This window comes from Zingiber officinale, chromosome 4B (genome assembly GCF_018446385.1).
Source record: "Zingiber officinale cultivar Zhangliang chromosome 4B, Zo_v1.1, whole genome shotgun sequence".
Classification (NCBI taxonomy): domain Eukaryota; kingdom Viridiplantae; phylum Streptophyta; class Magnoliopsida; order Zingiberales; family Zingiberaceae; genus Zingiber; species Zingiber officinale.
The window spans coordinates 81,759,015-81,831,103 of NC_055993.1; the positions used below are offsets into that span (position 1 = coordinate 81,759,015).

Sequence of the window (72,089 nt, forward strand, 5' to 3'; positions counted from 1 at the left end):
CTTTCAGGTCCAAACAAAACTCACATTTACAGATGTCATAGGAATATATCTATTTCTGCGATAATACAGATTGAGATGGCAAGTGATATGAGAATCCCCCCAAAAGCATCTCATGATCTTATGGTGAAACAAGTAGGTGAGAGAGAGAATTTAGGTTTTATTCCTCAAGATTACAACAACTACTTGTGATCCAAAAGAACAAGAAATATCAGAGTTGATGATACAGGAGGTATATTGGAATATTTGCATAAAATGTAGTTTGATGATCCTAATTTTTTTTATGCTATTCAAGTTGATGAAAATGATTTGATAACTAATATTTTTTTGGTGTGATGCTAAGAAGAGAGCTAATTATGGCAATTTTGGAGATGTTGTTTGCTTTAACACAACCTACAGGAAGAACAATGAAGGTCGTCCAATTGCGTTGTTTGTAAGTGTTAATCATCATAAGCAATCCATAATTTTTAGTGCAGCTTTATTATATGATGAAATATCTTCGACGTTTGAGTGGTTGTTTGATACATTTACCAAAGCTATGTGTGAGAAAAAAATCAATAACTATTCTTACATATCAAGATGCAGCAATGGCAAAGGCTTTGACTTTCAGATGGCCTGAAACACATCATTGTTTATGTATTTGGCACATTTATGAAAATACGGCAATACATTTGAGTGGAGTTTTTTCTGAGTTCAAAGAATTTACTAAAGATTTTGACTCATATATATATAAATTTGATGAAGAGGAAGATTTTATTTCGGCTTGGAACTGTTAGAGTCGATTTGTAGCTAGAGGGAGGGGGTGAATAGCTCATCGCGCTTCGTTTGCTTGCTTCGTGATGATGATGCACAGTGGAAACAACACGAAACAACAATACAACGCTAACAAGTAGATTTACTTGGTATCCACCTCAAGATGAAGTGACTAATCCAAGGATACACACACACGACGTTCTTCACTAAGAAAAATACTCCTTCTCGGTAACTACCGAAGGTGAAGAAACCTCGTACAACACTCACACAATAAGATACAACACACGCAAGAAGAAAAATACAAGAGTACAAATAAAAATCTTCTTCTTGCTCACTTGTTTCTTGTTGATGCCTCTTGAATCTTGGAAGTGCACCTACACTTGTCTCCAAGAGCTTCCAAGAACTGGCGATGAGTGTCGAGGAAGAACGTATATGAATCGAGAGAAGAGTTGCGAAGACGAAGGCTCGCCACAACTTTATACCTTGCGCTCTTAGGGCTCCCAATCGATTGGGCTTACTCCTAATCGATTACCACATTAAATCAGTGCGATCCCAGTCATCCAAAACCTGCATCCTGCATAACGGTCATATCCCAATCGATCGGCTGATCGATTCAGAGCGCCTCTGTGCTCATGTTGGAAAAGACCTAAATCGATTGACCAATCGATTCAAACTTCCTCGCGTCTTCACGATAATCCAGCCCTAATCAATCAGCTGATCGATTGGGCAACTCTCTGTGCACGTGACAATTTGCTCTCAATCGATCGGTCGATCAATTGAGCCACTGCTTGTCGTAGCACTCTCCCAATCGATGGGCTGATCGATTAGGATTAGGTCAATCGATCGGCTGATCGATTGGGATTAGGTCAATCGATCAGCTGATCGATTGTCCTAACCTTGACTTGCCTAAACTCAAGTCCAAGGATCCTAAACCCAACATCTGGTCAACCGTGACCTGTTGGAACTTCTCATGCCTGGCATCCGGTCAACCTTGACCTGTCAGAACTTCTTCACCAAGTGTTCGGTCAATTCTTTGACCCACTTGGACTTTTCTCCTCATGCCAAGTGTCCGGTCAACCTTGACCCACTTGGGTTTACCGTCTCGTGCCAAGTGTCCAGTCCTCCATGACCCACTTGGACTTCCACCAGATGTCCGGTCACCCTTGACCCATCTGGATTTCCTTGTGCCAAATATCTGGTCACTCCTTTGGCCTACTTGGACTTCGACTAGATGTCCGGTCACCCTTGACCTATCTGGATTTCTTCGTGCCTGACTTCACTACCAAGTCTTTCCATCTGCCTAGCTTCACTCACTAGGACTTTTTATCTGCCTAGCTTCACTCAGTAGGACTTTTTATTTTCCTAGCTTCACTCACTAGGGTTTTCCATCTGCCTGGCTTCACTCACCAGGACTTTCCATCTGTCTGGCTTCACTCACCAGGACTTTCACCTAGCTTCACTAACTAGGATTTTCACTTACTTCACTCACTAGGTCTTTCACCTGATTTCACTCACCAAGATTTTCCAACTACCTAGCTTCACTCACTAGGTCTTTCACCTGGCTTCACTTACTAAGATTTTCCAACTGTCTGGCTTCACTCACCAGGACTTTCACCTGTCTAACCTTCAGTTAAGACTTTCTAATCAAGTATCTGGTCAACCTTTTGACCTACTTGACTCTTCTTCACATCTAACTGGTTAGTCCTTGACCAGAGGGGAGTTGTATTAACAATCTCCCCAATCGGACGATTGCATCTATAATCTCCATGTATTGTCAAACATCGAAACTCAAACATCAAGACTCAAACTTGAGTCAACTTAACACTATTAATCCAAATCCACCTATGTTATTAATTCCATTAAATATTAATTTCCAAAATTGACTTCCAGGACTGTATGGTGAGGCACATGGCCTTCTTGGATATGGGAGTAACCACCACCGCCTAGACAAAGCCTTTTAAGGAAAGTTAATATTTAATTTCCTTAAATAACTCTAAGTTAACCAAAAAAAACAATCGAATCACAAATTCGACAAAGTAAAAAAAACCCAAACTCGAAAACAAATTCGAAAAACTAGATCTAATGCCTCTTGTGTTTGGAATTCATACAAAGAAAAATAACTAGTATGATGCGGAAATTAATTACTAATTATACCTTCCTTTGTATGCAACGACCTCTGATCTTCTACCGTATTCCTCTTCTTATCCCGGACGTTGTGTGGGCAACGATCTACTGAGATGAGAACCACCAAAACTTCTTCTTCTTCCTTCTAGGTTTCGGCCACCAAGAGCTCCTCTAAAGATGAAGAGGTTCGGCCACCACCAATGCTCCAAGGGATGTTAGAAACAAGACTTCCTTTCTCTCCTTCTTCTCCTTGCTTGATCCGGCCACCAAAGCAACTCCACCAATGAAGAGATTTCGGCCACAAGAAGGGGAAGAGAGAAAGAGGAGGGGTTGGCCACACCCAAGGAGAAAAAGAGAGGAGAAAATAGAATAGAGTTATGTTCTATGAAAGCACCTCTACCCCCTCTTTTATAATCCTTGATCTTGGAAAATAAGGAAATTTAAATAAAAACTTCCTTAATTCCTTTACAATGAAAAAGAAAATTTTCATTGATAAAAATCAATTTTCTTTTCTCTAATTAAAGTGGTTGGCCATTGAATTCTCCATCAAGGAAAGTTTTTATTCACAAGAATTAAAACTTCCTAATTTATTTCCGGAAATTTATAAAAAATTTCTCCAATAATATTTCCCTTCATGGTGGATTATAAAAAGGAATTTTTTATAAATTAAAATCTTTCTTTTAAGCATGTAGATAATTTCCAAAAAGAAAGTTATCTCTAAAAATTAAAATCTCCTTTCAATCTACAAATAAGGAAAGATATTAAATCTTTTCTTAATCTCTTGTAGAAACTTATAAAAGAAATATTTAATTTTTTAAACTCTCTTTTAAATCATGAACATGGTTAAAAAAGGAAAGTTTTCTTAAAATTAAAATTCACCTTTCAATCTATAAATAAGGAAAGATTTCAAATCTTTTCTTAATCTTTTGTAGAAAGCTATAAAAAAGAAAGATTTAAATTTTAAACTCTCTTTTAAAACCATGATATCCACATTAAGAAAAGATTAAAATTAAAATCCCTTTTTAATATAATGTGGTCGGCCACACTGAGCTTGGATTCAAGCTAGGGCCAGCCACACCAACTCAACTCATCCTATTTACTTGGCCGGCCCAAGCTTTGGTTCCAAGCTTGCTTGGCCGGACCCAATAGGATGGGTATAAAGGTGGGTAAGAAGTGGGTATGTGGTGAGTATAAATCTCTATATATAAGAGGCTACGATAGGGACCGAGAGGAGGAATTGGTTTTGGTCTCCCGATGAAATTAAGCTTCCCGTGTTTGCCCTGAACACTCAACTTAATTTCATCAATAATAATTCATACCACTAAAGAATTATTATTAAACTACTGCATCAATCCCAAATTATGTTTTGGGCTTCTTCTTATTATGAGTGTGTTAGTCTCCCTGTGTTTAAGATGTCAAATGTCCACTAATTAATTGAGTTACTGACAACTCACTTTAATTAATATCTTAGTCCAAGAGTAGTATCACTCAACTTCATCATCATGTCGAGTCCACCTGTAGGGTTTAACATGACAATCCTTATGAGCTCCTCTTGGGGACATTCTCAACCTAGATTACTAGGACACAGTTTCCTTCTATAATCAACAACATACACTATAAATAATATCATTTCCCAACTTATCGGGCTTATTGATTTATCGAGCTAAATCTCACCCACTGATAAGTCAAAAAATAAATACTAAATATATGTGTTTGTTATTATATTAGGATTAAGAGCACACACTTCCATAATAACTAAGATCTAATTCTTTTATTAAGTCAGTATAAAAAGAACTTACCTTAAATGATCCTACTCAATACACTTAGAGTGTACTAGTGTAATTTATTAGTCAATATAAACTAATACCCAATTACACTACGACTATTACCAATGGTTTGTTCCTTTCCATCTTAGTCGTGAGCAACTGTTTATAATTTATAAAGAACCGATAACATGATCTTCTGTGTGTGACAACACACACCATGTTATCTACGATATAAATTAATTGAACAACTACACTTTACATAAATGTAGATATTTGACCAATATGATTCTTATTTCTAAGTAAATATTTATACAAAAAAATAGACTTTTAGTATACACTCCAACACCTTTCTCAATTCTAATGCTTATAAAACTGTGTTCTAGTAACTAAATCGACATTTGTAGAATATACGTATTTTAATGCTATCCTGATTAGTATTATAATTTCTTTAGAAAATAATGTGGTCTCAATGTCGCATGTTTTTCTTATTATTTTGTGAACTATGAGTCCGCAATTTGGTTGTGATTGAATCGTGCTTCTCTATATTTGTTGATCAAATTTGCATAAACGTCTTCAAATTTGTATAAACAATTCTGTGAAAGTCAGTGATAGCAATAGTATGTGCTTCTTGTTCAATCACCTACCTCAGAATTGCTCACGCTGAGCATGCCTAATTACAATGTTCTGTTGAATGGATTATGGACTTCAACCAAACTGTACTTCAACAAAGCAATTATTGGCTTTCCTTTTCATCTTTATCATGATTAAATTTGGTCTAACTCCATGGCATTGCTTCGCTTAGCAGGCACTATTGTTTAAGTTTAGTTAACCTTAATCTTCCATCCTTGTTGCTTCTCTAATAGTTGACCAAGACGGTCAATTACACTTTTCCTATTTCAGTGTGTTTTTTTATTCGTTCTTTGGTATCCTAGAAGCTAGCCAAGAGCAGCACCTTATCTAAGCCTTTACCACCTGGCCATCATAGCCTACCCTCGTTAGACTGAGTTGCAACATATTGCCCTTTGTAGAAGTTTGTTTACCAATGACTACAATAATAACAAAATTACTATAGGTGAAGGAAAACCCACTCAAATAAAACAAGTTTAGAAAATGCAATACCATAATGAGAGAACAAGTACCGATTTAGACACAAATCAAACAGAACCAAGCCTGTAAAGCTTGCATTGAATTATATTGTCAATTGTTCCAGCAAGTAATGAAAGTAGTTGTAGTAGCATAGGCAGTAACATTAACAAGCCTCACAAAGCAAACGATTCAAAGTGGGAAGCAATCTCGACAATGCATGCTAAAGATGGCTTAAACATGGATAAGCAAAGATAATATCATAACATCATTTGCTGACATACGAAGCTAACTGAAGAATACATAACTAATATCCATCCATAAGTAAAAAAACAAATGTCAACATCATCCATAATTACATTTCTGTATCACATTACAACACTAGTGCTATTAAACCAGACCAACTAACAAACAAAACAAATATACAACCAAAAGTAATAAGTTCACTATCACTAATATCCAGACGATAAGCAATGTATTCACTTCCTACCCTCGACTCCACTCTTGGGAACATCCTTAAATGTATATCACTAGTGTCTTCATTTAGTCCAGTATCATATCTCATCCACTTTAATCATTCATGCTGCTTACATCCATAATATAATCTTCTTGGGTTCTTGATTGATCTAGAGACTAGCACTAATACTCTTAGTCCGCAGTACCTGCATTGTACATTTCAAATTTGCTATGGTCGATGCTACTGTTACTTGATGATGTCATTCAATAGCAACCTAAAAAGTAAAATTTGACAAAATTAAAACTAATTAAGAGAACCCCATCAGAGTCCCAAATTAGACAAATTGAATCTTCAAAGGTAAAGGAAAAAGTATCATCTAATTTATGTGCAACATATAATGATGTATCTCATTATGATAAGAAGCATGCTAAACAAATTAGGGCCCCCGGGGCAAGGTTGAGTTGACTAGTGCGGGGTAGAGTTGCTATAATAGGACAAGGGTTCGAATCTCGGTAAAGCTGAGGAAAAAAAACCCTCCCCGCACTAGCCAACTATAACTTCCTGATTTACCTCCTCACAGATGGTCGTGGAGCCGATCGTGTGGAGCCGCTGGGGTGGTGGATTCCACCTTTTGCTATAATGCTAGACAAATTAGGTCCCTTCGACTGCTAGTCTTCTCTTAGTTAAATGTTTACAAAATGCATCTAAAAGGAAGATTCTTTCTTTAGGTTGTAGTTTCATCAAATTTGTACTTATGCATCAACATGTTCTCCATTTGAAGCTAAAATATAATTACATAATTAGTTGTAATGGAATAAATCTCACTTCATATTGACACAAAGTCAAAGTGCAAATTGACAATTATTGATTTTTCATCAAATATCATGACAGTATCATCTAAAATACATGATTAGTTATGTTATAGGAGTCAAGACAAAGAAACACTTCAAACTACTAGCCTACTAGAGGTCATGATAATTTCAAAAAGCAACAGCACAATACTCATCAATCTTAGTTTCATCAACCACACAAATTCAACAACACAAATTATTCTAGTATAATGTGATTCAAGAAACAAAAACAAAAATAAAAACAAAAACAAAATTTAAAAAAAAATGATCTCAACCATTAACGTGCCAAAAATCGGGTAAACAACTTGAAAAAAGTTCGAATTTGCTAGAACCATCGTACCTGAATGACCAAAGATCCAGAGATTCCACCAGAAGCGATATGAAAAATTCGATGTGAAGAAATCACCCAGAGATTGCACAAGGCGGGGATGCGATTTGTAGAATCTTCGTCGAGGAAAGACGGAGATGAAGCTGGAGCTCCTGGATGTTTTCGTGAGGGGACGTCATGAACTTCGAAAGGGGACGTTGATGGTACTGCCTGCTCCCGTTAAAGGTGGAAAGGAGAAGGGAGTCGCCTCAATGGTATTGCCCGCTCCCGTCGACAGTAGGAAAGAGAAAGGTTTAGAGCACTGGAGGACCTTCGGAGCGAAATTTCGAGAGTAGAAGGGTTCGACGAGAGGTTTCTTTTGCCACCGCAACGTCACAGAACTGCCTTTTACGACCACTACCACTTGTGAAAGAGTTGGTCAATGAAATTCGGGAGCAGATAATCTAATTCAAAAAAAAATAAATCAAGATGGACCACTTATAATTGTGGCCGAATTGTGGTCGGATCGCGGTCATAATTCGGCCACAATTATAAGTGGTCCATCTTGATTTATAATTCGGCCGAATTGTGGCCGAATTCCATCTTGACTTATAATTGTGGCCGAATTATGACCGCGATCCGACCACAATTGATTACGATCCCTCTCTGAATTCACCAACCACCAGATTATAATTTAAATCAAGACGGATGACCGAAGGCCACCGACAATGGACAAGCAACTTGGCGCCGAGTGGAGGAACAACCTCTAGCCATCCACCCTGACCCAAACTATAACCTAAAAGGACAATAAACCCAGAGAGGAATCACAACCAATTATTATCAAATCACGACCAAAATCTAACCGTAATTACAAATAATCCATCCCTGATCCACTTTTTTTGGACCAGGAGATCTAGCCTCAAGAAATTCATGCAAATTGCAAAATGTTCAGACAGCAAGAAATGAGAATCAAAAAGGTCAGTTCTCTAGGCGATAATGCAAATGTATGACACGCGGGCCGTGGGATCCAACAAGGCGGACACAACAGAGGGAAAAGAAGAACATTCCGATTCAAAGGTACATTAGAATCAAGTGAACACACATGTAGGATCATATGACTAAAGGTACACATGACTGCATCCGCATAAGATGTGTGCCCAACATCTTCCAATGCCCGAACAACTTCTAAGCAATTGAGCCACTTCTAAGCTGCGAGTGGCTATTGAATTGCCAATCCACGAGTTTATTCATTCACTGTTGAAACGTGGAGCTCACTTCCGACTCGATCAAAACCAACATAATTGCCTAACGCATACATTTGTTTGCAACAATGAAGATGTCCTGCAAAATTGTTTGATTGTGGTATTACAGTAGGGATCAAAATAAACAAGACTTGGCTGGGCACAATGCCATTGTGCCTTGATGGCCCCTGAATTATTTGGTGGCATTTGCCTTGAGCTGGTGGCTTAGTAGCAGGCAAGGGGCACACTGCATCCAATGACAGAACAGTTGAAAACTGTTTTTTGTTTCATTATCATTATTTATCTAAACTAGTGCTAACAGCAGCAGTAGTTGCAGCAGAGGCTTTCATGACGAGAAATAAGAGAAACTTGATGATTAATCAAATGAAGTTGAAAAAAAAAAACTCAACTGATTAATCTACATTGCTATGTTCTGAAGACTAATTCCTCTACTCATTAGAACAAAAATGAGAATAGCATCGTAAGTACGGGCCCTGACCAAATCCATCAAGTAATGGCAAACGTAAGGAACTCATCTACTCAGTTCAACATCACTCAGCAAAACAATACAATGAAGAGTAACAAAATTCCTAGAAGAGAGAAAAGAACACAGAAAAGACTTGTCAGCTTACATTGTCCCCACTGCAGCAAGAGTCAACAGTAGCCTTTAAATTATCTTTCTCATCCAAACACACAACCTCCTCTTAGCTACAATAGTCCCTGCCAAACCATAAAGCAAAGTATACAAACTTCATGATTTGAAAGAGCATTAGGGTAATCTAGTAGTTAAATAGGCTAGAAGCAGTTACTTACCAGGGATTCATCTAACACCATTTCCGGATGAAATCTCAGGTAATTTTAATTGGCTTCATCTTAAAGTCCAACCTTCATGAGATCTTTATCTTTTGTCTTTGGTGGAACATTTGATGAAATGGGGTTGAAATTCTCAATAATGAAAATTCATAATGATGTTAATATTAATTTTACAACTTTTTTATGATGACAGATTCCTATCACAAATGTTGCTCTCTGGTAGCTTCAGAGAGAGCCTTTTGCAAATTAAATATTTCCTCTTCCCTTTGTTGCAAATCTGCTTTCAATTTCTCAATCTCCTTAATATAGTCACAGGAATATGAACAAGTTTTTAACTTTTTTGTGACAGTGTCATCTCCTGATTGTTGCTGCATGGAATCAGCATTCTCATCGGGTGTCCTCTTTGACACATCTAGGCCATTAGCCATCTTGCGGACACACAACTGGATTTTTTTTCCACTACTAAGATTCAAAAAGACGCATTTCTGGGGTCGACCATAAGAATCCTGTTATAAAAAGAGAGTAAAGATCATTCCAAAATGCTATCTTCTCACTCACATGGCCTAACATGTTTTTTACACATAAGAGAAAAAAAAAACACCATTCAGTAATTTCCATCATAGTGCAACACAAGCCAACATATAAGGAATGAAAAGGCAATTCAAGATGACCAACTATTGAAACAGCTGTGATCAATGAACATACAATAGCAAAAATAAACAACATCACCACATGCATCAGCAATTTAAACATTTAACTTGAGCGTTGACATAATTTCTACCTATGCATATATTTGGAGAAAAATGTAAGTAATTTTGGAATAAAGTTCAAGCAGATACTGAACAACATAGTTTTTGCCAACCAAGTTGTGGCAACGAAATACAATTTGTTAATTTCAAAGCAGTACATCTAATTAATTATGCAATGGAAGTGAATGTAAGAGATACCTACCATCATTCTTCTACTTAGATGGGTATGCACACCCAAATCAATCTTTTAATTAATTAAGATAGCTATCACACTATGCATGATGGATTGAGCTAAGGATAGTGTGAACAAGCACAATTTGATCGTAACTATCCAACAAACAAGGATATTCATGCCAAGTAAACTACAATAAGAAAATAACTTATCTTACTCCTAACAAGCTGAGGTGTCTTTCAATGTCCCCCTCTCCAGCTCCTATGAGACAAGGATTGCCACCTCCCCAAGCTGCTCCAGGCTTTCTTTGGTTCACAAGGAACATAGAGTATAGTGGTAATTGATGTCAGGTGGTTTTTAAGTTCTCTCCTATTAACTTTAAGGCATTGAGGCTAGTTCCCAAACTTAAAACTTGTTCCCCCAGAATAGTCTTGGGGAAATGCTGCTCAAGGGAAGGCTACAGCAATAAAGCTCAAACTAAGTTCAACTAGCCTGTGATGCGAGGGTTCATTAGATGTCTAGTTATTCTTGACTTTTATTTTTACTATGCAACATTGGGCACCTTGGTCTTTTTTTGGATACTGCAACTGAGCCCTCACACTGATGCCAATGGCAGAGTAGTCATGCCACCTGAGCTTGTTGATGAAGTGAGATTTTTCCTTGAGTCAAGAAGTCATCCTGCTTTGGGAAGTTAGGCGCCACAAATAACCCACAGCTAAGGGACCTGAGTCAGTGTCAACCCCATCCCACAAATCTATTAGAGGTGAAAAGTCCTTAGCCAAAAAGGGTTGTTCTTGTTCACCATTTCCATTTTCGTACCACTACTCTAATTTCAAGGTTCTTGCTTAACAGCTTGCCACATCTGCATGCACACATCTAATTCAGTAATGTTGATGTCACAGCTATCACTTATCAATGAAGATCTACTATTGAAACAACAACGACGACAACAACAACCAAACCTTATCCCACTATAATTGAAACAATAAAGCAATATATTTTGTTAATATACATTATATTGCTTCCTTCTCTTTGACCAATTTTAAATGAACTATTATTTTTTCTGTACATGAAGAAAAGGAATGATGTGTTGGGTGAAGAGGAATAACTGAATAGCTGATACCTTTCAGCAGTGACATGACAGTATGGTCCTTTTTGATACACCAAGCCATGAACTCAAAATTGAGACATAGGATAGCACAAAAGCAATAAGCATACCTTGATTATGAATCAAATTATCGGGTCATTAGTAACAAGTCCCACAAGCATAGATACACTGCTACATTTAATCTAGCATATGTTAAACTAGAGAGTGGATCCATGAGTGGAGGAGCAATTCCACTAATCAATAAAAACTAAAGAGGAAAGGATGTATAGATAGAGTGACAATCCAACCCAATGGGTTAATCATTTTGAATTGATGATCCTAGTATAAGAACAATTCCTTGCTCATCGCTAATGCCCAAGGGATTGCTGGAAAATGGGGCATCTGATTGCTGCCAATAAGCATAAGAAGAGGGCAATGCTGTAGGAAATAGCACTGTCAGGCTACGGTTGATGAGTCTGCATACCTGAGGGGCCAGTACTTGACCTAATGAGAACATTGGAGGCTTTGTGATATGTACAACTACCGGCTCCAAGCACCCAAAAAGATGGCGAGGTGTACCACATTGCTAAGAAAAGAGTAAATGGTATTTGTTTTCTCTACAATGATTCTTTGTTAATGCCCTTCTTAAATGGCTACTAATTTTGGTTAAATAGACCATAATACAACTAGATAATGCCATTATTACAATAGTTTAGAATCTTTTGCAGTACCAAGTAGAAAAATAACCTTTAGAAGCAAACCTTAGTTAAATAGCCATTAATTTTGTTGAATGCCTCATCTGCCTCTATAGAGTTATTGAAGACAGCATATGTCGAATAACTTTCACCTCGATGCCTCGTAGCAGACTGTGCAAGGGCAATAACTTCCATAAGTTAAATTAGTAGTGTTTTAACATTTTATGTGATTATTAAATATTAGCAGATGCAAACCTCAACTGTGACATCATATTCTTGAGAAAACAGCCTCTGTAACTCTTGAGAAGATACTTCAAGTGGTATCCTGTGTAGCAGTAGTTTTGCCAAGTCATACTGAGGTATCTGGAGAATAACATAAAAAATAGCTCAATTTTGGAATATAGTTATGGAAAAGATAACGAAAAAAAGCTACATGGTCATTTCAGTTAAAAGCTAGCAATGAGTTAGTCCCAACTTAGATTATGGTTGTTTTGTTCAGTTTAAAATCAGTTAAGAATTAGCCCCCAACTTACTTCCACATCTGTGCTATCAATTGGATCCTCATATCCACGTTCGAGCTTAGCAAGAACTAGTTTCATAGCAGCTTGTGCATCATTAAGACAATTATGTGATTCCCCATCATTACGAACTGGAAAACCCAACACTATCTGCACACCATGAACAACAGAATTGAATCCTGAGTTGCTGACATTCATATAGCACACAAAGAATTCCATTTATAAAAATTAAAGAAAGCATTTAAAATGCACACAGCAATCCCCAACTAGTGGCATAACAACTTCAGTCGTGCTAAACATAAAGTAGGATTTTGTTAATGCAACTTGAAAAGGGAAAAAATGTCAATGCATAACAAAAAAAATTTGCTCAACTGAAGCCAGTTTAATTCAATCATATCAGATTTATAATCTGGGTACAAATAATAATAATAATAATAATAGATAATAATCACACAAATATATCTCTCTAAATATATAATACAGGTCCCATTAGTTCATGATAAATGATTTTTTACATAATTTTAGCTTTAGGCAAGTTCCACAAATGAGAGAATCAACTGATTCTCATATTGAAACTGAAGTTTGCAACTTATACAACTGAGGGAAAAACCCCTATAAATCTCTATCTATATTAGATGAAATCTGTATCGACAAATTATTAAAACAAAACCAATACCTTTCTGTAATGGCTATTAGCTCAGGTCCTTGCAGTTGATGTTGTAAAATAGTAGAAATGACGAGCAGTTGATACTCAATCACATGTATTTAATTTTTTTAATCGGATTGGTGAGATATGTTGCCCACCAATATGAACTCAAGTAATTTCTATAAAATCAATGTCAAAATAAATTGAGGCCAACCTATGAATATGAGGGATAAAAATTCTGGTTTCATGTGGTTACTGTGGGGTAAAAAAGGAAAACATGTAGTGTTTACACGCCCAATAGCAATGTGAATCAGGACAAATAGAACCTCACGGCAAATATCAGTCCTCTCTTGCCACAAGCAGCCTACACACCAAACTTGTGGGAGTGAAGAATGGAAGAATTGCAAGGAGCAGTAGCATGATCATGCAACCACACAGTGCTTCTGGTAAGGGTGTCAATTCGGGTGGGTCGGGTCGGGTTGGGTCGGGTTAATTTTTTTTTTTTTTTTTATAACCCAACCCGAACCCGACCCGAACCTGAATTCAACCCGAAACTCCTAAACCCGAACCCGAACCCGCCCAACCCGCCCAACCCGAACCCAACCCGTGTAACCCGAAAATTCGATTCAAAATGACTTTTTGGAGCTATTTTCCCTATAATTCTTCACTTTTATCTCAATATTTCATTATTATCATACTAACTTGATATTAATATACATAAAACATCTTAATTTTCAAAATAAAATTTGATTTAACCCTAAAAAAACCCCACTAAACCCTATATTTGGGTCAACCCGAACCCGACCCGACCCAACCCGAAAATCTTCAACCCGAATACCCTCCAACCCGAACCCGACCCGAACCCGAAAATGTCCAACCCGAACCTGATTTTTTTCGGGTCGATTCGGGTTGGGTCGTCGGGTCGGGTTCATTTTTGACACCCCTAGCTTCTGGCACGGTATGAAATGCCGTTTCGTGCCGCCCGGCACGGGCGGTTTTTACCGTTCCGCCGGGCGGCCGAAACCGGCACGGGAGGCGTCCCCGTCTCGGCGGCGCCGAAGGCATTGCCGAAAGCTTCCGGCGACCCTGCCGGCGTTGCCGGACTCTTCCGGCGACCCTTCCGGCGCCGCCGGACACCGCCCGCGGGATCGCCCGCGATGATCGCGGGCGATCTCGCGTACGTGCGATTTTTTTTTAATATTTATTTATTTTATTTAATTAATTAAATTAAATAATTCCTAAGGAGGACGTGGGTTATTTCGAAGAGGTTTTTATAAACCCTAATTAAATTATCCTAATAAAATATATAAAAAATATATTTAAAATTAAAATAAATTTAATAAATTTTATTAATTAATATTCTGAAAAAAATTAATATTGTAAATTTAATTTAAAAATTTTAAAAAATATAATAATTCTTATTTATATTCTAATATTTTCTTTATTATTTTAAATTTCATTTAAATTTTAAAAAAAAAATTTAAAATTCTAAAAAAAATGTAAAAATTCTAATTTTTTTTAAAAGAATTCTAATAAATTATATTTATATTCTGATATTTTTTAAAAAAATTTTTACTTGATATTTTTTTGCTATTTAAAATATATATTATTTAATTAATAATTAATTAAATGAATAAATAATTAATTTATATAATTATTATTAATATAAAGTAATATCTTGTATTAATTTATATACTTATTATTATTATTATTATTATTATTATTATTATTATAGATACTTCCATTTTAATTTAAATGATTGATATATCAATTCTATTTAAATAAAATTATTTTTAATTATTTTTTCTAATAATATTAAATTATTCAATAATTGAGAACTTATAATAAATCAATATACAATTTATTTTTATATACATCATAAACATATTTATCTTATAATTACTATAGATAAATAAAAAAATACCGAAACTGTATCGGCACGGTACGATACGATACCGAAACCGTATCGTTCCGGTCTGAGACCGAAACCTCGGCACGGGTCGAAATTTTAAACCTTGGCTTCTGGTGCAATGGCAATTTACTAATGCTAGAAAACACTCCAATATCAGCCAGCAAATGGATTACTTTTACAAATTTATCATTGTGGAAGCTAGCACTTCGCCCTTCCACAGACTAGTGTTGCATCAATTGGCTTTAGAATCGAAGCTGATGTTTCAATCTCGGGAAATTACCCCCTTGGTGAAACACAAGCCAGCCTTCGATCATTATCCCTATCTGTGCCCAAGTGCTCAGTTCTCCTCCTGTTCTTGTGTATTGGTTGGGACTACTGAATGGATAGGGATACTATAGTGTCTTCTTCCCTAACTTACTGTGCATGCACCTACACCTCAACTCCCATCACAATCCACACATTCAATTGGATTATAAATTTTCTTTATGCAAATAAAAAAGTCATATGCAAATCCTTTTTTTCTCTACATTTCATAATTGACTCATTAATTAAATAACACAGATTATGATCTTTCAGGCATAAAAGCAGAAAAGGATGATGATAACAGTTACCAAACAAAAACAAAGACAGCTATTAGAAATTGAGAACATGACATGGATAAATTAAATTCCAAAATAACAATCAACAAACAGCAAAGCCTTCATAGGACAAAAGAACCTAAGTGTTTAGGTGGAAGTTCAAAACAGAGGAGGAATGAAGGAAATCATGGTATCTAAATAATCTATAACAAAAACAATGTGATGGATCATTTCATAAGAAGAATCATTTGGAACAAGCAATCAAAAACACTAGAATTAGGGTGCTAAATATTTGAGAGAAAAGTACGAGTACAATTACATGAAACTATTCTATTTACACACCTTGCACAATGTGTTCAAGGAAGGTGTATAGGTAGGTAAACCTGCAAACTTGAAGATGCACAAGGTGTCAATGACTCTAAGGTGATCCACTTTCAGGGCTGTAAAACATAAACCACGCAGGAGGTCATACATCTCATGTACTTTATTTTGGGTAAATTTTATTTAGGTTTAAGGCTATGAGCATACAAAAATTAGAAGATAGGCCGCAAGCTAGTAAGAAAGCAAGGCATACCTCGTAAATCATTATACAAGCTATGGCCCACTAGGATAGTTCCGTGTGATAAAAGTTTCTTCAAAGGTTTCTGTATACGGGATCATTAACTACAGAAAAATAATGTGATACTGCATATGTAAGCGGAGAATGAATTACCTGTATATCGGCTAAGGAGCAAGTTACTCCTTCCAAGTCCTCTGAAGATATCCCAGTAATGTTGGTTCTGTAATCAGCAATAGCCTTCATGGGATTTATAAGCTGATCAAGTTTGACCTGAAGGTAAACAATTAAATGCAAGCATCACTTAATGGTATCAAAACACAACCTAATGATCCAGGCATCTACTTGCATTTGTTTCTCTGTGTGCTGGCATATATGCTCATTATAATCAGCTAATGTGCATGTATTAGAGAATAAATTCAGCTCAAATAATTTGACATCCAAGTCTAGAAGAAGAAAAAAGAGGTACAACATGAGGATCAAAATTGTCTTACAAATTCAGTGAGCTAGAAAACTGAAAGTTCTCAATTTTGAGCATTCCCTATCTCTACTGCAGCGAGTTCAATAAAATTTCCAACGCCAAACACAGAAAACTATATTATTATGTATTCCATATCAATGTTAGAACATGGCAAGTTATTTCGTACTGCATTCTTAGTACTAGAATTTTTTTCAGTCACAAATCTCGTAATGTGTAGTTTACAGTAATTAAAAATTATCATCATTTATATTCCTAAAGACTATGTGAAGAAAAAACATTAAAAAACTACAACCAAGTTACAGTCAAATCGATACATATACAGAAGACAAAAATTCATGGTTGATTCCAAATCAACACTTTGACAAAGCTGCAAGATTTTCATTATAACAATCAGACAGATTGGTTACAAATTCATTCCACTATGAAAACTAACAAATCCAAGTATAGACTTCATTCTACAAATATCTCTCCTCAATATCTCTGTTAAGCATGGGTGTGAAAGGTTGTCTAATGCATTGGGTGTGCATAAAATTGTAAAGAGAAATGTCATAACCCTCAAGGTAGCACTTAGCATTCAACTGTCATTTTAGTTCAATAGAAAATAGCATTGTGAATCATTTAATCCTCTAGATTATAGCATTATGTATTATTCTACCTGCAAATCTTGATCTACCACACATACTTTCACCACTGCTTCAGTACCATCCTGGCAAAGGACCATCTCACAATCAACTGCAAGCATAGTTTCTGATTTCGTTGCTTCATAAATTTCACCTAGGTGAGTAATTACCCACTCCTGCAAAATAAATTTCCTAATTAGCTGAAATTATTGCACAAACATTCATAAAAAACAAAACAAAATGTTCAGGCACATACATCCATAACTCAGAATACTTGAGAAAAACACATTGCATTTCTCAAACAGGAATACATATGAGAAACAGAATAGAGGTTAAAAATTGTTTTCTCAAAAAAATATCAATGAGCAATTTAGGATTTTTTTTATTCTGATTGTGAAGGTCAATGGAACCACTTCTCTCACTCAACCAGATGAACAACACCAGCAATTGTTAACAATACATCCAGACAACATGAAAACCAGGGCTGTGCAAAAAAACCAGGAAACCGAAAACCAGACTGGAACCAGTAGTTTACCGGTTCCGGTTTAACGATTAACCAGTTCCAGTTAACCGGTTTTTACCAGTTTACCGGTCGATTCCCAGTTTAGGATTTTTTTACCGGTTTAACCGGTTAACCAGTACTATTATTATTTATAAAATTAATTATATATAATATATTATATATATTGGGAAAAATTTTAAAAATAGTAGTGAAAATCTTATAATTAATAAAGAGGGTGTAACTTTTGTAAAGTTCTAATATGGGCACAAGCATACATCCTAGTGCTACAAAATTTAAGCACTTCCACTTGTACATTTTTCATATAAAAGATTTTAATATTTCATTATAACACTAAAAGCTAAAATTCTTGAATTATTTTTGTTATTATACATTTAAATCATCAAACCGAATTATACAATTTTGAGTGAAAGTTAATATCAAATGGCTAATAAGTATTTTATTAAACTTTAGAGTTAACTACTAGTATTAGTTAATTTGAGTGAAAAAAAAAAACATTTTGTTAATTAGTTTGTCAAAAAAAAAGGCCCAATAACCCACTCCACTAAGTCCACTTACCCAAGCCCTATTTTGTTACCGGTTCTCGGTTGGAACCGATTAACCGACCGTAACCGGTTTAACTAGAACTAGTAGAACCGGTAAGAATACCGGTCGGTTAACCGGTTCTATATAAAATGTGATAAATCAGAATTAACCGGAACCGATAAACTGGTTAACCGGCCGGTTGAATAGGCTTCGTGAAACTTAAACATGACCATTGCAAAATGATACCAATGAAACATAAATAAATTAAATTGTGCTAGAGGGGATAAAAATAAAACATCTAAAAGTACTTGAACGCATATTATCAACAAATAATAACCTAGATATCATAATATTCAAGGACAATAGCACCAAGATAAATAATAAATTTAAAACATTATGTAAAAAATGTAAATATAGCAAAATAAGATAAGAAATATAGAAACTAAATTTCAATCTTGATTTTGATTCAATGTTTTGATCACATCAATTTCAAGATGACAGTAGAAGAATTGATCTGTTATTAGAATCAAAATCATTGAAACAATAAACATCCAATCAATTACCACACAGAAGTTTCTAAGAAAACTAGTATGGTAAATCCCAATTACACTTACAGTTCATACATTATGTTTCAGTCTCCACGGCAGATAAATGGAATGTATAACACTAGCAGAGACTAATGTGATATACTAGCATGTGCCCTTAAATAACTCAAAATCAAGATAAACATTCATATCTTCAAACCTTCTAGTGTAATTGTGCATAATTACACTTCTATTAACAAATAGTCCATGTATGTAAAAAAAGAATTGTCCATCTCATATAAAGTATTCTGAATAACTATGGGCAATAAGATATGGAGAAGTTCTTCTGCCAAGGCTAGTGTCAAGTTGAGCTAAACACAACCAAGTGCAAAAAAAAAAATACTATGAAGAGAATCCTGAATCCATAAAATGAAGAGTAGGTAATTCCAATAGTATGCCCAAACTAAAGATGATGTTTGTGCTTTGGGCTATATCTGCTGTTACCAGGTGCAAATTATCGACTAATCAATATCTTGGTTGTGTCCTAGGAAAATAAAATTTTACAGATACTTTTTTGTATCTGAAACAAGAAAAAATATCATTAAAAATTTCATGCTGAAGTAAATACTTCTAGATCAAGAACATTCTAACCTTCATCATTCAATACAGGCAAAAGAATTTCAGTTGATTTTAAAAATTGCATTCAACGATTTACAGTAAAAGACGAACACACCTCATCATAGAATGGGAAACAGAAGTGTTTTGTGTATTTTGGATGTTCCATTGTCAAACGGACCAACCTCTGCAGTTCAATATGCTTAGAACATTACCATATGATAAGGCAACTAACTTTTTCAATAAACAAAGACAAAAAAAAACTAGCAAAGAAAAATGAAGATGCTTATCACAAAATAGGTGATATAAACAGGTTCTGGAGTAGATATTTTAATTAACAGTATTTTTAAGTTTTCAGAGTTACGGAAGCCTCAAACAATGATAGCATTAAATAAATTGTATTCTGGACATCCTAACCAATTCCTATATCCACTGAAGCTAATCCTCAATATGTCCAATCTGGGTAGATACAGAAGAATCATAAGGTATGAATCATTAATCTAAAATGTAAAGAAATGCATGCAAACAAAACTACATAACCAACTGAAAAACCTTTACTTGTGGATGGCCAATGGAAGCCTTTCAAATGGCCAATTAAGGTCCAACTATTTCATAGTAAGAGAATATCAAAGGCATCAATTAATAACCAAGGGGTAAACTTACATGAGAAATAAATATGTCCAATATAACAATTTTGATGGTAGATATCAACACTGGCGTAACAAACCGGTAGCATTACAATAATGTAGAAACATATGCAAAAGGTTTTCTTCTTCTTTTGTTTAATATTATTTATGGATAATACTCCTAATTCAATAGATTAGACTACTTCTACAGAAATCTAAACACAAACAAAATCAGAAAAAAAAAACTTGGGGAAAGTGTGAATTTTATACCTGTTTAGGTGACTCAAGATGTAAACAATCCTTGATGAACTGCTTCATTGCATTATGATCATTGTTCCTTCTTATCATTTTATTGAACACCTAATTCCACAAACACAATTTTCAGTACCACATACAACATATCATGCAAGAACCTTTTTCAGTAATTACTTTTTGTTCTTCTTTTGTAAATGTCTGCAAAAAATCAACCAAGAGCTCTCTTGTCCTCCTAGTTGGGTCACTTAAACAAGATCCAAATTTCCCATCATGACAATATAGAAAATCCTTCCATCCTCCTTTAGCACCTTTCAGTCCTTGTTTTTGAGTTAGTCTCACAATCTCAGCAATAACCTGCAACAGTGAGTTTGATTAAGCAGATGTTAGAGGGAAAAAAAATTGCTTGAGCTTGGCATGAGAATGGCATATCCAAATGCAAGAGACCCTCTCACATATACGATCCACCAAAGAGGTAAAATGTCATTTATTTAGAAAAGTAGTAGTATGCTAGCATATAAATGTTGATACACGTTAGGAAAATAAATGAAAATTAGTAGCATGCCACAGAAGAACAAGGTGCATGCCTTTTACAGTTTTATATATATATATATATATATGACACTATTTGGACCTTTTATGAACAAGTTACAATTTTCAAATTCCCACTACGAGGCAGCTCTTGGTTATTCCCAACAATTCGCAAAATCTAAAGACATAGGCTATAGTAATTCTGCCTTAGTCAGTCAAGGAGACCAAATCCTAGTACAACAGAACAACACGATTCTAACATTACTTACTTCTCTACATTATCGACTTACAATTTTAGAAAACCAAATTCTTACTTTAGAAAACCACATACATAAAAATAACCAAACACAGGACCTAAAGCAAACTCTAGAAAATATAAATAAAGACCTTGGTAAACTCTATCTAGGAAAACCTATTACTAAACAATTACCTACAACTTACAAGTTTCTAAAAATCGAAGATCTTCCTTCTAATGGCTCTACAAACAAAAACACAAACTGAAAACTTTTCTGGTTTATCCCATACATTAAGATCTAGTAAAAACCTCTCTATGATACTCAGAAAATCTACAACTGGCTACATATCAATTAGAAGAATTTATAAATATAAACCAAAATCTAGATACATTCTCTAATGAACAATTAAATACACTAAATTCAAAAAGGATATATCACCAAGGTTTATTATCTTTTTCTACTTCACTTTATAGACATCATAGAACCCAACCATTACACTTACCAGATGCCGGAGAAGAAAGATTTTCCCTTATGAATGAAGAATCAGCCAAAATACTTTTACAAAGGAAACATACTTATATCCACTTAGGATTAATTGTGTTTGGCCTAAGAGGACTTACCAGTAAAAGTATAGGTGCTAAAGTCTTGTTAGTCCTATATGATTCACAGTTCTCAGATAATGACAAAACAGCTTTTGGACTTATAGAAGTAGATATGAATAGTATAATCTAGGAATTACATATATTTGCCCCAATTTTAATATGACTATTCCAAACTTTATAGACCATATTAAAATTTCTAGTCAAGCCAGGGGCTATGGAGATTTCCAGAAACACAACATTCAAATAGACATAATATTTTTTTGGAAAAACAATAACGAGTATTAACAACAATTTCAAAGTACAAATAAATAATATTATAGAAACTCTTACAACAAAGGGAATCTGTTTTATCAAACCAAAAAATTTCTCTTCTGACCTACTTGCTGGATTAAATTGGAATCTTAATCTAGATCTAAACATTAAACCATAAATATTACAACCAAGCGAATTCATCATGTATAAAGACAGACATGGCAAATCAATAGTAAGATTTCACAATTATAAGCCCTCAACCTCCCAAGAAGAACAGAAAGATAACGAGCCTGCATTAAATCTAATGAACATAGAAACCATTACTTACTCACCCACAAAAGGAGGACAACTTTTATTTTATGATGATTTAAATGAATACGTCTACCTCCCATTTGAAATAGCTAATTATTTTACAAAAGAATATCTTACAGAATTAGAAACTTTTGACCTATTACATCATAAGTTAGAAAAAGATTGGATGTTATACTTTGATGAAGACCATAACATTATAGCCAAAAAGAAAGAATTTTTTTCCAATGTTAATTTAATGAATCTTGCAGAATCTAGTGCTACAAACACACCACAACCTTTATAGGTAAGATATCCAGAAATTCTATGCGAACTATGGACTATGGAGAGGGGCATCTTCCAAGAACACAAATTCACCCTTATACAAACAATAATCCATACAGCCGACCCCACTTAGTGGGAAAAGGCTTGGTTGTTGTTGTTGTTGTTGTATACAAACAATAATCCCTTGTTATGAACCATAGGGATTGCTGTGATTAACGCTCTTTCCAACTATTTCTTTACTACCATACAAAAATAGCAGGAAAGTTCCTATTATGTGATCTCAGAACCTCAAGCAGGGGTATATTCTACATGGGAAGAAACCAACTTCGCCATTCAAAACTTAGAACATCCATACTTTAAGGGCTATTATTCACTCGAAGAGGCTTTTACAACAGCCAGAGCCCATCTTGGGTCACATTTCTTTATTAGTACATCTCTTCAAACTACACCAATACAAGCTACTAGCCTTGATACACACTCTCACTTATGCTCAAATTGTAGAACATACTCCTGAGAACAGCTTGGCAGATACTACTACAGATCACACTACCAAAACTCCTATCAGGCTAGAGTACTTAATTCTAGCCCAACTCAAAGAATAAAATAAGACTACAATTTTACAACGAGCATCTGAGACGCGCCTGGCGGGATTACAAATACTATTCCTGAAGACATTAATGTTTATGTTCGTAGTTTGGCTGAAAAATCTACTTTACAAACTTTTATCGAATTATACGAAGCCCTGAAAACTTTTCACAAAACACTTCCTGAAGGAATGACAATTATATACGAAGCTAAATTCAGCCCAAAACTTAAATGTCAAAAAAAAAGGTCCACCTTGTATAGAATCAGATAAATATGGCTGTCAATGTCAACTTCTTTATGCTTTCAGAAGAGCTAACATGGAATATGAATCCTAAATCACTACAGCTTACAAAGGGCGACATATTACCCTTTTACTCTACTTGACTACGGTCTCCTACATAAATTATGAGTTCCTAACCCAGATTCAGTGAAAGATTTCCCAAAGAAACTGGGCACCATTATTTCTACAGCTTTAGAAGAAGAAGCAACTTTTGTGGTATGCACATTTGATAGTACTCCTCCAGAATGGTTGGACCTCAAAATTGAGCCACCCCACATTTAGTCAAAATTGACATAAATGAAGTTGGAGGCTATCAAGCCGAGCTAGAAGACTATCCGACACATCCAGACTGTGATTGGGAAGCTCCTCCCTTCTTCTCTGATCAACTTAAACACTGGTGAGCCTTAGTCAAGGGATACATTAGGGCTGAGACCGGCTTGAAGATCCAGATATTTATCTCCTTGTTGGCAAATCTTTACAGAAAAATTTATTGGCCAAAGGATATGGGTACCAGGTTTCTTCCTTTCCACTTTACTACTCAGCATACTACTCTGTTTCAACATTTTCAGAAGAAGACAGAAAGAACGAGTAACAAAAGATTAGCAAGCTCAGCTCTTTCAGCCAGAGCCTACCGAGCTGCCCTTGCTAGACACAGAGAACCAGTCCAAGCCTCCAGCTCACAAGCACCATCGTTGGACTCTAAAGGAGAAGACAACATCGATAACATGGTTGACAGCTAACACTGCTACCATAGTAACACCACTACGACAGTACCCAACAGTGTCACCACTATGACAGTACCGCTACTCACTTTTCACCTGTCTCGCTTGATTTCCTTCGCCTCCAAGCAAGTCCTTCCTTCCACCTGTCTCTCACTTTTTCAGATGCTTTCCTTCGCCTCCAAACAAGTGCTTCCTTCCTCCAGAAGCTAGCTCTCCTCTCTTGCCTATAAAAGGCCATCCTCTTCTGCTTCCAAGGCATCCACGAACAACCCTCTCTCTCTTTGCCTCTTCTCACTCCTTTATTTTCAAACTTTCCCTCTGAAGGTGCTCCCTCTCTTCTCCATTTCCTCTGCTTCTGTGTCATATCTCATGCTTAAACCATGTATGCTCGTGTAAAATATCCTGCTTAAATAAACGTGATATTACTTCTTTTCTAGATATTCTTCAGTCCTTATCTAAGTAATCTAAAGATGAACAGAAACTGTAAAAGAATAAGTAAACCAAAAGAAGACCTGTGCTGGCTTAAACAGGAAGGCCATTTGGTAGCCATCATCCTACATAACCGGGGCATTAGGTTTTCTTGTAGATCTTATACAAGTGAGGCTCACTAGAAGACCAAAGAAGAAGTAAAAATATATAAAAAAAATAGAAATTACTTACAGAAGCATAGGAAATGGAGAAGCAAAAGGAGAACCTTTAGAAGGAAAGCTTGAAAATAAGGGAGTGAGAAGAGGCAAAGAGAGAGAGGGTTGTTCGTGGATGCCTTGGAAGCAAAAGAGGATGGCCTTTTATAGGCAAGAGAAGAGAGCTAGCTTCTGGAGGAAGGAAGCACTTGTTTGGAGGCGAAGGAAAGCATCTGAAAAAGTGAGAGACAGGTGGAAGGAAGGATTTGCTTGGAGGCGAAGAAAATCAAGCGAGACAGGTGGAAAGTGAGTACCGGTACTGTCATAGTGGTGACAATGTTGGGTACTGTCGTAGTGGTGTTACTATGGTAGCAGTGTTAGCTGTCAACCATGTTATCGATGCTGTCTTCTCCTTTAGAGTCCAACGATGGTGCTTGTGAGCTGGAGGCTTGGACTGGTTCTCTGTGTCTAGCAAGGGCAGCTCGATAGGCTCTGGCTGAAAGAGCTGAGCTTGCTAATCTTTTGTTACTCATTTTTTCTGTCTTTTCTGAAAATGTTGAAACAGAGTAGTATGCTGAGTAGTAAAGTGGAAAGGAAGAAACCTGGTACCCATATCCTTTGGCCAATAAATTTTTCTGTAAAGATTTGCCAACAAGGAGATAAATATCTGGATCTTCAAGCCGGTCTCAGCCCTAATGTGTCCCTTGACTAAGGCTCACCAGTGTTTAAGTTGATCAGAGAAGGAGGGAGGAGCTTCCCAATCACAGTCTGGATGTGTCGGATAGTCTTCTAGCTCGGCTTGATAGCCTCCAACTTCATTTATGTCAATTTTGACTAAATGTCGGGCTGGCTCGATTTTGAGGTCCAGCCATTCTGGAGGAGTACTATCAAATGTGCATACCACAAAAGTTGCTTCTTCTTCTAAAGCTGTAGAAATAATGGTGCCCAGTTTCTTTGGGAAATCTTTCACTGAATCTGGGTTATGAACTCATAATTTATGTAGAAGACCGTAGTCAAGTAGAGTAAAAGGGTAATATGTCGCCCTTTGTAAGCTGTAGTGATTTAGGATTCATATTCCATGTTAGCTCTTCTGAAAGCATAAAGAAGTTGGCATTGACAGCCATATTTATCTGATTCTAGACAAGGTGGACATTTTTTTTTTACATTTAAGTTTTGGGCTGAATTCAACTTCGTATATAATTGTCATTCCTTCAGGAAGTGTTTTGTGAAAAGTTTTCAGGGCTTCGTATAATTCGATAAAAGTTTGTAAAGTAGATTTTTCAGCCAAACTACGAACATAAGCATTAATGCCTTCAGGAATAGTATTTGGTAATCCCGCCAGGCTCGTCTCAGATGCTCGTTGTAAAGCTGTAGTCTTATTTTGTTCTTTGAGTTGGGCTAGAGTTAAGTACTCTAGCCTGATAGGAGTTTTGGTAGTGTGATATGTAGTAGTATCTACCAAGCTGTTCTCAAGAGTATGTTCTACAATTTGAGCATAAGTGAGAGTATGTGTGTCAAGGCTAGTAGCTTGTATTGGTGTAGTTTGAAGAAATGTACTAATAAAGAAATATGGCCCAAGATGGACTCTGGCTATAAAAGCCTCTTCGAGTGAATAATAACCCTTAAAGTATGGATATTCTAAGTTTTGAATGACTAAGTTGGTTTCTTCCCATGTAGAGTATACCCCTGCTTGAGGTCCTGAGAAGACCACATAACAGGAAAGATTGTTGGTTTTTGTATGATCGTAGGGAAATAGTTGGAAAGAGAGTTAATCACAGCAATCTTGTGTCCAAGGCTCCCTGAAAGTGTAGGATATGACAAATATTATCAATAAGACAATTTTGGATGTGATCAAGTCTGTCTCTGCCAGCAAAACGAAAATGATCTTCTGGTTATGTGAATAATTGTAAATCAAGGGTACCAAAACGCATAATTTTGGTAGAAAAAGTACGAACTTTCCTTGATCTATCAATTATGTAGCAATGGCTCAAAAAGTGAATAGCAAAAGTTAATGAAGTGGTCTTGATAATGTATCTGCTAAGGAATTACTAACTCCTTTAATATGCTCCCATTGTATCTTAAGTCCCTTGTTGATTATAGTATCTGTAAATTTTAGCCAACGATTTGTACTAAGGCCTTTTCTAATTGTTTTAGTTTGTTAACCATATTTGACTATGGCTTCATAGTCTGTTCTAATAAGGATTTTTGGTTTGTTGCAAATAAATAATCTAAAAGCTTCTAATAAGTAAATAACAGCTAAGATCTCATAATCTAATGATGTCAAATGTCCTTTTTCTTGGTATTTTCCAAAGGCATATCTGCATAAGATTTCTATAGATTTAGGCTTATATTTGGAAGTTTTTCGATAAAAAATACCTCCTCATCCAGTCTCACAGCCATCTGTTTCAATGACTAAATAATCCGAGCCAAGAGGTAAGGTTAATTTAAGAATAGTCTTGACCAATTGCTTAATTTGCTAAACTAAAGCAATATCTTGTTGGTTAAAATGTTTTTGTCCAGTTAAAAATGTCTTATTGTATAAAGGTCCACTAATTTTTCCTATGTCCTTAAGGTAGGGTCTTGCATAATTTAAAAGGTCTAGAAACGCTCGTAAAGTCTTAGTATCTTTCATTTTGTCTGGAAAGGCAAGAAGTTTAGCTGAAATATGAGATTGTAGTGTGATTTGTCCTTGGCCTACCTCGGCTCCTAAGAATTCAATATGTGTTACTGCTAGTTTCATTTTTTTTTCGAGAAATGATAAGACCGTGTTTTTCAAATAGATTAAAAATAATGTGTAAGTGGGCATAATGTTCTTGTTTAGTTTTGGAAAAGACTAGAATATCGTCTATGTAAACATAGGTAAATAGAGAAATATGTCTAAAAGTATCATTCATTTTCCTTTGGAAGATTTGAGGAGCTACTTTAAGGCCAAAAGGCATATCAAGCCATTCAAAATGACCTTCTGGGGAGGAAAAAGCCGTCCATTCTATAGAGTCAGCGTGCATCCTAACCTGCTAAAAGTCTGATTTCATATCAAACTTTGAGTATCATTTAGAATGTTGTATCTTATTCAAGAGTTGATCTTTATCTGATATTTTATAGTCATCCTCCTGGCAGTTATTATTTAGCCTTTTGTAATTAAAGACCATTCGGGATTGACCACGTTTCAGCTCCCTTGTTGACGATAAAAGCTGGGCTTTTATGTCGGGAGGTAGATCTCTAAATGGCACCTAAGTGTAGTAATTGTTAGATATGTGTTTTGCATTCTTCGATTTCCCAATTTGTGTATCTTAAATCTTAGGCCTTAATAGTTAGGTTAGGGTTAATGATTGCTAATTTACAATAGACTTTGTCTCGTTCCTAGTATTTGGTTAGATTGTCTCTAATAATTTCTAATTTTTCTAAGCGGAAGATAAGAGAGTCTAAATCTGGCTGATGGGTGTTGATAGTCTGAAGCAATTGTTTTGGAAGGAGTATGTCAATATCCCAAATAGAAAACTCATTTAGTGGGCTTGTCCAGCCAAGTGAGTCTAGTTTTCCTGATATTTAGAAAAAGCTAGTTCACAAGATGAAAGAAGAGGGGGTTGTTTGCATGTTCCTTTGAAAGGACATTGGTCTGTTGTATGTAGAGTAGTCAAAGGTTGCACTACTGAAGGGTAATCTGAAACAATAGGTGCTATTATTCGGGTAGAAAAAAATATAGCAAAATCTTTAGTAAGTAGGAATTTATTAGGCGATAGTCTAAAGAAGGGGGTACTTCTTCCATGTCATCGACTGAGATAATAGAGTAAATTGAGGATGTGTACGTCTAATTGAATTTCTACTAGATCTAAATTTGTACAAGTAACTAATTTGGCTTCTCTTGTGTATAGATTTTTTTTGTCTGAGCAAGCTGAGGATAAATATCCTGGTTCATTACAGGCAAAACAAGTGATAGTATTAGTACAAGTTTTCTTTGATTTAAATTTTCTGACATGTTTATCTTTGCTTAAATAAGGTTTCTTTTCTCTGCTTTTTCGGACATAATATGTTTTTCTTGGCTTGATATTTTTGATTTTAACAGGTTGTTTCGTTGTCTTAGTGTTTTTATAATGTTTTTGTTTGGGCATCATTAAGCCGTACTGTTGAGGGGTGTAGATTTGACTACATAACCCATATTGTTGATTTTTAAGTTGTTTTTAAATATGGATATAAGTACATTTTTCTTTTAAGATGGAAAGAATGTGTTGTATGCGTATTCCAATATTGTCATACTGAGATGCTACTTTCATTGTCAGGCCTTGTGTATTTCTTTTCCTGATTCACTTGGAAGTTTACTAAAGAGTCTTTTTCCTAATTCTGGGTTACAGTAATTGCCTGATACTGTTGTTAAGGCAAGGAAGTCATTACAAAAAGGTTTAATCCAATTCTAATTAAAAAGTTGTAATTGTTCAAAATCTCTCATAGCTTCTTTTTGTCTAATATCTAAATCTGTGTTGGCAACTCTTGCCGTAAAAAGTCTGTGAATGATGTAATAAAAATTAAGTATGTTATTTCCCTGAGAGGCAATCCTAACTACTTCTTCTAAATGAGTAGTTTTATATGATCCCCACACTGCTTTGGCTACATTGCCTAAGTAATTTTCGCCTACTCTTATAATAGTTTCTCCATATTCTATGTCTAACTCATGTTTTGCTTGGTAATCTCTTTTAACTGAGACTTTCTACTGTTCTAAATAGGTGTCATACATTTGAGGGTCATCACATTCTCCAATGTTAAGTAAAACAAAGTTTTTACCAAAGTATGTGATTTCTAGAGGTCTTCTTTTTCCTATAGTTCATAACAAGAGATTATTGTTTGTATAAAGGTGAATTTGTGTTCTTGGAGAATGTCCCTCTCCATAGTCCATAGTTCGCATAGAACTTTCTAGATATCTTACATGTAAAGGTTGTGGTGTGTTTGTAGCACTATATTCTGCAGGATTCATTAAATTAATATTGGAAAAAATTCTTTCTTTTTGGCTATAATGTTATGGTCTTCATCAAAGTATAACATCCAATCTTTTTCTAACTTATGATGTAGTATGTCAAAAGTTTCTAATTCTGTAAGATCTTCTTTTGTAAAAAAAATAGCTATTTCAAATGAAGGTATTCATTTAAATCATTATAAAATAAAAAGTTGTCCTCCTCCTTCTGTGGGTGTAAGTACTCGTTTCTATGTTCATTAGATTTAGTGCAAGCTCATTATCTTCCTGTTCTTCTTGGGAGGTTGGAGGGCTTGTAATTGTGAAATCTTACTATTGATTTGCTATGTCTGTCTTTATACATGATGGATTTGCTTGGTTGTAATATTTGTGGTTTAATGTTTATATATATATATATATAGCTAATTCAGAAAAATGATTGGATTATTCTTCAACAAAAAACAAAATGTGACCAAAAGAATGGAACTTGAAACAAAATAATGGCAATAATAATACTAGCTTGGCTGCGTGTATAGAAGAACAATATAGGAGATAAAAATAAAAAATAAAAATCGCATGTTATGATAAAATAATGACAACCGGTAAACATAGAAAAAAGGAGAGAGAAAAGCGTATACCTCCTTGTCGGCGCAAGCAATCGCTTTTCCCATTGTAATCGCTACTTTGTTGAGAAGCGAGAGAAGCGTGCACCAGAAAAAGGATGAGGCTTCTACTCACTATCGCCCTAAGCACTCCCTCAACCCCTTGACATCCAGCGAGGAGAAGTAGGTAGAGAGGAAGTAGTGTGGCAGCAAGAGAGCACAGTGCGAGAGGAAAAACGAGGATCGGAGGGTGGGTTTACGTTACAATCGCGCCGGAATCTTGATGCATACTAAGATGCCGTCAAACTCATCAATTATACACAAAACTTTACATAGCCAGCGGTCTGGCAAAGCCGCCGGCGAAGAATGAGTGAGACTTCGACGAAGAGATGGAGCAAAAACCCTAGGGCAGTTGAGATTTGAATAAGGGTAATTTGCGCTTGTCGTTTATGGGCCAAGCCCATATAGCCCATATATAAACCCCAATCTAGATCTAATTTCTTTTTAATTTTTACAATAAAATTGTTTAAAATATATATAATAAAAATAATAAAGCTTATGTCTGATAAGTAATATTTTAAAATTGATTTCTCAGATTAAAATAAGGCTACGTTTGGTTGGATGTAATGTAATCTAGCTTGTAATGTAATCAAATTTGTAATGTAATGTAATGTAATCTTGATTACATTACTACGTTTGGAAATGTAATGTATGTAATATTTGATTACAAGGATGATTGCATTCTTTTGTTTGGTATCTATTATTTTTTATCAGTAATGTAATTTGTATTATTATAAAATGACAAAAATGTCTTACGACCTCTACTGACGATCGCCGCACTTCTGCCGGAGCTTGCGGCAGCTACCGGCCGCTGCCACCGGTCGTCGGCCGCCGGTCGGCGGTCGCCGCCGTCGGTCGCCGGCCGCCGCCGTCGGTCGCCGGCCGCAGGCCGCCGCCCCGTCGGGGGGCGGGGGCTGATGGTGGACTAAGAGTATATTCGGTATTTAAATTTTGATGGGATGGTGACCTCGTAATGTAATCGGATTACATAACATTTGCTTTGTAATCCAGATTACAAAACTTCACTACATTTTGTAATCCAGATTACATTACATTACAAGTTTAAAAGTGAAACAAACAAAATAATCTGCCTTGTAATGTAATCAGGATTACATTACAAGACAGATTACGCCCTACCAAACGCAGCCTAAAGGTAATAAGTGCAGCCACAACGACAGCTGTCGTGGCAGTGGTGAGGGAGTTGAATTGCTTTTCGGCTCTCGATTTCGGGAGCTCCTTGAATTTTTTTAATTTTTATTTTTATTTAAAATAATAAAAATATATTAACATTTTATATTTTTAAAATAATAACTATAAATACATCTTCAACTTCAATTTTTTTATCGCTCTGTCACTTTCTATTTTCCCTTCCTTCATTATGTATTTAGATTCAAGATGAATTTTAAAGTATTTTTATTCTCTAAATATAAATATAGAAAAAAAATACATCTTCCTAAAACATATGCATTCATCCAAGGGTGTGGGTGTGTTTGATTTATATGTTTTTTATTTTTATTTTCTGAAAAATATATATTTTTGAAAAATAGTATTTGGTTTGTATTTTTCATGTTTATTTTATAAAAACATAGATAGCATTTTTTAAAAAAAAATAGAAAATGCCTAAAAATTATTTTTTATTTTTAAAAAAATAAGTATTTTCCATAAAATAAAAATAAAAAATATCTAAACCAAACACCCTAATATTCTCTTATTTCTTTCACATATATATCTTCTAAATTTTTAAAATTTGTCATGTTCCATAATATCCTCTAAATTTTTAAAATTCCTAACATTTTCAAAAAAAAACATCTGAAGAAAACGTCCAATATTCTAAAATGTGTAAGAAGAAAATTCCCAAATTTTCCAAATGTCCAATATTCCAAGTGTGGAAGAAAATATATCTTCCCAAAACATATACATTCATCCAAATGTCCAATATTCTTATTTTTCCTTTTACATGTAGTACCTTATAATTTTTTAAAATATTTTATATATTTCATAATATTCTTCAAATTTTCTAAATTCCCAAAGTTTAAAAAAAAAAATAGACGAATGCAAATAACCGTTGGCTTAGCTCTCTTTGGTATGTATATATCCCAAGATTGATAAGTCTTAGCAGCCAATTTTGGATGTCTTTCCTACCTTATTTATTTTCTCCTCCTTAGTTATCAATCATACTTTCGAATAAATCAAAAAGTACTAGAGTCGACCCATCTATCAGCGACAAATAACTCGTAACATCATCATCATTTCCAACAACTTAGTGACCACCACATCCATCACAAGAATAGTGTGAAGTTAAACTAGATAAAGATATATTTGAAACAAACATTTGGTATCTCGATAAAAACGTGGTCCTTGCAAAGTCATGAGACACTATTAGTATCGACACAATCATTGGTAATGACTAAAAGGATTATTTTTTTCTGAAACATATAGTTGATTACTACGACAAGCATCAGCCCATTATAACTACATCGAGAAGCTATTAGTGGCTAAAATCACATTAATATAAGTTCACACTAATGGTAAATAGATTTTTTTGTAACCTACAATAATTTTTATATTCATCGTCAAAACGGTTAGAGTGATGAGAATGTTAGAGAACGCATTGAATATGTATAAAGCTAACAACAATAATAATAATTTTAAGTATATGTATGTATGAAGGGTTCTTAGAGAATATGATAAATATGTTCCGCAAATAGTTAATTATTACTCTATCAATAAAATAAGGATATCTAAATCAGGACATCAAATTCATATACAATAATTGATGTGGATGACTTTGAAGTCTGTATTTGTTTGATAAGGCGAAAGGCAGTAAAGAAGAATGACAAATCTAAAATCAAAGAGGATGACACAATGGAATAAAGCATGAGATTGGCAACATACTAAAGAATATCAAAAACAAAAAATAGTTTGCGAGAAACCAGTGTTATTCATAAGGATCATGAAATTCTTATGAAAGATACTAGGAAAATATATCAAGATAACTTTATATATATGAGAAAATAGTTTAAAAAAAAAAACTAAACATAGACATAACTCGATGTTGATGTGTTTAAGTTGGTCTTTATATATTATTATAATTTATGTATTTTATTTAATGTATTATAATATTTATGTAATTTATTTTTTAATTATTAATGTTATTCAATGTTAGTAATCTATGAATTTAAATTTTATAAAATTTTAATTATATCTTACTATTTTATTAAGAATATGAACACTTTACTAACTAATTTTGGTGAAGCTAAAGAAGAAATTATTTTTTTATTTTCACACTAAAAATAATTTTAAGTCTTATTAGTATAAAAAATGAGCTGATATGCACAGGAAAAAAATCTCAAAAAAAAGTTCAATGATAGACACATAAATGTATGGTCCATCATTTTCATCTTTTGTGGGCTCATTGTCTATTCTTGAATTTTTCTAAGATATTTTTTCACTATATATGCATATATTTTTTATAAAAAATATGCACCGTCATGGTTATGATGACATTAAAAAATATACCTTTCTCGACCTCTTAGTTAAGATAAAGTATAGTATTTGTTCTTATCAATTTAATATCTAATATAAAAAATTAAAATTTTTTTTTATGAGGGAGAGTTTGTTACAGTAACTTGCTATTAAAGTTCTTGAGCATCACCCTTACGTTGCACTGCATGAGTTTGATGCACTCTTAGTAAATCCAATTCTTAAGTCTAAGGTACTAATTTACACATATACATGTATTATATTATACATACAACATGTGTGTATGATGACTTGCAAAATAAAAAGTGTGAGACTCGTAGTTATTGAAAGGTTTTTTTATATATAATGGAGAGATGAGTGTATGTTTTACTTTTGACCTGACATTATCATTAGAGATGCCCTAAAGAATTTTATATTGTTGTGCAAATATTTAAAAGTTCAATAATATATTCATCATGTCCTCGAGATAATGGGGCAATGCTAAATGATAGGATGATATACTCATGCAACGTTAGTTTGTTATTCTTATGTAATTAATTTCATTATGGGCATGATATATATATATATATATAGGCTGGTGTTAGTCTGCATATCTGTCATTGGCATTCACTATGGGTGCTCCTCAATTTTTTTAAGTTCTCAATTGTGCTAATAAAATTTAGCTTTAGGATTTAGCCATTGGATTATAATATAAATAAAAAAATAATGTGTGGGATAACAAATTTTTTTTTAAAAAAAAAATAAAAGTTAGATATTAAAATGCACTTTATTTTACAAAATTTTAACCAATTGATTAAGATATATAGTGACAAATGTATTTATTAAATTCTTATTCAATACTTTTAACCAGTTAAGGCTTTGTATAGTATATTATCCAATTGTTCTATGCTATAGCAATTTTAATTAAAATGACTATTGAATAATTTTAATCAAATAAAAACAATAATAATTTAGTTTTTTTTCTCAATAGTGCTCTTTTGAAGATAACAAAAATAGAGGTGTGTAAGTATGTCGTGAAAGTTTTGATATGATCAAACCAAGACAAGTTAGGTTTTGTTATGTTTTGATATCTTGTGTCTAGTTGTGTAGAAATTTAGAGGCATAGGAGGTCGAGCGAAAGACACATGTAGCGAGAAAAACGACATGGGAGAGTCGACGGGCTCGGTGCGTTCCAGGGATGAGGCGTTGCGGAAGAGTATGCTGGCGTGCAAGAATGAGACGCACGACATTTTCGAGAAGATGAGAAGCCGGAGCAGAAGATTGCTTGAGAATGCCGGAAGATGGGTTCGGGTGAGCCTTATTCCAAATGGCCGAAATCACCCAATTGAGCAGAGCCGGAGCAGAAAACTCGGAGGAAAAGTCAACCTACGGTTAACTGGGTTCCGAGGCTCGAATCACTTGGGTGACCCTCGGCGCGCCTCGCGCCGGGGAGCTGGAAACACACAATTCGAGCCCCCGAAACTGAAAAGTTAGTCAAACGCAACGTGGCATGAGCTGCCACAACGGGGATAAAATTTTATCCCCCCAGGCACTTGGAATCCTTCTAAGCGTCCCGATCAGGGCTATAAATACAGTCATGATCCCATAAGCTAATTAAAAACAACATTTGTAATCGATTTTAATTCAGTTTAGCTTTGTAGTTGTGAGATTTGATTGCAGCAAGAGACTTCTCAGCCCAGAGGAGATTTTAGTGAGTTTTGATTTCCTAATATTAACAATTCACTGATTGCAAACCAAGTATTTTTTTTATGTCTCTTCTTTCTTTAATTAGTTTGTATTACTTTTTATACAATTGTTAGTTTAATAAAGTTTTAAAATTTGATGAAGGTTCACTTTTTATTTACAGAGCTATTCACCCTCCTCCCTCTAGTCAACCACCAAGAATCCTACAAGATGTCTATTTAATTTCCGATACAAATCAAAGGGTGTCTCTTCTAAAGGATGTTCTAATTTGAAAAAAAAAAATATATTAAAAAGTTTTTCATCATATTTTTTTATCTAAAAATACTCTTATTTCAATGTCATTATAAAAAATACTCTTATTTCAGTGTCATCATAATAGTTATAGTCCTAGCTGTTATAATAAGTCTAATTAACTGTTTTTATTCCATTTGATTAAACCTTGTTACATATAAGAGCATCATTATTTCAAAACACTCATTATCAAGTTTATCAAAATTATTCACTTAATCAAAATCACTTTAAAATTATCAAAATTGCTTAACACTCTCGCTACAACTTATAGTAGTAATGAACTTAATTGTTACAATATGCAATTAGTTGTAATGATTATGATCATAATAAAATTGTTTTGCATAGAGCATTGGTGAGGCAAAAATCTATATCTTCATTGGAGGTCGCTAATGCATTGATTAATAAGTGTGAGAGGGCTCATCGAGAATTATCTCAGTGAGAGCGATGCCGATTCGATGTTTAAGTCAAAAGAATAGAATAATATTACAAAAATAAAAAAACAATGAAATTAGGATTAAGATTTTCTATACCGCGCGTAGTCTCTCGTATCACCATGCTATACTATTTTATAGATCATGTTTTCAAACCCTAACGGGTTATTGGATCTCTAGTTTACGGGGTGTGTGTAAGTCATGCTCAATTCTAATGTCGAGCGGAGCTGAGTCATATATGCCAAGTCTGTTAATAGAAAAAAATTATTTCTTAACATAGATTTATTTTGTATTATAACTGATACGGTTGATAATGGAGGGGCCCAAGAGGAAAGGATTAGAGGAGTCAAAGGTCATATGGCGGTCAAAAGTCAAGAGGACGTGGTGGTCAATAGTCAAGGTGATGTGGCAGTCAATGGTCAGGCTGGCGGGGCGGTTAAAGGCAAGTAGATGTGATAGTCAGAGGTCAGGCAGGCTAGTCGATCAAGAGGGCAAAGCAGTCGGAAGACGAGGGAAGACGTCAGGCGAAACGCAGGATGCAAATCGGGATCGGCAGAGCCAGGAGGAAGCAAATTGGGATCGGCAGAGCCAGGCGGAAGCAAATCGGGATCGGCAGAGCCAGGAGGAAGCAAATTGGGATCGGCAGAGCCAGGCGGAAGCAAATTGGGATCGGCAGAGCCAGGAGGAAGCAAATTGGGATCGGCAGAGCTAGGCGAAAGCAAATTGGGATCGGCAAAGCCAGGCGGAAGCAAGACGGGATCGGCAAAGCTGAGCAGAGTCAGACCATCTGGCAGGTGACACTTAGAGGCTGGAACTGATAGGGAGAAGCAAGGCCAGTGCAAGTCGTAATGAATCGGAGAAGCCAAGTTGTGCGGGTGCGGAGAATCTCAACGGTCCGTCGAGGATAATCATTACATACCAACAATACGTGCGAAGGCGAAGGTTCCTAAAATAGAAAGATGCCCTCGTATCCAATAGTAGCCCACCAGCTGTCTCTCGCTACAAGACAAAACCCATATGCGAAGGCGGAGTTTCCAAAAGAGAGAGATGCTTTCACGGCAAATAGCAGCACGACAGGTGTCCGGGACTACAGGACAAAGCCCGATGCCTAACGTTTTCTGACAGGATGGCAGGTTCTAAAAGGAGGACGCATAAAAGGGGAGAGATCCCTCAGAAGCAGGTACGCGCACACACTCCCTCGTCACTTTTTCCACAACTGTTTTTCCTTCGGCTTCTCTCTGTTTTTTCTGGGGAAAAAGGACCTGACTGGTTTTGGTCTCTAACGTGAGGGGGGAGATCGTCTGAGTGTGCGCAGGGTCATGCGGCAGCATCAGCCACCCGTGGAGGCCGAATCATCTTCTGCGACTTCCCGTCAACAGCCAGGCAAATTTGATCTCGTCCGGAGGCTGAGTCGGATGGAGGCTGGTCGAGGTGGCCTGGCTGTTGACGGGAAGTCGCAGAAGATGATTCGGCCTCCACGGGTGGCTGATGCTGCCGCAGGACCCTGCGCACACTCAGACGATCTCCCCCTTCTAGAACCCGCCATCCTGTCAGAAAACGTTAGGCACCGGGCTTTGTCCTGTAGTCCCGGACACCTGTCGCGCTGCTATTTGCCGTGAAAGCATCTCTCTCTTTGGAAACTCCGCCTCGCATATGGGTTTTGTCTTGTAATGATGGGCATCTGTCAGGCTGCTCTCGCTGGTATGTAATGATTATCCTCGACGGACGTTGAGATTCTCCGCACCGCCTCCGATTCGTGCGACTTGCGGCCTGCTGTTCACCCGTGATTCGACTGTCGATCCCGCCTTGCCGGCTCTCCCAATTGCTGCGCTCGCCGATCCCACTTGCCTCCCTGCTCGCTCACTGCCTCGCCGATCATTGGCCCGCATTGCTCTGCCGATCTTCTTTCTTCCGATCCCGATTTGCTGCGACGTCTTCCTCGTCTTCCCGACCGCTTGCTTGATCGACTGCGACCTCGACTATCACACCGCTGCGCTGCCACCGACCATTGCCACATCACCTGACTATTGACCACCACGTCTCTTGACTTTGACCGCCATATCAGCTGCCTCTATTGGCTTTCCATTACCAACCGTATCACAAGCCTCCCCCTCAAGTCTAGTCGAAGGAGGACGACAGTCTGACTGACTAGAACTCCGCACATTTCTGTGACCTCGGCATATCCCTATGATCTCAGCGTATCTCTGGTTATCTACCTCAGCGTATCTCTATGACCTCAGCATATCTCTGCGCGCCCTGCTTCCTGCCTCAGGCGTCAACTTTTGTGTCGCGTCGCTTGGGGTGCCGTGCCTCACTTATTGCGTCGCCAACCGCTTGGGGCGCCGCGCCCACGCAGTTGCTTTGACTTAGCTGCTACTCCTCTTTATAAGGAGCCTTAAGATCGCTTCACCATGCTATCCCTTCTTTTTTACGCTGTCTTGCCCGCGTTCCGCCAACCGCTTCTCCACACAATGCATTCTCCTCCCTCTTCTCAGGAAGTTGACCAACCACCCTCCCAAACGCTGGTAAACGAACTCACCACGCTACTTGTCTCGAGAGAGCGCGAGCTAAATCGCGTGTCTCAGGATCGAGATCGCCAGGTAGCTGCTCTGCGTTCCACGGAAGACCAGTATCGCCTTGCAAAGTACTACGTGGATGTGGAGAAGACGAGGAAGGAGCAGTGCCAGGCTAGCCTGCAGCGTCAACTTGGTCTCCAGGAACAGTTGCGTCGAGAGCATGAAAAGGAGCTCTCCCTCCTCCGTGCGGGCCTCGAGGATAAGCAACGCACCATCACTCAGCAGCAAACGGTCATCAGATCTTTACGCGCGGAGCTGGCTCGAGCTGTGAACGCCCCTGACTGTCCCGACAGGTCTTCACGCGGGAGTGCTCATTCCCCAGGGCCAATTCCTTCCCCGAGTCAAAGCTGGCCTGGGGAATAGTTGTCTCAGTGGCTCCTTTGTCATACGGCGTTCCTGCTTGTGGCCTTGGCTGTATCACCTTTTTATTGGACTGTGCTGCGGTGTTTATACATCTGTCTCCTTTCGACATGGTCTCTCCTGCTCAATTTTCATCTAGCAAGTATTTTTTAGGAACTGGTCCGTATGTAAGAGTCAAAAATTGCTTCATGATTCCTTTTCATGTATGAATTTTGGATAATAAAACCGACATAGTGCTTAAGACTTAAAACTGTAATGAACGTGCGAAACCTGATTTCGTAGTTAATGCTGACGCTCTAGGAGTAGGGTGTTAGGACCAAAAGTAGCTAGAGGGGGGGGGGGGTGAATAGCTCGTCGCTCGCTCGTTGCTCGACGTTGCTTGTTTCTTCTAAGATGTGCAGCGGAAAATACAGAAACAAATCACACAACGCTAACACGGTTGGTTTACTTGGTATCCACCTCACAAGAGGTGACTAGTCCAAGGATCCACACCACGCACGCACCCTCCACTATGATAACACTCCTTTTCGGTAACTACCGAGGGCGGAGAAGCCCTACAAAACTCTCAGTACAAGAAGAAAGGAAAGGGAAACAAAATACAAGCGCAAAGCTTACAATGAGTACAGAAAACCCTAACCCTAGCTTCTCTTCTTGCCTTTGATCCGCCTCTTGACTTGAAAGCTTCCAAGATCCTTCAAGGCGATCGATCTTTGAGCTGTGGAGGTTGGCGAGAGATGCGGGTGATTCGGTGAGCGATACCGGAAGGAATCGTGCGCTGCGGCCTTTATCGGCGCCACGGTCGGATCCCGATCGTCGAATGTTCCCAATCGATCGGGAGGCTTTGGATCGATTCACGGATCGATCAGGGAGCGCTCGATTCAGGAACGCCGATCGATCCATGGATCGATCTAGCGTCCGCGCGAAGCGGCCGCGTCCCAATCGATCCAGCGATCGATTGGGACATCTGATCGATCCACGGATCGATCCGAGAGCTCTCCGCTTCGCAGGCTTGATCGATCGCGATCGATCCAATTATGGTTTTGCCCAAAACCAAGTCCCAAGCCTACCAAACCAACACCCGGTCAACCTTGACCTGTTGGTACATCATGCCTAGCATCTGGTCACTCCTTTGACCTGCTAAGACTTCCCACCAAGTGTCTGGTCAATCCCTTTGACCCACTTGGACTTTTCTATTCATGCCAAGTATCTGGTCACTCCCTTTGACCTACTTGGACTTCCATAAGATGTCTGGTCAATCCCTTTGACCTATCTGTATTTCCTTGTGCCAAGTATCCAGTCAATCCTTTGACCTACTTGGACCAGATGTCCGATCATCCTTGATTCATCTGGATTTTCCCTTGCCTGGCTTCACTCACCAGGGCTTTCACCTAGCTTCACTCACTAGGGTTTTCCATCTGCCTAGCTTCACTCACTAGGACTTTCCTTCTGCCTGGCTTCACTCACCAGGACTTCCATTCTACCTAACATCCCAGTTAGGACTTCCCAGTCAAGTATCCGGTCAACCTTGACTTACTTGACTCTTCTTCAATCAATTTCTTATTGTCAAACATCTAAACTCAAACCAAGACTCAGCTTGGTCAACCAGGTCAACCTTGACCTGAGAGATGTTGCACCAACATAGGGTAGATGACGTTCCGCATCCTTTGCCCTGCGTATTTGCTGCATATTTGAAATTCGCGTAAAGTAAAGACAGATGTAGCTGACCTGATTATGGAAAACGCTTTGCTCAAGGTGAGGCACATCTCTCAGAAAGGTAGTTAGGCATAGGCACCGAGCTCGCTTATGATTTTCGTAGAGGAGTTGATTTCTGATCCCCGCATGGGGCCGACTTGAAAGGTCGTTGGGCGTGAGGACAGAGCTCACTTTTGTTTCCCGCATGGGAGCCGACCTGAAAGGTCGTTGGTCGTGAGAACAGGGCTCACTTATAACTCGCACTGAGGCGAGAGTCTGGGACAACCGACCTGAAAGGTCGTTGGTCGTGAGAGCAGAGCTCACTTATAACTCGTACTGAGGCGAGAGTCTGGGACTACCGACCTAAAAGGTCGTTGGGCGTGAGCACGAGGCTCACTTTTATTTCTCGCATGGGAGCCGACCTGAAAGGTCGTTGGTCGTGAGAGCAGAGCTCACTTATAACTCGCACGCGAGTCTGGGACTACCGACCTAAAGGTGGTTGGGCGTGAGCACGAGGCTCACTTTTATTTCTCACATGCCGACCACGAAGGTCGTTGGTCGTGAGCGAGCTCACTTATAACTCAGGCGAGTGGGACTACCGACCTAAAGGTGGTTGGGCGTGAGCACAAGGCTCACTTTTATTTCTCGCATGGGAGCCGAGAAGGTCGTTGGTCGTGAGAGCGAGCTCACTTATAACTCGCCGAGGGGTGAGACTACCGACCTAAAGGTGGTTGGGCGTGAGCACGAGGCTCACTTTTATTTCTCATGCCGACCACGAAGGTCGTTGGTCGTGAGAGCATAGCTCACTTATAACTTCGACCGGGGAGAGTGGGACTCCGACCTAAAGGTGGTTGGGCGTGACGAGGCTCACTTTTATTTCTCGCATGGGAGCCGACACGAAGGTCGTTGGACGTGAGCAGGGCTCACTTATAACTCGCGAGGGGTGCAGACTACCGACCTAAAGGTGGTTGGGCGTGAGCACGAGGCTCACTTTTATTTCTCACATGGCCGACCACGAAGGTCGTTGGGCGTGAGAGAGCTCACTTATAACTCGCCTTGAGGCGAGTCTAGGACCGACCTAAAGGTCGTTGGGCGTGAGCACGAGGCTCACTTTTATTTCTCGCATGGGAGCCGACCTGAAGGTCATTGGGAGAGCAGGCTCACTTATAACTCGACCGAGGGGAGAGTCCGGGACTACCGATCTAAAGGTCGTTGGGCGTGAGCACGAGGCTCACTTTTATTTCTCACCGACCACGAAGGTCGTTGGGCGTGAGCAGGGCTCACTTATAACTCGCCGAGGCGAGAGCGGATACTCGGTCCGGACCGGTGGCGATGTGCTGGTCGAGACCGGATGATACTCCGGTCCGAGACCGGTGGCGATGGCGCTGGTCCGAGACCAGTAATAACCCCCAAACGGCAAAGGCCTAGATGAGTCACTCTTCTTCGTCTCCATCCGTGCCGCCTACGCCGGCCTCATTGCTTTAGTTAGTCTTGTCGCTATTGCTAGCTTTGGGCGTCCCCATTCGTGTCGTGTTTCTTCCTGCAATTGCATTACGCACAGTATAAAATTAAGAATGGAAGAGGGAGCGTAAAAACCTTACTCCACCCTTGGGCCACAACGCCCTTGCATTATATGATGATTCCGCAGTTCTCGTGACGCTCCTGGTCAATTGCTCGGATCAGGGCTACCTACGCAGAGCTGCTTGCTCGGTTGAGGAATGTCCCCGCAGTCCTGCTTGCTACTTTTTTGGTCTGGCAATCGCTTCTACTGTCCCGTCTTACCTACGACCCTTTTGAATTGCTTGACTTCTACAGCTTCATGAAACTTCCCGCCTCGCCTTGAGCCCTTCACGAAGAATGCTTCTTTTTTGAGGCCACGCCCCTTCATGATTACCTTGCCTTGTCGACCTTTAATGCGTTCCTTCTCGCGATGACACCTGTCCAGCGCCTTTACCGCGCACGCCCCCTGACGCCAGCATCTGACTCCCTTTTGCATCCTTCGGCGCTTATTTCCCATCCGACGGCGTTGAGGCACATCGCCCCAAAAAGATATGCGGCTCGACTCTCGATGTTTCCTAGGAATGAAGGGGCTTTATAAACCCTAAAGGCAGTCCGCTTTCCTTACCCCGACGCTTCGCCATCCTCCTCTCTTCGTTCGCGGCCGTTTCTAGCAGCGCAGCTCCTCGTCTTTCTGCTTACGCCTGACCTGTGACCCTTCTTGCCTTCATCCCCCTCGCCTACTTGCTCCTCACAGCCATGGATGGTAAGGACCCTCTCTGGTATTCACATTACATCTCTGATTTGGACCATCACGACCTGTCTTCACTGCAATCCAACTTGGGGCTAGACGCCACATATGAGCTTCGCCTCCCCACGACAGACGAACACCCTTCTTCTCCCCCCGCAGGGTTTATTACTGTCTTTAAAGATCAGGTCTTAGGCGGCCTTCGCTTCCCTCTACATCCTTTTCTCTCTGAGTTGAGTCAGTATTGTGGAATTGGTATCTCTCAGTTTGCCCCCAATGTATTCCGAGCGGTCTGTGGAACCATCATCTTGTGCCGCATCTATCAAATTCCCTTGACTGCTAGACTATTCCATCACTTCTATTCTTTCCGGCGAGCTGAGGCAGAGATATTCAATGTTCAGGCCAAGCCGGGCCTTAAGTTTTTTGACGACTTATCTTCTTCCAATAAACGCTGGAGATCTCGCTTTTTCTTCCTTAAGCCCCCTGCCCCCTTAGCTAGGCCTTCCCAATGGCGGCCTATCCTTGCTACTGACCTCCCTTCACATGCTCACGATTCCGCCTGCTACACAGCCTCAGGCAAGCTGAGCGGCGTTGTCGTTCGCTTGTCCGTGCTGATGCTGGAGGGCATTCTGCACGCTTTTGGTCTTAGCCCTATCCCGACAGAAATTGGAGCTCCTTTTGGTAAGTTGATATTTTTTGTACGCTGCTCTTCGCTAACTGAGGTGCTTTTTCTTCTTCTTTTTGTAGCGGCTGCCATCCTCCGTTCCTTTGCTAGCAAAGAGACGCCTGCGGTGGCCGTTCTGCAAGCCCTGAACGAAGAGCTGACTCAAGGACTACCTTTTGGTCCCGCGGTTGCCGCCGGCCCACAACTTTCAGAACCCCGGACTTCTGAGGCAGAGGACGCCCTGATGCTTATTGAGCCACCAGCTCTCAGCCTTGCAGACTCAGCCCTACCCCGCGTCGCTGATCAACCTGCGACCGAGCCATCGCCCGCAGAGCCAGTGTCCTCTCTCCCGCCAACTATGAAGCTGCGCCTTATGCGCAAGGGCAAGAGAACAGCCCCAGCCCCCGCAACTTCTCCTCCACCTCCCCGCCGTCAACGCGTAGTGAGCATTTCTTCCCCCACCAGGTCCTCGGATACGAGCCCGGTTCAAGAGGCAAGCTTGGTCCCGGAGAAGGCCTCTGATCCGGAAGTGGCAGACCCACCGTTGGACCTGACTGCTTCGGCGCCAATCCAAAGTACGTTACCTGCCCCGCCTTCGTCCTCCAGCGATCAGCTTCCGTACTTACTGATGCCCTCCGTGTCTCCTCTTCGGCGCCTCCGAGCTCGGCCATGCCGACCCCGAACCTGCCCTCGACAGACCCAGCCTTCGAAGCGTTATGGAGGCTTCCCTCGGAGACCGATCCGGCCTGCACGCTTGCTGCCGACTCATCGCCTATCTTCGGTAGGGTCAACTTCTATGGGGACCTGGCCATCTCCTGGCAATCAGCCAGTCAGCAGTTCTGGGAGAGCAGTTCCCCTTTGGAGGAATTCGATCAAATTGCTCGTTCCCTAGTCGCGGTAAGCCCTTTCTCTTCTTTTTTTCCTTATACCCGTGTATTTCTGTAACCCCCCTTCTCTTCTTCCGGCCACTTGCAGACCTGCTCCGCGAGTCTGAGCGCAGTGCAGCGAGCAACCGAGCTTCAGCGAGAGAACGTGGTGCTCAAGGCACGTCTTCAGGTACTTGAGCACCCTGCGGCTTCCTCCGCTCCTCCTGAGCCTTCTCTGGGAAGCTTGGATGCCTATTTGCGTGCCATCGGGGAGTCGGCGGCCTCTGCTCGGACCATCTCCCATGCTGCCTTTGATAAACTTCAACAGTTGGAGGCGGCTTTGAAGACAAGTGAGTCTTCCCTGGCCTCTGAAGTGGATCGTCGTCAAGCGACAGTCTCTGAGCTGAAGGACAAAGAGGCAGAGCTGCTCTCTCAATCAGAGGAGTTGACGCTTTTACGGCAAGGTCAGGAGCTCTTGCAGATGAGGCTGGCCGACGCCCAAGCCCTGGCTTGTGCTGCCGCTGCCCGAGAAACAACCATGCAGACTCAGTGGGAAGCGTGCCAAGCCACTCTCCAATCCTTGCAAGCGGATCTCTTGAAGGCCCAGGAAATGGTGTCTCAAGGCCAGAGTGATTTAACCGTGGCACGCGCTGAAGCTGAGGAGAACCGGAACAGTTTGGAGGCGTACCGGGCTGGCGAATCAGAGCGGCTGAAGGCCTACAGGCTGGCCCACGTCCATTCTTCTTTCTTCCTCCATAAGCTGGGACGCTGGATGATCTTGCTACTCTGCCACGGGGCCGCTGGTGGGGTCAGACAAGCCTTTGAGCAGGGCTTCCTACGCTCGGCACCTCCCGCCACGTTCCTGGACACAGCTCGCCTGACCAGGGAATTGCCTCAGGACACCTTCCCTTCTTTTGAAGTGGATGAGGGACTGTTCCTCTTGGAAGCTCCTCCACCTGTGGCCGATCCAGCTCTCGGGGATATCTCTGCCCAGGGCCCTTCCGTTGCCGCCTCTAATGAGCTCGCTAATCCTGCTTCTTCCGATATAGCGCCAGCCGACCCCGGGCTCCTTCCTTCGACTTCCGTTGACTCAGTGCCTTCCCCCCGGATGTAGTATGATGAGTGATGTACTGCCATATTCTCCTTCTATGTGTTGACGCCGACCCTTCTGTGATTGTAATTATTGCTATGGTCGTTCTGAACTCCGACAAATTATCTCGCTTCCTCTTTATACATCCTTAGCTTGTTTCTTTCTTTAGTAGGTCGCCTTTGGCTTTGTTAGATCTCCGCTGATTTGTTTGCCCTTATTCATTTTGCTTGCTTTGTTTGGCCTTGTTTTGCTCCTTCTGATAGCTGTCTTTGCGTCTAGCCCGGCCCGGGCCAACTCTTATCTCGCATGTCCCTGAAGCCTGCTGACCTGCACTACCTGTCTCCTTGCTGGCTCTTCCGTATACTTTTGTCTTGGTTGGAGCAACTCCTTCAGGGGACGCTTAGTGCTTCGAGCCCTCGCCTTTCCAATAATGCCCTCTGGTTATATTTCCGAGGCTCATCACAGAGCGCTCCCTGCCTGCATCCGGCCCTACATCCACCGTCCATTGCGGATTTACGAGAATATCCTTCCTCCACCATACCTATAAGTATCTTCTTCCTCTCTCCCTTTTGTTATGATTCGCTATCACCCCGAAGTACTCAAACGTCGCCGCCGCCGACTGATTGTTTCTGAGGCTGCGCCGCGCTTCTTCTTTTTCCTCCAAGCCCCCCTCTCTTCATCGGTTCCTCCTGCCTTCTGCTATAATCTTCCTTGCAATGGCTTCTCCTTCTTGGGCTTCCTTGCTGGCGGAGCATTTCCCAGGCGCTTCAACTTTCGCTGAGTTAGATTGGGATGACCTACGGTACACTTACGAAATCCTTACTAGCTTTCGCCCCATCATCCCTACTGGTGTGAACTTGTACTTCGACCCTCCGCCTGGTTCGTGTACTTTCTTCACTGAGCAATTTGTATCTGGCCTTCGTCTGCCCCCTCATCCTTTTTTGTCTGGAGTGTGCCGCTACTTTAAGATCCCCTTAGGCCAGCTAACCCCCAACTTCATAAAGATTTTATGTGGCTTTGTAGTACTCTGCGAAGTTTGTGAGGTTTCCTGGTCAGCTCCCCTTTTTCATTGCTTCTTCACTCTCGTTCGGCGTGCCGATGGTCTCTTTGATTTCCAAGCCTACAGCCAAACCGCTTTCTTTTCTCCTCTTCCTCCTCCCAGTGCTAACTGGAAGAAAAAGTTCTTTTTTCTCCGGTTTCCAGAGGAAACTAACTGGCCCATGCACTGGCAACCTGAATTGCCTATGACTCCAGCACTGGACGAATTCCACATGGACCTCTCTTATACCACGGCTGTTGATCGAATGGAGAATTGGCGCTTGAATCTGATGAGACTGCTATTTGAAGATCTACTTTATTTCTTCAGGCTAAGCCGTTGTACTTCTGACACACCGCGCTCCTTAGGTAAGTTCGTGTTGAATGCCTCCTCTTCGATTACTTTCCCTGTGATAGTGACTTCTCGTGTTGGCGCCTTCAGCTGAAGTTTTGTATCGTGCGTCGGAGGTTCTGCCTCTGCCCCTCGATGACCGGGAGATAATGCAGCGCAGTCGAGCAATCTTGGGCAGGAGGCTACTCCCTCACATTGGGTCTGCCTCAGTCGGGGCAGCGACTCAGCCTGCTCCCAACCCTGCCTCACAAGCCGCTTCTCCTTCCCCTGCCGCCTCGAGCCGAGGTCGGGGTCGGGGCCAAGCTACTTGCCTGGCCAGAAGCGCCTTCCGAGGAGTCTCGCGGGCATCCGGACGCGGTCACGCTGCTCTTCATCGCGCAGGTCCGAGCTCCTCATGCCGGGGCGCCACAGACAGGAGTGCGGCGGCCTCTTTACAGGGTCAGCCTCGCTCTGATGATTCTGACTCTGACAACCAGCTCCTGCTTCACAGGCGGCGCCGAAGACCAGGTCTGACTTCATTAACGCTTGGTTCTGTTTTTTCATATGACCATACTGCCCTTTGCTACTGTCGTGACTGGCTCTGACATTACTTCCCTTTCCCGAACCGCCTCTGGCCCCTCCTGGTGCTGACGCCAGCCCGTCTCAACCTTCCTTCTCCGCCCGCCATCGTTACAGGACCACCATCCCTTCTGAAGCTGCTCTAGCTCGGTGGCATGACGCCCCCACAAGCCTTTTGATGATGAAAGGCTACCTCGGCAGTTTGTGGGCAGAGAGTATGGATCAAATGGGTGACGCACCTCCATTAGCCCAGATGGACAGGTTCTCGAAGTCCTGGGCTAAAGTAAGTACTCCTCACCTTATACTGGGTAGTGGTTGGCCTTAACTGAGGGTTATATCTTTCCTCCAGACTCATGCAGAATCCCTAGTGCTGAACCAATCTTTCCACACCCTTCATCATGAAAGCAAGGAACTCCAGGAGAGAGTCTCCGAATTAGAGTTGCAATTGAATGATCCCGCCCAAGCCAGCTATGCTTTGCGAGCGGAGATTCAGGCCTTAACCAATCAGACTGACCGTCAGAAACAGTCCTTGATACAGGTGAGAGATGAGCTCCGGGTTGTAAAAGAGGAAAGAGCTGCCTCTGAGGCGGGGTTTCAGCAGCAACTAGCCCATCAAGCTCAGGTGATACAGTCCAGAGATACCCTTCTGCAAGAGAGGAGCGAGAAATTGGAAGTGCAGGTGGCTCAACTGGAAACTCAGGCAGCTGAACTGAGGGCTCTGAAGGCAGAACTGTCACAGTCCCGAGCGGCGTTAACTGGAGTATCCACCGCCTTAACCGTCTATCAAGAAGGAGAGGAGAACCGTTGCCTACGAAGTCGAATGTCCTACCTGACTTCCCCCGAATTTCTGTCCCAGGCTGGGGCACACTTTGCTATGACCGTGCCCTATACGGCGGCTGGAGTCATCAGGCAACTGCACGCACAGGGCTTCTTGAGCTCTATCCCCCCGGCAGACTTCTTGAATCACGACCAAATCATTCAAGGCTTTCCGGATGAGATTTTTGCTCCTTTCAAATGATCTGTACTAGCCACTTAAATTGGGAAATTGTTACATGTACAATTGTCTTTTTCGAGTTTTCACTTGACCCTCCTACTGTCTCCACGCCCTTCGTCTGATCCGGCCTACGTCCACAGAGCCAGCCCCCTCAAACTCGATAGGGCTGTAGGTAGTTAGCACTCCAAGGTCGATCCAGCTTCCTTCCTTGAGCGTCCTACAAATAATAGGCTCCCGATGCCAATTTCTTGATAACTTTGTACGGTCCGTCCCATTGAGGAGCCAACTTCGTCACTTCCCCTAAGGGCTTTATCTGCTTCCAAACGAGATCTCCTTCTCCGAAGAATCGGGGGGTCACCCTTCTATTATAATTCTGCCTCATTCTCTGTCTATAGGCTTCCAACCTGGCCGCTGTTTGTTCACGGGTTTCGCTGATAAAATCTAGCTCAGCCAGCCGTTGCTCTGCGTTCCCTTCATCATACATCATTCTTCTCACAGATGGTATCCCGACCTCCAGAGGTACCACTGCTTCATTGCCATACACTAAATGGAAAGGTGTCAGACCTGTACTTTCTCGGGGTGTTGTACGATAGGCCCATAAGATGCTTGGTAGCTCGTCCACCCAACTGTCTCCCGTATGATCCAGCTTGACTTTGAGCCCCCGCACTATTTCTCGGTTAACTACCTCTGTATGACCATTGCTTTGCGGATGCGCCACCGAGGTGAAGGCCTGAGTTATGCCAAACCCCTTGCACCAATCTTGTATCTTGCGCCCGTGAAATTGCCTACCATTGTCTGACACCAGTTTGTGAGGCAAGCCGAATCTGCAAAAGATATTCTTCCATAAGAACTGGATCACCGCATCTTCAGTGATCTTAGCCAGAGCTTCTGCTTCCACCCACTTGGAGAAGTAATCTACTGCTACCAGCAAGAAACGCCTTTGCCCCGTAGCCATCGGGGAAGGACTCACGATATCCATACCCCACTGGTCAAACGGGCAAGACACTATAGAAGTTCTCAGCAGCTCTGTAGGTCGGTGCGTCAGATTCTGGTACCTTTGACATGACAGACAAGTATTTACCAACTTTTGCGCGTCCCTCTGCAAAGTAGGCCAGAAATACCCGGCCAACAGTACTTTCCGAGCCAGCGTTCTCCCGCCTGTGTGATTACCGCAGCACCCCAAGTGTATCTCTCGTAAGGCCTGATCTGCTTCTCCCATATTCAAGCACTTGAGCAGAGGTCTAGAGAAAGACCTTATGTAGAGTTGATCTCCGATCATGATATAAGAATGGGCCTGTCTCCTGAGCATTCGTGCCTCTTCTGGGTTGGTGGGTATAATTCCCTGCTGAAGGAAACTTATTATGGGCGCCCTCCAATCAATTGTTTCTCCCAAATTATTTTGCAGATCGATCTGAGCTATAAGGAAGGTCTGCGCTATAGGTCTGTCAAGTACCCAAGTAGTCAGAGAGCTGGCCATTTTAGCTAATTCATCTGCCCTTTCATTTTCAGCCCTGGGAATCTTGGTAACTGTGACTTCTTTGAAATCTTTCCTCATCTTCTCATAGGCTTCCTTGTAAACTTGCATCTTTTCGTTGTTTGCTTCGAAGTGTCCGGTCACCTGCTGAGTTACTAGCTGCGAATCTGAATGTATTACGACTTTGCTCGCCCCCACATGCCGAGCTGCTTGCAAACCTGCCAATAGAGCTTCATACTCTGCCTCATTGTTGGTAGCTCTGAAATTTAGTCGTACAACCAGCTGCATAATATCTCCCTGTGGGGATATTAGAAGTGCGCCTATGCCACTTCCCCGATGGGTAGCTGATCCGTCTACATAAATCTTCCAGACTTCCTCCGAGTCGGCCTGATAAACTTCTGTCAAGAAATCCGCCAGAGCCTGTGCTTTGATTGCGGTTCGGGGCTGATACTGTATATCATATTCCCCTAGCTCGGTCGCCCATTTGATAAGCCGGCCCGCTACCTCCACCTTGGTGAGGGCTCGACCCATAGTACAGTTTGTCAGGACGGTGATGGGATGCGCCAGAAAATACGGTCGGAGGAGCCGAGCCATTAGAACAAGTCCGTAAACCAACTTTTCTAGGGCCGTATACCGAGATTCAGCCCCTTCAATAGATGACTGAAAAAATACACTGGCCGTTGTACATTGTCCTTCTCCTTAACCAGCACGGCCCCCACGGCCTCGGGGGTAGCTGACAAGTAGACCCAAAGGGGCTCTCCCACAACAGGCTTGAACAGTGATGGTAAGGACTCAAGGTACTGCTTTAGCTCCTCGAAGGCCTGTGTGCATTCTTCCGTCCACTGAAACTTGGCCGCTTTCCTGAGCACTTTGAAGAAGGGCGCCGCTCTATCTGCAGATCTGGAGATGAATCGGGACAGTGCTGTTATCCTACCGACCAGCTTCTGCGTTTCCTTCAGATTCTGAGGGATCTGCAAGTTCCGAAGTGCTTGCACCTTCTCCTGGTTGGCTTCTATCCCTCGCTCGGTCACCAGATAGCCCAAAAACTTTCCTCCTTTGGCCCCGAACAGACACTTCAAAGGATTCAGCTTCACCCCATATTGCCTCAGAGTCCCGCAGGTTTCCTCTACATCTCTTATTAGGCTGGACGCCAGGGGGGACTTGATCAGGATATCATCAACATAGACCTCTACATTCCGCCCGATCTGACTCCGAAAGACTTTACCCATCATCCTTTGGTAGGTAGCTCCAGCGTTCCTGAGCCCAAATGGCATGACTGTATAGCAAAAGGTACCGTCAGCCGTTATGAAGCTGACTTTCTCCTGATCCTCCCTGGCCAAGGGTATCTGATGATATCCCTGGTAAGCGTCCATCATGCATATCCTCTCACAGCCAGCAGTAGAATCCACTACCTGATCGATACGCGGGAGAGGATAACAGTCCTTGGGAGTGGCTTTGTTGTGGTCGCGAAAGTCTATGCACACCCTCCACTTGTTGTTTGGCTTCTTCACCAACACGACGTTGGAAAGCCAAGATGGTAATTGCACCTCTCGCACATGTCCTGCCCTCCTGAGCTGATCCACTTCAGCTCGGATAATCTTGTTCTGGTCGGCGGAGAAGTTTCTCTTCTTCTGCTTGACTGGCTTGGCCTCGGGTATAATATGCAATTTGTGCTCAGCTACTTCTGGCCTGACCCCGGGCAACTCTTCTGGTGACCAAGCAAGAACGTCCCTATTGCGGATCAGGCACTGTATTAGCTCAGACTTAAGCTCCAGCGGTAAGTCACTGGCAATGCGGGTGATGCTCTCTGCTCTGTCCTCATGCAGCCGAATTTCTTCCCAAGGAATGGGCTCCTCTGCAATAGGCAGAGGCTCTTCTTGGATAGCATGTACTCCACCATCCTGAGTCCGCCGGCTCTTGCGCGCCTCCACCCGGACCATATCTATATAGCAGCTTCGAGACACCTTCTGCTCTCCCTTGACCTCCCCGACTTGCTCGCCGACCGGAAACTTGATCTTTTGATGAAAAGTGGAGACGGCAGCCCGGAACTCATGCAGAGCTGGCCTTCCCAGGATGACGTTGTAGGAGGAAGGCGAATCCACCACAATGAAAGTGCTCCTCCGCGTGCGCACCAATGGCTCAGTGCCCATGGAAATGGCCAGCTTGATCTGACCCATGGGCTTGACTTCATTACCTGTAAACCCATACAAGGAAGTGGTTACAGGTTGGAGCTCAGCGGCGTCGATCTGCATCTCCTCAAACGCAGCCCTGAATAAAATGTTGACCGAGCTCCCGGTATCCACAAAGACCCGAGCCACTCGGCTAATAGCTCGTGGGGAAGTTCCAGCCCTCCAGGTCTTGAGGTCCAAAGCTAATAACAGGGCCGGAGGCCTGCTCGTGGCTGCATCCCACGGTTCCCACATACAACCGCCGAACGTGCGACTTGCGGGCTCGGCCTGAGTCCCCGTCAGTGGGCCCTCCTAAGATCATACCGATCTCTCGCACAACAACGTTGCCCCAGTTCTCCAGTTCGCCGGCATCCCTTCGGTCTTCTCCGAGGCCAACTTGGTTAGATGGGCCGGCTAGGTCGGGCCGGGTCTGCCGAGCACGCCCAGCTGCAGCCCGTTCTTCCTCCATTCTCTGTATTTGGGGCGTCAACGCCGGGGGAGGCAAGCCCTGCTCCGCAGCTCGCGCAGTTACTGAGATCGTGCGTCCTGGACCGATGATATGTGCAATATGGTGCCCCCCTTGGGCCAGGCCTGGGCGCGTGTACGGCGGCGACTCGCGGAGCTGGCCTGACTCCTTGAGCGGGCTGGGGGGCATGCCTGGGTTGAACGCGCTGGAAGGGCTGAGCTGGCTGCAGTGCTCTCCTTTCAGGTCTGTTGCCCGGAGCCACCGTCTTCTCGGCCTTCCGCCTAGCGGCCTGCGCTTCTTCCACCTTGATGTAGCAAGAAGCTTTCTCCACCATATCGTCGAAGCTTCGGGCTGGGTTTTTGATGAGGTCCCTAAAGAATTCCCCCTCTCGTAATCCGTGGGAGAAGGCGCTCATCAATATTTCTGAGGTGGCGGAGGGGACGTCGTTGGCCACCTGACTGAACCGGTTGATGTAGCTCCGCAAGGGCTCAGTCGAATCCTGCTTGAGAGCAAAAAGACAGTGGTCGGTTTTTTGATACTTACGACTACTGGCGAAACGGCGTAGGAAGGCCGTTTTGAAATCCATGAAGCGATTGATGGACTCTGGGGGCAATCCATCAAACCACTTTTGTGCCGACCCGGACAGGGTATGTAGGACTACTCGACATTTGACAGCGTCGCTGTATTGATACAAGATAGCCGCGTTCTTAAACTTCCTCAGGTGCTCTTCCGGGTCCTTGCTCCCATCGTATTCTCCAATGTTCGGGGCTCGATATCCCTTGGGCAGGCTTTCCCTCAGGATCTGAGCCGAGGAGGGTACTTTGTCATCCGGATCCTCAGGCAGATCTCTGGCAGGGATTATAGCTTTCCCCTTTCCGGAATCCCGAGGTGGATGTAGAGAGCTTTCTGCCACCGACGCCGGCGGCTCCTCTTTCTTTGGACTGTGCGCACGAGGTTCGGCTCGATGATAGTTGCGGTGAGGCTCCCGGAATGAAGTACGAGGGAGTTCTTCCTGCTGCTTCCTCTTTGAGCCCCTGTCGGAGGCGTTAGATGCTTCAGGACAGCTTTTTTAGGCGAGAGGCAGTAGTCCGTTGTTTCTCAGAGGCGGCACGCTTCTCGACCTCCTTGAAGAGCTCGTACTCCCCAGCAGTCATGGTGACGTTAATTCTGCACGAGTCCTCCATCTTCACGCTCCGGAATAGGTTGTTGTGTTTCCCACAGACGGTGCCGGAGGCTGAGTCGGATGGAGGCTGGTCGAGGTGGCCTGGCTGTTGACGGGAAGTCGCAGAAGATGATTCGGCCTCCACGGGTGGCTGATGCTGCCGCAGGACCCTGCGCACACTCAGACGATCTCCCCCCTCACGTTAGAGACCGAAACCCAGGGAAAAAGTCCCCGGATCAGGCCCTCCGACGCTCAAGTCAGGTCCTTTTTCCCCAGAAAAAATAGAGAGAAGCCGAAGGAAAAATAGTTGTGGAAAAAGTGACGAGGGAGTGTGTGCGCGTACCTGCTTCTGAGGGATCTCTCCCCTTTTATGCGTCCTCCTTTTAGAACCTGCCATCCTGTCAAAAAACGTTAGGCACCGGGCTTTGTCCTGTAGTCCCGGACACCTGTCGTGCTGCTATTTGCCGTGAAAGCATCTCTCTCTTTTGGAAACTCCGCCTTCGCATATGGGTTTTGTCTTGTAGTGAGAGACAGCTGGCGGGCTACTATTGGATACGAGGACATCTTTCTGTTTTAGGAACCTTCGCCTTCGCACGTATTGTTGGTATGTAATGATTATCCTCGACGGACCGTTGAGATTCTCCGCACCCGCACAACTTGGCTTCTCCGATTCATTGCGACTTGCACTGGCCTTGCTTCTCCCTATCAGTTCCAGCCTCTAAGTGTCATTTTGCAGGTTAAGCAATGTATTCTCATAGCATCTGTAGTAATCATTTTGCAAAATGTACAGTAGAGATACTTAGTTTCAGGTATAATTGAATTTTCTTGCCAATTATGTTGGCAATTCTTCATAGTATCCCCAACAAAGACTTGTGAACGCTAGCCACAATGTTCATCTCCCATCATGAACGCTGTTTCAAAGAAGTTACTTGGGATATCATATCTGACCAAATAATCATACTTACCACTTGGTTCACCAAGGGTATCCCATCGTCCTTGACTAAATTTGTCTCTATTTTTCTTTTGCCTGGTGTGTTGTAATTCTTCTTCTTCTTCCTCAGTATCATATTGAGAGTTTAAGAATACACCAGCGAATTCTTCTTCATGTATGTCTTCCACATCATCCTTGTTATAATTACTTGGCCTCGGATTTCCTGTTGATTGATATCCAGAGAATGCCAAAGAAATTGATCCATCTGTTTCCAGGGAATTTAATACTTCAGCTTGGTTTTCATTGATGACCTTAAGCAGAGTTCTATATTCACTTCTAGAAATTCTGGAATGTAGTATCAAACGATCATAGACTACGTCTATATTATAAGAGATGTCCTTAAGTCTTACTTCAGTTGCTAAGTCCAGGTATTCTAGATCAGCTATTCTCGAGTTTTGATACCAATCTTTTATAGCTTTTTCTAGCCTTTCAGTCATAATTCTTATATGATTTTTGATCATAAATATTATTGGTGATACCTTGTTCCAGGTGTTGTCGTGCCATCCTCTCTGGCTTAATTTCACCTTACTAAAGCATATCACACAATAAGATTTAAGGGAAAATCATATATAATTATGAACACGAAATATTCAAATAACTATAAAGAAAGATATCATCACCTTCGATGCTTTTCTAAAATACCTGGACTTAGCAACTGAAGTCAAAAAGAAATCCCAAACAAGAAAAATTCCAACAAGCGGAAGCGATATTAGCTAGAAACTAATTACTCACTTAAAAGTGGAAATATTACAAGGATTTTTTTTACAAAGAGGGCTTGAGTATGGGCTTAGGTAAGCTCGTGAACTCAAGGTGGCTACAAACTAAGTAAGACTCCGAGGTGCTCTCGTCTGTCTTGCAAAGTGCAAACTTACTAAGGTTTTATAGACGTTTCTCAAGTGGTTATGATAAGACCGTGTACTCAATTGGGCCCCATCGCATCTTATCATGACCTACTTTTGAGGTGTCCAAAAACCTTTACAATACCTTAGCATAGAAGTAATAGAGTACATTAGAAAGGTGGCAGCAGAAAGAACGGCTCCCCGGGGCTCAGTTCTTTCACATTGTCCACCTGTATTACATTATCATAACTTTTGCCAAAGTGGATTCCTTCATTATTGTCCTTTGCTGGTAATGCTTGAAAAAAGTGGATTCCTTCATTATCTTTCTCCACTGGTGCAGCAATAATAGAGTTTATCATACTCGCCAGTTTGTCCTTTATCTTTGTTGGAGCATCTTTTGTTTCCTCCAGTACTGTCTCTAATACATGGAATAATTCGTTCTGATCATCAAGGTTCAGAATAACATAATGCACAAGTCTAGATAAGGCATCTGCAAGTTGATTGTTAGTACCCTCAATATGCTCAAATTTAATATTGACTCCCGTACCTGTTACGTAGTCAATAAATGAAATCCATCTTACCCTTGATGGCTTGTTTTGAGCAGTCTTGTTAAAGAACTTGATGATATCTTTAAAGTTAATAGAGAATCTATATGAACTTTAAAAGTTGCTTCCATAGCTGGTGTAATGTGTTTCAGAGGTTTATCCTGAATAGTCAAGTCTGGGTTGATAATATCCAACTTGCACACTATTTTGTTTTTTGACCAGAATAAAGTTGGGTTTTCACCAATATAACCCATATTCTTTAATCTTTGAATAGTCGGTGCAAATTGTAAATGAAAATTGGTAGCTATTCCTAGAAATTCTTTTCTATCCAATTCTAATTCATTAGTAAGAGTAATAAACTCTTCTGCTTCCATTTCTAATTCAGGAATCAAGAATGCTGAAGTATTTACCTCTGGTGTTGTGTTGATGGTGGTAATACTTTGGTAAAATGTGATTTCCGAACCCTCAATACGTAGTCCTCCAGCAACTGTTCTGATAAAATTACATCCCAGCAGCATTTGTATTCCATCTTTCAAACTCATCTGTAGTTGATAAGTAAAAGGAATTCTGAATTTATGATTTGAAATTGTCATCATACCTTCCTTTACTTTCCTTTTTGTCTCTTGCTGAGAATTAATTCCAGAGAATACCACTTTGTAATTTATCTCCTCGAAAGCTTCTTTTGGCAGAGCATCCTGACATATACAACATTTTGTAGCACCAGTGTCAAGTATGGCTTGTACCTTAGTATCAGGAATTCCCGGTATATGGAAAGTAATTTCCATATTATATAATCTGTTTAACAGAGATTTAGTTGGTGCTGAGAATGCCAGTTCTGTTGAATTTGTTGGTACAGGAAGTACCAATTCTGTTGAACCAAAGGCTCCTTCTCCCCGTTCAGTTGGTGCTAAAGATTCCACCTCTTCTACTGAAGGAGTAATAATTCGTTCTAGAATAAATTGAGCAATGCTTTCCCCTATCTGTAATGAGATTATATTATTAGAATTATTAAGAACTAATAATTTAATCTCACCTCTATAATCTGCATCAATGACACCAGCTCCAATATCAATTCCTTGCTTTACTGCTGCTCCAGATCTAGATACCAGTCTTGCATAACAATTATCAGGAAATTCTAGACTTATTCCAGTTGAAACCAACATTCTTTCATGTGCAGGTAATGTAATATTTTGATCAATGAATATATCATAACCTGCTGCTCCCATTGTTCTTCTTTCAGGGATTTTTGCCGTTGGAGAAAGTCTTTTCACTCTTAAAAATTCAAAAGTAACCTTTCTACTTCCTTCCCTCACAAAAGAAGGCAAAACATCATCATCAGAATCAGTAGTAGTATCTAAAAGAATTGCTTTTCCCTTGGTGTTGTTCAGAGTTGCATGCAAATGTTGTGTGTAGTCCAACAATTCTTTAATAATTTCATCTTGTTTTTGATATGGTGGAATAGATAATTGTTTCTTCATGGGAATTATCTTGTGAAGATAATATTTTGAACAAGATGGACATGATGTCATTTTGCAGGTTAAGCAATGTATTCTCATAGCATCTGTAGTAATCATTTTGCAAAATGTACAGTAGAGATACTTAGCTTCAGGTATAATTGAATTTTCTTGCCAATTATGTTGGCAATTCTTCATAGTATCCCCAACAAAGACTTGTGAACGCCAGCCACAATGTTCATCTCCCATCATGAACGTTGTTTCCCATTGCAAATCATCTAAGGCATATCGAGCATAATTTAATGGTCCAACTTCTCCTTCAGACAAACTACAAATAGCATCAGAGTCAGCTTCATTTAGATCAACAGAAAGAATATCATAATCAGAGGGAAGGTCTAGTTGGTCCATGACTGCTGCTCGTGCAATATTGCCTGTCTTTCTTTTGCAGTCTCGGGCAAAATGCCCTGGCTCTCCACATATAAAACACTTACACTTGTGTTGCTGTTCAGCCTTTTTCTTTTTAAAAACTCTCACATGTGTCATGAGGTTTTCCTTTGTAAGTCTTTGATTTCGGAGACCATACTTCTTTTGCTTTCCTTCATAATAACCCGGAATAGGTATTTTATTACAGAAAGCCAAGTCTTTAACACTTCTTTGTATTGCTGCCTTTTTACACAGTTTAGCCAAATATTGATAAATAAAATGAATACGTGGCATAACACCAATTTGATTTCCTACATGTCTCAATTTGAAAGATGTTTCAATATCATTAGAAATTAATGGCGGTAATTTTCGGAATAGTTTATCTGAGAGTTCAGAGTTGATGAACATTCTTCCAGATTTAGCAGCTAAGACTTTATAATCATTCAAAAAGTGCAGAACATCCTTCATACTAGAACATGTTAATCGTTCCAGGTCTATATAAGCTTGATCTTGTTCTACAGTCGTACCTTGGTATGGGTCCTCAAGTAGAATGAACCGTCTGATAGCTGATAATACATTTTGAGTTTCCCCCGCCATCTGAATGAGTTCCTCATATTCCTGGACATACATCATTCTCCATTGTATCCACATTTTTTTTTTCATTTTCACCCAGAAGATTTTCAATAAATTGAACCTTTTGTTTGTTGTCTAACCATGTTCGATCATTTACCAGATTATTAGTAATGGATTCCCATCGTGAAATAACATCATGGTATTGACTAATATCTTCTGGTAGTACTAACATGACACCAGTATTTTGTTGAGCAGATGGTAATACCCAAGTATTATGTTCAAGAGCTTTACCTTTAAATCTGCCTTTGAATTGCCCATTATCATTGAATTGCGGAGTTGTTCCTTGTGCTGGTGGATAATTAATTTGTCCCATTAAAGGCTCATTAGGCTGCCTATAATTGGAAATTGCTGAATCCGAAGTTGAAGCCAAAGCCTTTTCTAATTGCCTGAACATTGGATATTCCAAATGTTCCGCAGTAACATGTGCTACTTCATTCTCCTGCACATGTTCCTGTTGAAGATTAAGAACTGAAATATTATCAGATAAATTAGTTACCTCATTGCTGATTTGCTTAGGAACATTATAAATTTCATTCTCTGTTTGTTCTGAATTCTCATATATCTCATACCAATTTCCTTCAGCCATACCTTCATGGATTCTATCAATAAATTCTTCCAAAGAATAATCAAGTGGTACCGGATTATGCCATCCATTTTCTGTAGGTAATTGTGCCTCTATTTGTTCCACATGCTGTACCACCTGTTGCCAATATTCTTCATCTTCTTGTGAGTCTTGGTTTGGTGGTGCTAATAGTGGATAATCCAGCTCCTGATTTTGAAGTCCCAAATAATATGATTCCGGATCTTCCTCCTCTTCTTCTTGATTTTCTCCTAACTCATTAACATCCGAGCCTTCTTCTTCTGCTAGATCATTTGGGTCAAATTCTGGATCATCTTCCCAAGGTGTATCTTCCCAAATACTTGGAAGAACTACTTCAGATATTATTTCATCTTCCCATCCCGTGGGTGGAGGCATTTCTGTTTCAAAGAAGTTACTTGGGATATCATATCTGACCAAATAATCATACTTACCACTTGGTTCACCAAGGGTATCCCATCGTCCTTGACTAAATTTGTCCCTATTTTTCTTTTGCCTGGTGTGTTGTAATTCTTCTTCTTCTTCCTCAGTATCATATTGAGAGTTTAAGAATACACTAGCGAATTCTTCTTCATGTATGTCTTCCACATCATCCTTGTTATAATTACTTGGCCTCGGATTTCCTGTTGATTGATATCCAGAGAATGCCAAAGAAATTGATCCATCTAATAATGTTGTGGTTCTTACCGACTGAGGATTTCGCAATTGAGGAGTATTTGGTGGTTGTAATATCCATCGCATTCCTTGCAATTCTGCAGTGGTTCTTGGAGTTGCAGGGACAGCATTGATACCTGTGCTTGCTAAATAATCTGCAACATTTTGTATATTATATCTGAATCCTGCATGGCTAGTATTTGTTAGTCTGCCAATAAGTCCTCTGGTTATTAAAAGATTACTTTCTGCAGAATTCCATTGTTCATAGCCATGCGTTTGTATAGCAATTTCAATGTGATGATAAAAATCTTCTACACTGATTAATAAATTTGGTGCTATGTAAACAAGCTGGGTACCTTCAGATAAATCAACTTCCATAGTCCCGATTATGGATCTGTCATCTGCCCATCTGGTATCTCTTAAGACAATCAACGCATTTGTTCCTGCATTTCTTCTGTGTAGAGCATGTATGCGTATCATAACTAATCCCAAATGTATTAGTTGCATACCTTCCCGTCTAAGAATTCCATAACTTTCTGAATTTATGAGGGATAAATTTTGTTGTCCTTCAGTTACCAGAACTCTTGTTTCAGAATAGTGTTGATATACCCGATGTCTTGGTTCCGACCAGTGTGTTGTATACAATGTTTCTGCTGGTACCAGGGATGCTCTTCGCTGTTGTGATAGTTCTAGTTATGCCTCAGGATTTAGTTGACTTTCCAGGTTGACATTTTTTGCCAAGCACCAACCATGCCGAGGGACAAGCCGACGGGCGCATGCACCTATAGAGCGGCACGGGGGCAGCCCCCGGTGCCAGACATTTGGTTCAAAGGGGCCGTTCAGGTTGACATTTTTTATGGTGCCTCCGCTCTGCGCACCACCAAGGCACAGGGTGCCTCCGCTCTGTGCACCACCCTGGCACTGGGTGCCTTGCCTCCGACCATGGCACTGGGTGGCTCCGCTCTGCGCACCACCAAGGCACAGGGTGCCCCATTTCCTGCACTGGGTGCGTCCGCTCTGCGCACCACCATGGCACTGCACTGGGTGCCTCCGCTCTGCGCACCACCAAGGCACTGGGTGCCTCCGTTTCCTGCACTGGGTGCGTCCGCTCTGCGCACCACCATGGCACTGCACTGGGTGCCTCCGCTCTGCGCACCACCAAGGCACTGGGTGCCCCGTTTCCTGCACTGGGTGCGCGTCCGCTCTGCGCACCACCGTGGCATTGCACTGGGTGCCCCGTTTCCTGCATTGGGTGCGTCCGCTCTGCGCACCACCATGGCACTGCACTGGGTGCCTCCGCTCTGCGCACCACCAAGGCACTGGGTGCCTCCGTTTCCTGCACTGGGTGCGTTCGCTCTGCGCACCACCGTGGCACTGCACTGGGTGCCTCCGCTCTGCGCACCACCAAGGCACTGGATGCCTCCGTTTTCTGCACTGGGTGCGTCCGCTCTGCGCACCACCATGGCACTGCACTGGGTGCCTCCGCTCAGCGCACCGCCAAGGCACTGGGTGCCTCCGTTTCCTGCACTGGGCGGCACGGGGGCAGCCCCCGGTGCCAGGCATTTGGTTCAAAGGGGCCGTTCAGGGTGACATTTTTTGCCAAGCACCAACCATGCCGAGGGACAAGCCGGGGCCAGGCATTTGGTTAAAAGGGGCCGTTCAGGTTGACATTTTTTGCCAAGCACCAACCATGCCGAGGGACAAGCCGACGGGCGCATGCACCTATAGAGCGGCACGGGGGCAGCCCCCGGTGCCAGGCATTTGGTTCAAAGGGGCCGTTCAGGGTGACATTTTTTGCCAAGCACCAACCATGCCGAGGGACAAGCCGACGGGCGCATGCACCTATAGAGCGGCACGGGGGCAGCCCCCGGTGCCAGGCATTTGGTTCAAAGGGGCCGTTCAGGTTGACATTTTTTGCCAACCACCAACCATGCCGAGGGACAAGCCGACGGGCGCATGCACCTATAGATCGGGGCGCCCGGTGCTAGGCATTTGGTTCAAAGGGTCGTTCAGGTTGACAATTTTGCCAACCACCAACCATGCCGAGGGACAAGCCGATGCGCATACCTATAGAGCGGCACGGGGGCAGCCCCCGGTGCCAGGCATTTGGTTCAAAGGGTCCGTCCTTGTACACATTTTTTGCCAAGCACCAACCATGCCGAGGGACAAGCCGACAGGCGCATGCACCTATAGAGCGGCACGGGGGCAGCCCCCGGTGCCAGGCATTTGGTTCAAAGGGGCCGTTCAGGTTGACATTTTTTGCCAAGCACCAACCATGCCGAGGGACAAGCCGACAGGCGCATGCACCTATAGAGCGGCACGGGGGCAGCCCCCGGTGCCAGGCATTTGGTTCAAAGGGTCCGTTCAGGATGACATTTTTTGCCAAGCACCAACCATGCCGAGGGACAAGCCGACGGGCGCATGCACCTATAGAGCGGCACGGGGGCAGCCCCCGGTGCCAGGCATTTGGTTCAAAGGGGCCGTTCAGGTTGACATTTTTTGCCAAGCACCAACCATGCCGAGGGACAAGCCGACGTTCGCATGCACCTATAGAGCGGCACGGGCGGTGCGGACATTTGGTTCGAAGGGCGTTCGAGTTGACATTTTTGCCAACCACCAACCATGCCAGAGGACCGAGCGCATGCACCTATAGAGCGGCACGGGGGCAGCCCCCGGTGCCAGGCATTTGGTTCAAAGGGGCTATTTAGGATGACATTTTTATGGTGCCTCCGCTCTGCGCACCACCAAGGCACAGGGTGCCTCCGCTCTGTGCACCACCCTGGCACTGGGTGCCTTGCCCCCGACCATGGCACTGGGTGGCTCCGCTCTGCGCACCACCAAGGCACAGGGTGCCCCGTTTCCTGCACTGGATGCGTCCGCTCTGCGCACCACCATGGCACTGCACTGGGTGCCTCCGCTCTGCGCACCACCAAGGCACTGGGTGCCTCCGTTTTCTGCACTGGGTGCGTCCGCTCTGCGCACCACCGTGGCACTGCACTGGGAATGTCCTACCTGACTTCCCCCGAATTTCTGTCCCAGGCTGGGGCACACTTTGCTACGACCGTGCCCTATACGGCGGCTGGAGTCATCAGGCAACTGCACGCACAGGGCTTCTTGAGCTCTATCCCCCCGGCAGACTTCTTGAATCACGACCAAATCATTCAAGGCTTTCCGGATGAGATTTTTGCTCCTTTCAAATGATCTGTACTAGCCACTTAAATTGGGAAATTGTTACATGTACAATTGTCTTTTTCGAGTTTTCACTTGACCCTCCTACTGTCTCCACGCCCTTCGTCTGATCCGGCCTACGTCCACAGAGCCAGCCCCCTCAAACTCGATAGGGCTGTAGGTAGTTAGCACTCCAAGGTCGATCCAGCTTCCTTCCTTGAGCGTCCTGCAAATAATAGGCTCCCGATGCCAATTTCTTGATAACTTTGTACGGTCCGTCCCATTGAGGAGCCAACTTCGTCACTTCCCCTAAGGGCTTTATCTGCTTCCAAACGAGATCTCCTTCTCCGAAGAATCGGGGGGTCACCCTTCTATTATAATTCTGCCTCATTCTCTGTCTATAGGCTTCCAACCTGGCCGCTGTTTGTTCACGGGTTTCGCTGATAAAATCTAGCTCAGCCAGCCGTCGCTCTGCGTTCCCTTCATCATACATCATTCTTCTCACAGATGGTATCCCGACCTCCAGAGGTACCACTGCTTCATTGCCATACACTAAATGGAAAGGTGTCAGACCTGTACTTTCTCGGGGTGTTGTACGATAGGCCCATAAGATGCTTGGTAGCTCGTCCACCCAACTGCCTCCCGTATGATCCAACTTGACTTTGAGCCCCCACACTATTTCTCGGTTGACTACCTCTGTCTGACCATTGATTTGCGGATGCGCCACCGAGGTGAAGGCCTGAGTTATGCCAAACCCCTTGCACCAATCTTGTATCTTGCGCCCTTGAAATTGCCTACCATTGTCTGACACCAGTTTGTGAGGCAAGCCGAATCTGCAAAAGATATTCTTCCATAAGAACTGGATCACCGCATCTTCAGTGATCTTAGCCAGAGCTTCTGCTTCCACCCACTTAGAGAAGTAATCTACTGCTACCAGCAAGAAACGCCTTTGCCCCGTAGCCATCGGGAAAGGACCCACGATATCCATACCCCACTGGTCAAACGGGCAAGACACTATAGAAGTTCTCAGCAGCTCTGTAGGTCGGTGCGTCGGATTCTGGTACCTTTGGCATGACAGACAAGTATTCACCAACTTTTGCGTGTCCCTTTGCAAAGTAGGCCAGAAATACCCGGCCAACAGTACTTTCCGAGCCAGCGTTCTCCCGCCTGCGTGATTACCGCAGCACCCCAAGTGTATCTCTCGTAAGGCCTGATCTGCTTCTCCCATATTCAAGCACTTGAGCAGAGGTCTAGAGAAAGACCTTTTGTAGAGTTGATCTCCGATCATGATATAAGAATGGGCCTGTCTCCTGAGCATTCGTGCCTCTTCTGGGTTGGTGGGTATAATTCCCTGCTGAAGGAAACTTATTATGGGCGCCCTCCAATCAATTGTTTCTCCCAGATTATTTTGCAGATCGATCTGAGCTATAAGGAAGGTCTGCGCTATAGGTCTGTCAAGTACCCAAGTAGTCAGAGAGCTGGCCATTTTAGCTAATTCATCTGCCCTTTCATTTTCAGCCCTGGGAATCTTGGTAACTGTGACTTCTTTGAAATCTTTCCTCATCTTCTCATAGGCTTCCTTGTAAACTTGCATCTTTTCGTTGTTTGCTTCGAAGTGTTCGGTCACCTGCTGAGTTACTAGCTGCGAATCTGAATGTATTACGACTTTGCTCGCCCCCACATGCCGAGCTGCTTGCAAACCTGCCAATAGAGCTTCATACTCTGCCTCATTGTTGGTAGCTCTGAAATTTAGTCGTACAGCCAGCTGCATAATATCTCCCTGTGGGGATATTAGAAGTGCGCCTACGCCACTTCCCCGATGGGTAGCTGATCCGTTTACATAAATCTTCCAGACTTCCTCCGAGTCGGCCTGATAAACTTCTGTCAAGAAATCCGCCAGAGCCTGTGCTTTGATCGCGGTTCGGGGCTGATACTGTATATCATATTCCTCTGGCTCGGTCGCCCATTTGATAAGCCGGCCCGCTACCTCCACCTTGGTGAGGGCTCGGCCCATAGTACTGTTTGTCAGGACGGTGATGGGATGCGCCAGAAAATACGGTCATAGGCGCCGAGCCATTAGAACAAGTCCGTAAACCAACTTTTCTAGGGTCGTATACCGAGATTCAGCCCCCTTCAATAGATGACTGAAAAAATACACTGACCGTTGTACATTGTCTTGCTCCTTAACCAGCACGGCCCCCACGGCCTCGGGGGTAGCTGACAAGTAGACCCAAAGGGGCTCTCCCACAACAGGCATGAACAGTGATGGTAAGGACTCCAGGTACTGCTTTAGCTCCTCGAAGGCCTGTGTGCATTCTTCCGTCCACTGAAACTTGGCCGCTTTCTTGAGCACTTTGAAGAAGGGCGCCGCTCTATCTGCAGATCTGGAGATGAATCGGGACAGTGCTGTTATCCTACCGACCAGCTTCTGCGTTTCCTTCAGATTCTGAGGGATCTGCATGTTCCGAAGTGCTTGCACCTTCTCCGAGTTGGCTTCTATCCCTCGCTCGGTCACCAGATAGCCCAGAAACTTTCCTCCTTTGGCCCCGAACAGACACTTCAGGGGATTCAGCTACACCCCATATTGCCTCAGAGTCCCGCAGGTTTCCTCTACATCTCTTATTAGGCTGGACGCCAGGGGGGACTTGATCAGGATATCATCAACATAGACCTCTACGTTCCGCCCGATCTGACTCCGAAAGACTTTGTCCATCATCCTTTGGTAGGTAGCCCCAGCGTTCCTGAGCCCAAATGGCATGACTGTATAGCAAAAGGTACCGTCGACCGTTATGAAGCTGACTTTCTCCTGGTCCTCCCTGACCAAGGGTATCTGATGATATCCCTGGTAAGCGTCCATCATGCATATCCTCTCACAGCCAGCAGTAGAATCCACTACCTGATCGATACGCGGGAGAGGATAACAGTCCTTGGGAGTGGCTTTGTTGTGGTCGCGAAAGTCTATGCACACCCTCCACTTGTTGTTTGGCTTCTTCACCAACACGACGTTGGAAAGCCAGGATGGGAATTGCACCTCTCGCACATGTCCTGCCCTCCTGAGCTGATCCACTTCAGCTCGGATAATCTTGTTCTGGTCGGCTGAGAAGTTTCTCTTCTTCTGCTTGACTGGCTTGGCCTCGGGTATAATATGCAATTTGTGCTCAGCTACTTCTGGCCTGACCCCGGGCAACTCTTCTGGTGACCAAGCAAGAACGTCCCTATTGCGGATCAGGCACTGTATTAGCTCAGACTTAAGCTCCAGCGGTAAGTCACTGGCAATGCGGGTGATGCTCTCTGCTCTGTCCTCATGCAGCCGAATTTCTTCCCAAGGAATGGGCTCCTCTGCAATAGGCAGAGGCTCTTCTTGGATAGCATGTACTCCACCATCCTGAGTCCGCCGGCTCTTGCGCGCCTCCACCCGGACCATATCTATATAGCAGCTTCGAGACACCTTCTGCTCTCCCTTGACCTCCCCGACTTGCTCGCCGACCGGAAACTTGATCTTTTGATGAAAAGTGGAGACGGCAGCCCGGAACTCATGCAGAGCTGGCCTTCCCAGGATGACGTTGTAGGAGGAAGGCGAATCCACCACAATGAAAGTGCTCCTCCGCGTGCGCACCAATGGCTCAGTGCCCATGGAAATGGCCAGCTTGATCTGACCCATGGGCTTGACTTCATTACCTGTAAACCCATACAAGGAAGTGGTTACAGGTTGGAGCTCAGCGGCGTCGATCTGCATCTCCTCAAACGCAGCCCTGAATAAAATGTTGACCGAGCTCCCGGTATCCACAAAGACCCGAGCCACTCGGCTGTTAGCAATAACGGCCTTGATTATGAGGGCGTCGTCGTGGGGCAGTTCCAGGCCCTCCAGGTCTTGAGGTCCAAAGCTAATAACAGGGCCGGAGGCCTGCTCGTGGCTGCATCCCACGGTTCCCACATACAACCGCCGAACGTGCGACTTGCGGGCTCGGCCTGAGTCCCCGTCAGTGGGCCCTCCTGAGATCATACCGATCTCTCGCACAGCAACGTTGCCCCGGTTCTCCAGTTCGCCGGCATCCCTTCGGTCTTCTCCGAGGCCAACTTGGTTAGATGGGCCGGCTAGGTCGGGCCGGGTCTGCCGAGCACGCCCAGCTGCAGCCCGTTCTTCCTCCATTCTCTGTATTTGGGGCGCCAACGCCGGGGGAGGCAAGCCCTGCTCCGCAGCTCGCCTGGAGTCGCGAGCGAATTGGAAGCAGTTACTGAGATCGTGCGTCCTGGACCGATGATATGTGCAATATGGTTCCCCCCTTGGGCCAGGCCTGGGCGCGTGTACGGCGGCGACTCGCGGAGCTGGCCTGACTCCTTAAGCGGGCTGGGGGGCAGGCCTGGGTTGATCGCGTTGGAAGGGCTGAGCTGGCTGCAGTGCTCTCCTTTCAGTTCTGTTGCCCGGAGCCACCGTCTTCTCGGCCTTCCGCCTAGCGGCCTGCGCTTCTTCCACCTTGATGTAGCAAGAAGCTTTCTCCACCATATCGTCGAAGCTTCGGGCGGGGTTTTTGATGAGGTCCATAAAGAATTCCCCCTCTCATAATCCGTGGGAGAAGGCGCTCATCAATATTTCTGAGGTGGCGGAGGGGACGTCGTTGGCCACCTGACTGAACCGGTTGATGTAGCTCCGCAAGGGCTCAGTCAAATCCTGCTTGAGAGCAAAAAGACAGTGGTCGGTTTTTTGATACTTACGACTACTGGCGAAACGGCGTAGGAAGGCCGTTTTGAAATCCATGAAGCGATTGATGGACTCTGGGGGCAATCCATCAAACCACTTTTGTGCCGACCCGGACAGGGTATGTAGGAATACTCGGCATTTGACAGCGTCGCTGTATTGATACAAGATAGCCGCGTTCTTAAACTTCCTCAGGTGCTCTTCCGGGTCCTTGCTCCCATCGTATTCTCCAATGTTCGGGGCTCGATATCCCTTGGGCAGGCTTTCCCTCAGGATCTGAGCCGAGAAGGGTACTTTGTCATCCAGATCCTCAGGCAGATCTCTGACAGGGATTATAGCTTTCCCCTTTCCGGAATCCCGAGGTGGATGTAGAGAGCTTTTCGCCACCGACGCCGGCGGCTCCTCTTTCTTTGGACTGTGCGCACGAGGTTCGGCTCGATGATAGTTGCGGTGAGGCTCCCGAAATGAAGTACGAGGGAGTTCTTCCTGCTGCTTCCTCTTTGAGCCCCTGTTGGAGGCAGGAGCTGGCTCTCTAGATGCTTCGGGCGCTAGGTGAGGTCGTGAAACCGTTCCTTGTTTTTCAGAGGCGGCCTGCTTCCTGACCTCCTTGAAGAGCTCGTACTCCCCCGCGGTCATGGTGACGTTAATCCTCCTGCTGGAACTTCGACCAGAGTCCTCCATCTTCACGCTCCGGAACAGGTTGTTGTGTTTCCCACAGACGGCGCCAACTTTGATCCCGTCCGGAGGCTGAGTCGGACGGAGGCTGGTCGAGGTGGCCTGGTTGTTGACGGGAAGTCGCAGAAGATGTTTCTGCCTCCACGGGTGGCTGATGCTGCTGCAGGACCCTGCGCACACTCAGACGATCTCCCCCCTCACGTTAGAGACCGAAACCCAGGGAAAAAGTCCCCGGATCAGGCCCTCCGACGCTCAAGTCAGGTCCTTTTTTCCCAGAAAAAACAGATAGAAGTCGAAGGAAAAATAATTGTGGAAAAAGTAACGAGGGAGTGTGTGCGCGTACCTGCTTCTGAGGGATCTCTCCCCTTTTATGCGTCCTCCTTTTAGAACCTGCCATCCGGTCAGAAAACGTTAGGCACCGGGCTTTGTCCTGTAGTACCGGACACCTGTCGTGCTGCTATTTGCCATGAAAGCATCTCTCTCTTTTGGAAACTCCGCCTTCGCATATGGGTTTTGTCTTGTAGCGAGAGACAGCTGGCGGGCTACTATTGGATACGAGGGCATCTTTCTGTTTTAGGAACCTTCGCCTTCGCACGTATTGTTGGTATGTAATGATTATCCTCGACGGACCGTTGAGATTCTCCGCACCCGCACAACTTGGCTTCTCCGATTCATTACGACTTGCACTGGCCTTGCTTCTCCCTATCAGTTGCAGCCTCTAAGTGTCACCTGCTAGATGGTCTGACTCTGCTCAGCTTTGCCGATCCCGATTTGCTTCCGCCTGGCTCTGTCGATCCCAATTTGCTTCCTCCTGGCTCTGCCGATCCCGATTTGCATCCTGCGTTTCGCTTGACGTGTTCCCTCGTCTTCCGACTGCTTTGCCCCCTTGATCGACCAGTCTGCCTGACCTCTGACTATCACACCTGCTTGCCTTTAACCGCTCCGCCAGCCTGACCATTGACTGCCAGATCACCTTGACTATTGATCACCACGTCCTCTTGACTTTTGACCGCCATATGACCTTTGGCTCCTCTAATCCTTTCCTCTTGGGCCCCTCCATTACCAACCGTATCAATAACAATTATAATTATAGTTATTATAATATCTATTAAATAAAAGTATTTTAATATACTAAAACGTCATATTTTTCTATTATTTAATAATAAAAATAAGGGACACCTTGATTAATTTACTCTCTGTCTAGAAGGGGTGAGAAAAAAAAGAAGGGAAAGGGTAAGGATAAATGAGAAGCCTATTTAAAATGGAGTGAATTACGAACGGAAAGAGGAGAGATGGATACGGCTTACCTTTACATGTTTGAGAATATTAAAATTTCTAAAATTCATATGGGCAAAAGGTGATTCGTTTGCCCCTAGTATCTTCATCAATTCGTCTCTAGACTAACACGGAGGAGGTAAATCATGAGTAGCTATTAGTCATTAGTGTAAATGGCTAAGACATGAGGGAGATTATGTTCGATCACGTCGAATTTCGACCCCAAAATCTCATGTGACAACACCCCATGTCTTAACCATTCTTAAATCCAAATTAAATGTAAGGAAGGGAAGGAGCACTTATTTTAATTTTATCTCTATTTTTTTCACATATATATTTATTTTAAGAAATAAGAATATTTTTTATAATTTTATATGTTTAACTTTAATCCGGCTCCCTTTCCTCCTTCCCTCTCTTCCAAACAAAGGGAAAAAATATTTTACTTTCTTTCCCTCCTTTTCCATTCTATTAATAAACCTTTCCTTGTCCCATCAGGGCTAGGGAAAAATAATTTATAATTTTTTATCAAAAGAGCGGTCATATTTCTTTATTTACTAAAAAGAAACACTCTATTTCAAAACTATAAAAAAAAACATTAAAAATAGTATTATTTTCTTCATACCTCTCCCGCCAACCTCCTAAATCCCACGTTATTTTTCAATGTATGAGCCTACAGCTGTAAATGAGCCGAGCTTAGTCGAGTTTTGAGGTGTTCAAGCTTGTTTGATAAGGTAGTCAAGTTGAGTCGAGCTTAAAATAAAAAAAACTTTTAAAATGATTGTTCAACCTTGGCTTGGTTTATTTTTTATGAGCTTGAGCTTATTTGAAGTTTAGCTTGAGCTTGGCTTGTTGGGATGTTATCGATCGAGCTCTCAATTCAAGCTTGACTTGAGTTTGATTTGAGTTTGGTTTGTTTAGATGTTATCAAACTCTCAATTTAAACTTGTTTGATTGTTTGAAAACTTTAGTTATTTGATTGGTTATTGAGCTTGATAATTTAAACTTATTTGTTTGTTTTATTTTATTTTATTATTTATTTAGCATATTGAAAAGAGTTTTATTAATGAATATGGTTCGTGAATATTGTTCACGAATATTGTTCACGAATATTAACGAGTTGAACACATATGTGTTCAGCTTGTTTGTTTAGTTTAATGAGTTGTTCAAGCTTGTTTATTTAATTAATATTATGTATATTGAACGAACATAGATAATTTCTTACCAAACCGAACATCAAGTTTGTTCACGAACATTTGGTTCATTTACAACCCTACATGAACCTGCTATGGGAAAATATTAGACCTACATTGGACTTGATATTTTCTATATCAAACCCAACATGCATGATATGAGAAAATATTAAGCCCAGTATAAGTCTAATATCGAAAATATCAAGCTCAGGCTGAGTCTGAGCCTGATATAATCTAATATTAGGTTCACACTGAATTTGATATTGGATCATATTATGGTAAAAGGTGAATACGCTCGTCCCCAGCGCCTCCGTCAACTTGTCCCAGGACCAACACGGAGGAGATAAATCACGGGTGACTACTAACCTTTAGAATAGTGATTAGTACATAAGAGAGACATTTATTTCGACTTTACTAAGATTCAAACTTTAAATCTTGTCCATATCTCGACTAGCCTTTGGACCATATTAGATCTATTGAAGAGAGGAATATAATAAAAAATGGGAAGAGAGGAGAAATTCAGAAGGTTGACGAAAAAGATAGGAAGAGAATAATAATATTTTTAATGCTCTTAGGTAGTTTTAAAATGGGAGTACTCGTTTAGATAAATAAAGAAACGTGACCTTTTAAGAAAAAACAAAAAATCTAAATAAGGGACGCTTTCCCAAGTTTCTATATATAGAAAAACTCTTGCGGAAATATTAATTAGCCAGGGAGGCGTATGAATATCAACCTAATCCATTTAAATAGGGAAACCGTGATCGACTGAGACTGTGCGAGATCGGCGGCGAGGGAGTTCGTTGGTGTGATCGAAATCGCATACTGTTATTCCTGTTCTGCTGCGATCGGAGTCGGTAAAGAGGAAGCGAACGAGAAGAAGAG

General features: G+C 42.0%; 2 protein-coding genes and 1 pseudogene across 2 annotated transcripts in view; 2 read left to right on the forward strand and 1 right to left on the reverse strand.

The window, feature by feature from the left end:
* Positions 1–9,532: 9,532 nt before the first annotated feature.
* LOC121975274 (small RNA degrading nuclease 1-like) lies at positions 9,533–30,828 on the reverse strand. Its single transcript, XM_042526838.1, has 12 exons — positions 30,453–30,828; positions 20,646–20,825; positions 20,487–20,576; positions 19,709–19,777; positions 17,442–17,582; positions 16,462–16,578; positions 16,324–16,393; positions 16,092–16,189; positions 12,629–12,763; positions 12,351–12,458; positions 12,162–12,266; positions 9,533–9,898 (listed from the first exon to the last, which is right to left on the reverse strand). The coding sequence occupies exons 1-12, from the start codon at positions 30,483–30,485 to the stop codon at positions 9,593–9,595; spliced, it is 1,452 nt and encodes a 483-aa protein (XP_042382772.1). The 5' UTR covers positions 30,486–30,828; the 3' UTR covers positions 9,533–9,592.
* Positions 30,829–33,991: 3,163 nt separating this feature from the next.
* LOC121978865 lies at positions 33,992–34,167 on the forward strand (annotated as a pseudogene).
* Positions 34,168–71,920: 37,753 nt separating this feature from the next.
* Positions 71,921–72,089, forward strand: part of LOC121977650 (probable 3-beta-hydroxysteroid-Delta(8),Delta(7)-isomerase) — a 2,235-nt gene continuing 2,066 nt past the window's right edge. The window contains exon 1 of the mRNA XM_042530107.1: positions 71,921–72,089. This exon is cut by the window's right edge and continues 183 nt beyond it. The gene's annotated coding sequence lies outside the window, so the exon portion shown is untranslated.

Excerpts from the sequence above, each read along its gene's own strand:
- LOC121975274 (XM_042526838.1), bottom strand. The coding sequence starts at position 30,485 with ATGGGAAAAGCGATTGCTTGCGCCGACAAGGAG. Across the intron at positions 17,583-19,708 it reads GTTTCCCATTCTATGATGAG|GAGTGGGTAATTACTCACCT; the intron begins GTGTGTTCGTCT and ends TTTATTTTGCAG. Across the intron at positions 12,764-16,091 it reads CCTTGAACACATTGTGCAAG|ATAGTGTTGGGTTTTCCAGT; the intron begins GTGTGTAAATAG and ends CATGGTGTGCAG.